The sequence below is a fragment of the Aphidius gifuensis genome, linkage group LG2, assembly GCF_014905175.1.
Source record: "Aphidius gifuensis isolate YNYX2018 linkage group LG2, ASM1490517v1, whole genome shotgun sequence".
Lineage (NCBI taxonomy): Eukaryota > Metazoa > Arthropoda > Insecta > Hymenoptera > Braconidae > Aphidius > Aphidius gifuensis.
The window spans coordinates 14540221-14612309 of record NC_057789.1 but is presented as its reverse complement, the minus strand read 5'-3'; the positions used below and the strand labels follow the sequence as shown (position 1 = coordinate 14612309).

At 27.9% G+C, this 72089-nt stretch overlaps 2 protein-coding genes and 3 long non-coding RNA genes across 5 annotated transcripts; 3 read left to right on the top strand and 2 right to left on the bottom strand.

Moving 5' to 3' along the window:
- Positions 1-15212: 15212 nt before the first annotated feature.
- Positions 15213-21413, top strand: LOC122850413. The gene is made up of 12 exons (XM_044149564.1): positions 15213-15505; positions 15581-15739; positions 15832-16013; positions 16095-16328; positions 16418-16723; positions 16790-16916; positions 17001-17128; positions 17249-17527; positions 18517-18670; positions 18740-18958; positions 20052-20204; positions 21271-21413. The coding sequence occupies exons 1-12, from the start codon at positions 15349-15351 to the stop codon at positions 21411-21413; spliced, it is 2241 nt and encodes a 746-aa protein (XP_044005499.1). The 5' UTR covers positions 15213-15348.
- Positions 21414-30101: 8688 nt separating this feature from the next.
- Positions 30102-31525, top strand: LOC122849113. The gene has a single exon (XM_044147707.1). It carries the CDS (start codon positions 30346-30348, stop codon positions 31312-31314), a length of 969 nt encoding a protein of 322 aa, XP_044003642.1. The 5' UTR covers positions 30102-30345; the 3' UTR covers positions 31315-31525.
- Positions 31526-37846: 6321 nt separating this feature from the next.
- Positions 37847-40854, bottom strand: LOC122849161. The gene is made up of 3 exons (XR_006373512.1): positions 40535-40854; positions 39318-39513; positions 37847-38503 (listed from the first exon to the last, which is right to left on the bottom strand). It is a non-coding gene; the product is annotated as an uncharacterized LOC122849161 (long non-coding RNA).
- Positions 40855-56275: 15421 nt separating this feature from the next.
- On the top strand, positions 56276-59462 carry LOC122849159. The gene is made up of 3 exons (XR_006373510.1): positions 56276-56761; positions 57782-57977; positions 58806-59462. It is a non-coding gene; the product is annotated as an uncharacterized LOC122849159 (long non-coding RNA).
- A 9399-nt stretch (positions 59463-68861) lies between these two features.
- On the bottom strand, positions 68862-70346 carry LOC122849156. Its single transcript, XR_006373507.1, has 3 exons — positions 69825-70346; positions 69393-69584; positions 68862-69042 (listed from the first exon to the last, which is right to left on the bottom strand). It is a non-coding gene; the product is annotated as an uncharacterized LOC122849156 (long non-coding RNA).
- Positions 70347-72089: the final 1743 nt, after the last annotated feature.

Sequence of the window (72089 nt, the reverse complement as noted above, 5' to 3'; positions counted from 1 at the left end):
CTGAAAATTGACAGAGATATTGACGATTAATTACAAAATTTTATTTTTGGAGTCACGGAACCGATTACTATTGGGATTGGTCAAAATTACATTGAGGCAGATTAGTCGCACGAAGTTGCTAGCCCTGCTCAGTACAACTTACTCATACAGATAAACATATGTTTATAATAATATTCCGTAGTGAATGAAAGAACATAACTTATTTAGGCAATATGACTTTTTATTTAAAACAAAAAAATGAACTAATTAATAATTGCACATAACCCACCATAGTATTGAATATCTTAATTTTCGTCACAAGTGATTTTTAACAATCAATTTAATTTGGCCCTACACAAAAGCACGCAATCCACAATTCTCATGGGTCTTCATCTTATTAGCAGAGACAACTCTTCAACAAAAAAATGTAGCGTTTGTCGTCTGCCTTTTCTACAAAAATTCAACGTGGTAGACTGCTCGGAATGTTTGGTCGAATTAATAGTCCATAATAGACACATTTTACGACAGGTGTTCAACCGTGAAAGCCAACCAGTACTTGTGCCTTCACTAGACATGTGAAACCTTCTTGCCCTGATCAAACACAGGCCTATGATGTAGGATGATATGTCCTGTGCCATGGTGCCTCAACTGCGATTATGCAAACCGCGAAGTATTCACATGCCCAAGGGAAATTAGTAATCGATAGAAGACTTCTACGGCCACGTTCGAGGAATATTTTAACTTCTAGACTTAATTATTATAACTTAGATATGGTTAAAAATAGTGTATAAGAAAGCCACGACAAAATAGACAAAACTTAGTTCTAATTTTGAGCCATTCGCCTACGTACACTAAAGTTCCCTGAACGAATGGTTTAACTGTGGGGGTGTTATGTTTCACGGTAACACCCTGAGACATTTCTTCATTTAAATTCACCACGTTAAGTCGGCCATTGCTATGACTTACCGATAGGGATGTGCGATAGTCACCGATATATTTAATGGCCGATATTATATCGATATATATCGATATATTATCGCCGATATTTTTTGACCCCGATATATTGATATCCGATATTTTTTCTAACAAATATCGGGTATATTTTTTTCAGAAAATACTGTTGTTACCGACATAAATTTTTTTTTATTGATTATTAAAAATCGTTTAAAACAAACAAAATAACATTCGTTAAATGAATAAATGTCTAAAAAATTATTAATGTGTATTAATGACGTTATTTCGGGAAAAAATTAATGTTGCTTACCACCTAATTTCTTTGCTCACATAAATTCCTTAGCTGCTGCTTTTCCTTGGTTTTTATTTATTTATTTCACAAATAAAATTATTCCTATAATTTATTTAAATAAATTAGAAAACCAAGGACAAGCAGTAGCTAAGAAAAAGATGAAGCTAAGGAATTAATGTAGCCCAAAAAATTTTGTGGAAATTAATTCATAAAAAATTATTATTTGGCAGAATAATAATTTTTAATAAATTTATTTCTCCAGAGAAATTGACATTTGGTATAACATCCATTCCTTAGCCCTGCAATTGCCATGAGTTAATATTTTTTTTTTAAACAAATAAAAGCTATCAACAAATGGGCTAATGTTGTGAAATGTTAATTTTTTAAGAATATTAATTTCTCCAAAGAAATTAACATTTGACAACATCCATTCCTTGGCCCATTTGTTGATAGCTTTATTTGTTAAAAAAAAAAATATTAACTCATGGCAATTGCAGGGCTAAGGAATAGATGTTACCAAATGTCAATTTCTCTGGAGAAATTAATTTATTAAAAATTATTATTTTGCCAAATAATAATTTTTAATGAATTAATTTCCACATAATTTTTTGGGCTACATTAATTCCTTAGCTTCATCTTTTTCTTAGCTACTGCTTGTCCTTGGTTTTCTAAATTAATAAAAATAAATGACATGTATTTTATTTGTTAAATAAATAAATGACTAAGGACAAGCAGAGCTAAGGAAAAGATAAAAATATTTAAACAGCATCAACTGTGAATTTGTAGTTTTGATATCAAATTTCAATTCTATTAATATAATATAATAAATTAATAATAATAAGATATTAATTTTAAAAAAAAGAAATTGTTATTTTTATTTCAACGATATATTATATGATAAATACCGATAATATTTTTTAGGCGATATTATCGATATATCGATAGTTTTAAAAAATATATATCGGCCGATATATAATATTTTTTTAATATCGCCGATATATTATTATCGGTCTCTTTTCAACTATCGCATATCCCTACTTACCGATGGCAAACTCTTAGACCTACGTTTTGTCTATCTTGGCGCTCTAGTAGTCGCTAGTGACTACTAGGACCTTTGGTACTTAAGAGTTGATCACCTGGCGGCTACTGAGGCTAAGCTGATCCAGAACGTCAAGCGACTTGCTCTCTTTTATCGCTAACGCTCAAGGCAATCAGACCTACCTCAACTTAACTTAGATAGACCTAGCTTTTATCTACACACGTGAGTTTAGAGTTCAATTGTTGCATCTAATTAATCGTGCTCAACTCACATTAAAATATCAAAATATTGATCTTATTTGATTTGTTATTGAACTGGCTTTAATATTTTGCTAATATTTCTTGATTAACTTATTAATTTATAATTTAAATTCATACGTAAACTTTGCCATTGAGAGTCAGCCTGTGAAGTCGTATGTGTAAGTAATCGTTAAACTTGAATAAATAAAAAAAGTGTAGATATCCATTAAGTTCTCAATTAATTGTCTGAATCCATTAAATTATGATATTTGTAAAACGTAATAAAAGTCATTTGAAGTTTCAAATAATTTAAAAAAAAAATTCGGGAAAAAAAAATATTAAATCCAATTCTCTTTTTTAAACTGTAATTTACGTTCATTCGAAAAATGGTGAATTTTGTGTTGAAAATTGATATTTATGTGCGAACTCAAACCTGTGCACAGACGTTGACCCATCATCTGCAGTCCAGCGCAGTATCCCCTGAACCACGTTCAGTTGCACATGTTTGTTAAAAAGAGTAGTTATGAGTGTGATGTCTTTTCTTCGACCAAATTCTTTTTAAATTCTTTAATTCACATTATTTGGGGGTTTTTTGGTCAAGAAGAGAAGCTATTCAGCCTTGATAGAAAGCGGAATTTACTGAATCCAGACAACTGTCAACACATTATCATCATCACATTTTAATTGTTTTTTAAAATAAAAGAGATTCCACTTGTTTGTTCATTGCAGTTACACAGTCATATTTTTCATTCAAACAGGTGGTCAAACAACTGACACGAGACGAGGAGGCATTGAGACATCACCCATTGCTACTGGCAACAGCATTGGTGAACATCCTTGATCGCTGGGGCAGGGTAACACCTGTCAGGGTAAAACCTGCTCCAATAAATGCCATTTTAGGTGCAGATGTATACAGCAGCATCCTAAAAGATGGTGTCATCAGAGGCAACATCAGTCAACCAGTGGCACAAAATACTGAGTTGGGTTGGATATTGTCTGGCAACTTTAGAGAAAAATCATCATCATCTATCATATACAAATAAGAGTTACCATCAAGTAGTAACGTGTAATCAAGACGATGAGCTCTTTAAACTGGTGAAACAATTTTGGTATCAGGAAGAGCACTTTCCATCAGATGAGTCGTCATCACTTGATCAAGATGTATGTATACAACAATTCTTGTCAAGTTATAAACGAGATACAATTGGTCGGTTTATTGTAAGATATCCGTTCAAGAAAGAGGTTACTGATTTTGGCGATTCATTTGAATTGGCCAAGAGAATGTTAATCAATCAAGAGAAAAAGATGGAAAAGAATCCTGAGCTCCAACGAGCTTATCATGAATTCATGAAAAAATGAATTCTTGTACGAGAGCCTAGGTCATATGACCAAAGCATCACTAGTCGAGATACATTCATCTCGTTATTATTTACCTCACCACAGCATCATCAAAGAGTCAAGTTCATCAACAAAATTAAGAGTAGTGTTCAATGGATCACAGGTGACAAATATGGATGAATCATTGAATGATAACCTGTATGAGGGGCCAAAGCTGTTAAATTCATTAATTTCGGTATTAACACAGTGGCAGTCATATCGTTTTTCCTTTTCATGTGACATCAAGCAAATGTATAGGCAAATACAGATACATCAAGAGGATAGAAAATATCAAAGGATATTATGGAGAAGCTCACCTGATTTGTCCATTAAAGAATATGAGTTGACAACTGTCGCGTATGGTACTAAGCCTGCACCATTTTTGGCCTTGGCAACCTTGAGACAGCTGGAACAAGAAGGGGAATATCCGAATTCAGTGCCGTGGCCCCCGCGGTGAGGGACGTGACTTATCCTCCATACTGGCCTCCATGACCGCCTGTTGTCATTTTTATTTTTCGATTAGTTTCGTCTAGTTATGCCAAGTTCAAAGTAATGGACTTAAAAAAAAAATTAAATTTTACAAAAAAAAAAAAAAACTAAATATCTTAAAAAAAAAAAAAACTTAGATATCTAAATTATTTTACTAAGCGAGATTTTTTATTTAGCTGTAATTGTAGTCACACAATCAATATCTGCATTATTTTACTTAGCTAGATTATTTACTTAGTTAGATTTTTTACTTAGCTAGATTTTTCACTTAGCTGTAATTGTAGTCGAAAAATCAATATCTACATTATTTCTCTTAGCTAGATTTTTTACTGCGCTACATTTAAGGTACAACTAGGGAAAATTAAAAATAATGACGATTTCACGAATTTTATAGAGTAGATAATTCAAATAACGATACACCTTTTTCTTTAATCAGTTTTTTTGTTATAAGATGTTTTTTCGATTAATTAACTGTTAAAGATGGTCCTTTTTTTTGAGGTTAAACATAGGCTCCTATGGAAAATTATGTTCGGCTTTTCATAATACCCCATCGAAATACTTGAAAAAGTAATGCCATATTTACCAAAAACTAAAGGATAAAACTAGAAAAAAAGACGAAAAATCATCACCCAAATTGAGTATAGGTTTTAATATTCAATTTTAATTAATAGAGGATAATAAATTTTTGTCTTTGTCTAAATACTTGAGTGCAAGTGAGAAACAGTATTCTCTTTCTAATCGACCCCAATGCGGGTGATAGTTTTTTGAGATTCAAAACGAGAGCCTATTACGAAGTCTTCAATTCCATTCTACGTTGAGTTATTTATTGCCTAATTTCTCAAAATTGTTAAAAAATCGATTAACAATGCTATAACTTTCAGGATACTGAAAATAAAAACATTGTATTAGGCTCAATCAAAAGTTATTACAGCTGGTAAATTGCTAAGGAATCGGTGGGTTTTGCCTGTAATTTTCTGACTAATTAATGTAGCCAAAGGAATTAACAGATAAGTCACATACTTTTTTTGGCAATTGCCGAGTTCGTTCCCGCTTCCCCGAAATGCCCGGAATAATTTTGGAGGGCGGGGCACGTTCATCCGAGTTTGTTTTCAAAAAAAAATCCGAGTTCGTTCCAATCGTTCCCCCTACCGTGTCCCCTCCACTTTGCCAGTTCGCTTTTTTCCGAAGACTGAATTCAACCGAGTCTAGCCGGTGCAGCACGATTCGTAATTTCACCAACCATCGATCAAGCATGCCCGAATCTAACCGAGTCTACTCGGTGTAGCACGACTTTTCACGATTATTAAGATATTATTGATTAATATCAAATATTTATACTTCATTAATTGACTTATTAATTACAATACCAATTTAATAATTAGTTTATTAATTAATTAATTAATTTTAATTGAGATTGCTATTTAATATAAAGTTTGACTTTTATACATTGACATATATATCGAATTTATTTTCTATACGGTTATTTATTTTATAAGCAAAAAGTTACTAATTATGACTTATATTTGAAGAAAATAAATATAAATAATGAATAATTGATAAAAAAAAATATTATATTTATAACATACAATATGCATAGATGTATTTTGTATCAAAATATAGTATTTATTTTATTATATTATTATTTATTTTTGTTATTTCATCATTTATTATTGAATTTCTTAAACTATATTATATATTGACCTTTATATTTACTCTATTTTACTTTACTACATATTTTAAAAAATATAAATGTACATATTAAATAACAAAAAATATTATATTTATGTATATTATATCAAAATATATAATATTTATAATATTAGATTATTATTTTTTATTTTATTTCATCTATTATTATTTATTTTTAAGCACTCAAAATAAATTATTTTATATTGACATTCATATTTTACTTTGACTTATATTTGAAAAAATATATTATATATATATTGTAACCAAATTTATTATTTCGTGGGTTCTCGAAATAAATAATCATCCAAATAGATCTGGATTATTTATTTGTTAACGTTTACGTATTAATAACCAATGGGAGTTGGCTATTAATAAATATAGGATCACTAGTGCAAGGCTCTGTGTAGGGTCAAGACTATTATATATGAAATCAATGGGGCGCCTATTCGATGTTTATAAGATGTCTTGACACATAAACCTTATCGCGGCGATGGCTCCACTCCTCCGTCGAAGAGACGAACTCACCGAAGGCTGCGTACGAAGCCCGATCGTAAACATATCGAACTGCGGGCTAGGAAAGCGTGCTGCGCATGTCCGGGGGCGATAGGTAGGAGAGTGCTACTGAGTGGGGTTAAAGCTCACAGCAGCTAAGAACTGAACGTCGTCGTGAGACGACACAACTTGTCTGGCTCTCGAACTGATCACTTCTCTTCTCTTGACTGGCTCTCTTGGTTCACTACTGGTTCTCTCGACATCGTTTGGATCTCTTGTAAAGGTTCCCTAGGTATCAGACGTTAAGTCCTGGTGAAACTCTGTCCGAATTTCCAATGACGGACTAATACTAATGATCACGCTATATGGTTCTCTTATTATAATAATAATTATTATTATATTCATCGCACATGAATGTGTATGTGTGAGTTCACGAATGGATCGCTGTAAATAATAACAATAATAATAATATTGAGATATATTATTGCAATGGCAACGTATGTGTAAGGCCTGGTCACGGATGGATCGCTGTATGGTTCTCTATACGAAATACATATCTCACATGTAGACTATTTGCTCCCACACTTACGATACTTGTGACGTAGGTATTTTATTATAGTATAGTCGGAATGTAATATAGGCGTATGTAATACACTATGCTTGGTTCACGATAGTTCGTTCAGGTTTGGTTACGTATTTCATAATCCAATCAGGTGGACCGCGCCCCTCTACCATTTCTAAGACTGAGTTAGGCTCCCGAATTAGTTCTCGTGACTCCCACGGTTGTTGGTTTCCGAGATAACCAACATGGCTCCCCCCGGTGATTTTGAGGAGGATGGTGAGAAATCCTCGTTGCTAACCTTGGTCGATAGTTCTCGCCGCGCAGGTCAGAAAATCGGTTACAATATACAATATACATTATATGTATATAAAACACATTTTTAAACATGCCTGCAATTTGCCGCCAATCCTAAGCCTGGAAAAAATGTGAAGGGAAATCATAACGGAGGGGGTATCCAAAACTAAAATAGGGGTAATCGCGATGGGAACGAACTCGGTACCAGCCTTTTTTTTAGCCATTGGTCAATAGTTTTTAATTTCAATCAAGAAATAACTATTCTTAATATTGTCACAAAATAAAATAGAGCGCTATTTTTTTGTTTTTTTCGGACCACCATATTTGAAGTTATGATCATCATACAGACTTCGTATTAGGCTCAAAAGTAGCTTTTTCGAAAGGTCTAGTGCTTTTCAAAAGATTTTTGCTCTATGATGCATACTTTTTAGGGAAAAAAAAAAATGTTTTATTTTAATTTCAAGGTTTTTTTGTTTTGCTTCAAAAATTATTGCTTATGGCGGAAAAAGTCCATGATGCAGGCGATAGAGTTTTTGTAAACGCATTTTTTGAGCCTAAAACGAGGTCTCTATCTTAATTTTTTTTACGAGTTATTGTTGGCACCATTTTTTGTTTTTTTTTCGGACCGCCATATTTGGAGTTATTATTAACATGGAGATTTCATATAAGTCCTTAAAGGAGCTCTTTTAAAAGGTCTAGTGCTTTTAATAAAATTTTTGCTCTATGATGCATACTTTTTGAGGAATTTTTAATTTCAAGGTTTTTTTTTTTGCTTCAAAAACTATTGCTTATGGCGAAAAAAGTCCATGATGCGGGCTCTAGAGTTTTCGTAGAAGCATTTTTTGAGCCTAAAACGAAGTCTCTCTTTTGATTTTCTTTACGAGTTATTGCTGGCACCGTTTTTTGTGCCATTGAAAAATTTTTGTATAAACGTCTGTCATTGTTTCATTTGGGTGCTAATCCATTTTAAAGAAATAGAATATGATAGAGAAATTTCTGAAGGTCATAACAACCCCTGTAACTTATACTCTCAGATACATAGTTTAGATAGTATTAAATGTGGAAACAGAACAAACGTTTTCCAAAAATCGATATTTTATTTATTTTTTTCAAAAACTATTATTCACAGGAGAAAAGTTCATGATGGTTTTTTAGAGGTGCTTCTTTTGAGCTATGAACGAACTCTCTAAGTTCAGTGGTTCAAAAGTTATAGACTTTTTTTTTTTTAGTTGATAAATTCAATACTGCGGCTATGGCTCCTACTCTCCGTAATAGACGTAAAAAAAAAAAATGTCAGTTGTTTATAAATTGATTAATTGTTTAAACTTATCATTTAACAATAAAAAATTGTGATAATAAAGTAACTCAAGCAATATATAATTATATTGTTACTTTTTGACAGAGTAATAATAGAGGGATTACTATATTTTCCAAAGACAGTTTTTGTTCAAGTTTATCGTTCAAACTTCATTAAATAATTAAGAATACATAATTTGAAAATTATCAATGGGTTACATAATCTAAAAAATATTGAAGAGTTAAATAATAAAAAAAACTTTTTTTTTGTTTGTTTTTTTTTTATCCTTTTTTTACATAAAAAAAAAAAAGGTTTGAATTTTTCAAACTTCAATTGAAAGTATACATATTTCCATTTCATAATTTGAAAAAAAAATGAGTTTTGTTTGTTTTTTTTTATTCTTTTTTTTAACATAAAAAAAAAAAAAAAAAATCGTTTAAGTTTATTATTAGTGGATTCTAACTATTTTTAATGATGAGAGCATAATTGTGTATCAATAATGATTGATTATTTTTATTATTATTGTCCGTCACGTCATCATGTTTTACCTGGACATGGAGAATCATGCTCTTGTGAACATCAACAACAGTTATTTTTATGGATCTATTGGCTCGACCATGTGGTGGCATTAAGAAAGAAAGTAATTTTACTTTTGATGCAATTTTTACATTAAGATCATTGTTTCATTTGGGACTATTGAAATATCGTAGCTGGATTACAATCGTATTTTGCCCTATAAAATAATCCTGCCTGATATATAATTGATTAGCCCAATTCACCCTGCTCACTCAAGACGCAATAAGTAGGTTTGGGAAGATAGACGCGTAATTTAGGAAGAATAGATGACACCTGAAATGGACACGGAAAATATAATACGAACACCGATATAATTCAACATCAAAAGAATTAAGTCGACAGAAGAGATTGAATAATCGGACAAAACATTAATTTTATTTATAAAAACGCCATGATTTGAATTGAAAATTACATACAAAACAAACTTAATTTATTGTAAAAATTATGAAATATTGAACGCTCAAAATTTACTTGAAACAAAGGCCCAACGCGTCGATAATACAGAGAGAGAAAAATCAAGTTAAATTACAGAGTCAGTGATTAGAGATATTAAAGAAACGACCCGTCAAATGAATATTGCGTAACCCGGTGAGTAATCAACTAGATTGAGAAGCAATCTAGTTGTTGAAATAAATGAAATACTGACTCTACAATTACGTAATTATAACACTTAATAATCGCCGAAAATTTACTTAAAAATACACTAATAAAACACGAACAAACACTCAATAGTAAGGTAATATTTGTACTTACAATAATTGTTAAATTAATTGAAACAAGCCTTTAATTAATTAATGATGTTACTGGATTAAAATATGTTTGAAACCAATTTAATTAATTTATTGTATAACCGAAGGCTACACGGAAAAAAATTTATAGTTTTTATTACTATACTTATAGTAAATTCGGACAGCGACAAAAGTATGGTTGAATTTACTATACCGTATAGTAATAAAAACTATAAATACAATTTTGGTTACTATACCAGTATAGTAAGTATTACTATACTGGTATAGTATATACATGAAAAAATGTTAAAAAGTACAGTTACTATTACTATACTGTATCGTAAATATTACCATACTGTATGGTAAATATTATTGTACTGTATTGTAATCATTATTATACTGGTACAGTTCTTTATTTATATGAATAAATTTATTTAATAAAAAAGAAAATTTTTACCAAATAAATCATTTGAATAAGTTGCTTAAAGAAAACAAAAAATAAATTTAAGGCAAGACATTCAAAAATATTTAATAAAATTTAAATTTATTTATAATAAAAAATAAAAAAAAACTATAACGAATAATTACTCGAATTTGTAGTTTTTTTTTTTTTTTCTTCAATTTTCTTAGTTTTATTTATAATTTAGCTCAATTTATTATTTGATTACGTAAAAAATTACAAATGAATTTAGAATTCCGTGTCTCAAAAATTCAACAATATTATTTCATATAAAAACACTTCGTAAATAGGAGAAATTGTTCAAGTGGGCTGAATTAAATTGCAATAAAATATATTGGTCACATCGTAGTTTTGAAAGACATCGACTGAGTGATCATGACACTGATCAACATGTTGAAAATATAAATAGCCATATATAAAATCTGTTTCAATAAAAAATTTATCAATATAGATACTGATAAATTAGAAGAGGATAGCTCTGATGAAAGATGTGCTGAATCATTAGAAAATTTTCTATTTAGATTTAGATAAACAAGCAACCTTATTCGTTTCTAAATTATATAATCTTTATGAATTACCACGAGTCAAAATTACTGAAATTATTATTGAAGTGAAAAAATTATTAAAACTGGAAGCTACTAATATTTGAAATCAGTTAACTAATGAAATATCAAAAACTGATTCTCTATGGAAAAAAAAATTTAAAATTTATATATTTTTTGGCGTATATCTGAATTACTCAATTACAAAAAAATAAAATAAATCATTTCCGTGCTGAAGGCAATAACTTCTGAATTTATTAACAATATTCATGACAATTGGTTTATTCACCACTGGACAAATTTGAAACTGAACAACGTGCTTTTGAATTTCGTAAACAAAATAATATATAAGTATTTTCCTCGTAAGGATTTCGTTTAAATTATTCCATCAGAAAAAGGACCATGTTTTTATTTGGTATACATTGTATATCATATTAAAAATTGAAAATAAAATTTGTATTGTAGTAAAAAAAATCAATTGATATTGAATGAGATGAAATTAAATGAGATTTTGTCAGGTAATGCAGTTATTACGTACGTAATAACCTTAAACAATCAGAAAAATTTTATACCTAAGCTGTAGTTATACTTGTATAAAATGTATAGTTTTTTAATGAATATTTTTTATTTTAAAAAGTAAATAAAAAATATATATTTTTTAGATTTGATTTAAAAATTTATCAAATCCCATATATTATTAACATTGTTTTTTCTGAATATTAATATTTATTGAATTTTATCTTCATTATTATTTAACTAATAATATTGAATATAAATTTTTTTTTTTCAATAAACTATAATGTTTTACTTAGTTAAAATATTTTTTTATTTTTTAATTAATTTTTTTTTAAAAAAAGCATAAATTTACTATACTGTATGGTAAAAGATACTATAAGTACAGTTAAATTTACTATACCAGTATAGTAAATCTGTATAAAATTTTCTTTTTGTTTTACTATACCGGTATAGTTTTAATTACCATACCAGTATAGTAACCTTAACTATACTTTCTAGTAAATCTAATTATACTTTTGCCATTGTCCAACTTTACTATAAGTATAGTAAATTTAATCATAAAACATAGTAATAAAAACTATAAATTTTTTTCCGTGTATACAAGTTAATTTGAAGTAATTCAAGAATAATAACTCAAATAAGAAAAATTAAAATATTAAATAATTAAACTTGCAAATGATTCGACAATAAAAATATTCTAAGTTTTAATTCAGAAATAATTTAATTTTCTAAGTCTTTATTAGAAGAATAAAGCTTCGGCGATTAATTAGAACTTAATTAGAGCTGGAAGAGCTAGTTATGGTGCAGAGACTGCGGACCAAGTCATTGAGTAATCGCGATCGATCTAGTTTGGGACTCAACCATCCCTTAAAATAAGTGGGGATCTTTCGGGGACGTTCGGTTTTCTCCTGGTCCATTTACAATTTTCCTTAGTCTACTTATTTTCTATTGGTCAGCCTAAAAGGCGTGATCTTTGTTCATTTATTAAAAATATTTCTAATTAAAATTTTATATTCTGAGTGGTATCGAGAGATTCCTTGTATTTTTAGGATTCTGTCGATATCACTCATTGTACTAATTTATCATATAAATTAATTATTAAAATTGGCGGTATTGCCGCTTGGCATTAGTGCCGGCTCAAGAGAATTATTGGGGGGCAAGGTCTCTGGTTCCCCTCAATATATTACTCTTCTATTGCGTAAGAGGGAGCTCAGGGTATCGAAATATACCCTGAATATATAACAAAGATTAAAAGATTTAAAATAAAAATAAAAACAAAATTAGTAGGCGTACCGCAGGACATTACTCATCTTCGTTTTAAGAATATTAATATTTTCTTTTCATTTATTTTGATAACCAGCTCCTTTTGTTTTTTTCAAAACTTGAAGCTTATTTATCAATTGATCAAGTTTTGCTTCTGTTAGTTCGCCTGCATCAGGATAACGTGCATTAAAATCAAGTTGAACAAGCTTGTATTCTGATGGATGTTTCAAACTTGGCTTCAAAAATATTTCCAGTGGAAGAGCATTATCTGGTCCTTGCTTTGTTTTTTTTTTTTTTTTGTTGAATTTGATAAAGATCTTGTTCACGTATTCTTTGTGTAATTAACCATTTTTTATTTTTTATATAATTCCGTAAAAGTCCAGAGTACCGGCCTGATTCATCTACTCAAAAATATGTTTCTGGTTTTTCATTTACAAAAGTTTCACATAATTTTTGACTCAGTGTTCGAATATCAGTAAATAGATAAAGTCTGGGATAAGCTGTCTGAAAACCAGAAACAAAATCCTTACGTTTCAGGATTGCGCAGATGTAGCAAGCATTCAATTGATTGTGGAGATGGTGATATAACTGGATGTTTTTTTTTATTCACTAATAAAAGACTGTGAGAAATGTGCTGCAGAACAATCTTCTACTAAAATGATCATGTGAAAAAATTAATAAATAAATGAAAATTTAAAACGATGAAAAACATGTGTTGGAATGTATATTTATTTCTTTTTTAATTTTTAAATTATTAAATAAGTTTAGCATTATAATTCCTTAAAACCAAGTTTAAGCATGTTCAAGCAAGTTTAAACATGTTCAGACATGTTTGAAGAGTTGAACAGCTGCAAATAATAAATCAGTTTTATTATTATCATGTATAAATATTAACTTACAATCATCCAAAACTTTTTCAACGAAACACATGACTCACTACAAATAATGAATCAGCCAACTAATAATCTTGAATGATTATTCATCCTCTAACAGCAAAAATTTTTAGAAAAGTGACTCACAAAAAAACTATAAGCCTAACCTAACCTAAGAAACATTTAAAGTGGGGATCGTTGAAAGTGGGGAATCGATTTTCCTTTAAAAGCTGCTGCCTAGAGCTGTAGAGCCACAGATCTCATCGAACCTTCTGAGCTAGCATTTCCAAGACGGTAAAAATAAAATTGGTAAAGGTATATTATATTATTTATACGATTAAACATTTTATTCATGTAACCTCTCATTTATGTATTTATGCATTGTCGTATTAATATTCTTGCAATGATTCTAATTTTGTTTTATTTCCAACAGGCAACATGGACAAAGTATATGCAGAAATGAACACTATTAGAGTAACACCATATCCTGCTACTATCCCAATCAGAAAGATTGAATTTGATTACTTATATTGTGTGACAAATGTAAGACAAGTTCGAACACCATATGAAGATTCAATCATATTGGAATTGGAGCGCAAATATTCAGTATTTCTACCGAAAAGACTCAGCAATTTCATCACACAGAATTTAACAATTTCACCAGAGTTACTTAAAGATGCTCTCTCTGGAGAACTTAGATTCGTCAGACATGGATCAAACCATTTTGGATTCGAGAAACAAAAACGAAAAAACATTGAAATGCTTAATTATGGAGTAAATGTATGAATAATATTAATAAATATATATATAATATATATATATATATATATATCAAATACAACAAATATTGTCTCATTTTCTATTTATTTTTTTATTCAATCATAGTTTTATATTAATTTTTTTGCCAATCATAAATTTCGATATAATTACATCAAAAAGTGGTGCTGGGGGTGAATACTAAAAAACGTCATGGTGATTTATTGCCAAATACAATAAGATCAATTATTTGCGGACCATTAAATACAGGGAAAACTAATTGTCTCCTGAGTTTGTTAATCGATGGAAATGGTTTGCACTTTGAAAACATATATATTTACTCAAAGTCATTAAATCAACCTAAATATCAATATCTCGAAAAACTCTTGGAAACATTGGATGGGATTAATTACTATCCATTTTCTAACAATGAGCAAGCTGTACCAGTTGATGAGGCGAAGCCAAATAAAAAGTTAATTTTACAAATTTTTTTGTGTTAAATTGGCTCGAAGCATATAAATGAAGATTTAATGTAAAAATAAGTAGAATATTTGAAAAAATCTCCCGCTTGTAACTATTGCGTGGAATACGCATGCGCAAAATTATGAACACGAGTGCACACGAATACAGCCATCTTGCATACGGTCGGATTTAGTCGGACGATGTGTTTTTAGAAGCAGCTGATCTTAGACAACACATAATAAATAATTATTAAATGATAATTATAATAAATAAATAATTGGTGTTTTCAATAACTTCATCAAGTTAGTGAATTTAAAGTGATTTATAAATCCCTTCAAGATTATTTATAAATGTTATTTTATATTTTCAATTGATTCTTAATCGATAACTTGATAACAATATATGCTTGTTCACAATATTCTCGAAGATACTTGGTAATTAATTAATTGTTAAATATCAGGTAATATTGTATGAAAATGAATGAATTAGAAAAATTTCCTGATCAATATCAATTCTCGAATGAGCAAGTGTCATCTCCATCTGTTTTTATTATTGTTCAGTATGGAAATGAAAAAAAATGGGTACAGCTATCAGAGCATTTTATATATGCTGATATAATTCACAAAGGTTTATTACTTATTTACTTTGTTTAATTCACTTAAGAATTTGTTTGATTAATATATATTTTTTTAAATTTCAAAGTATATGAAATATATGCATTACCTGACGAGCAAGAAATTGAGATTACTGATCTAAATGATGTTTTAATTGATAAAGATATATTGTGTAATTTTATACGTTCAAGTGGTCATAACTTGACAATTAAACTTAGACAGAAAATAGTCAATTTGTTAGATATATGTAAGATTTTTTTGCTTTTTCATTTTATTGAAATTCTTAACTAAAAAATTGATTATTTGTTGACATTATAATACTATGTGATGTTTTTTCAGCTAAAAATATAGTTGCTAATGTTATACAAACTCATGGACTAAAGCATGCTGATGGTAGCACAAGTGCTGATGTTATACCAGTACCATCAGATGAAGCAATTGATGTCAATGATGACGAAGAGCCTTTACCAAAAAAGCCAAAATTAATAAAAAAAATAACTGGTGACGTAGTTTCATCTGAAGTAAGTTGTTGAGAAATAATTTGAATTGTATTTTTTTTTTTTTTCATTTTACTGAATATCTAATTTTTTTATTTTATCAAGCAACTGAAAGAACTTCTTGTTAATCACTCATATGGAGATGAAATATTTGAATCATACAGTGATTTAGGGTATTTAACAAAAAAATGTAGAAAAGTTGTTGTCAATATTGTGGCAAGTGAACTTTTAAAACATAAAAAAATAACTCAGAGAAATCTTTGGAATGAAAAAAAAGTTCAGTGTGCCAAAGCAATTATTGAAGTATTCCCAAAGCTTGGTTCATTAGATTCTGGTTATGTGAGTTCAATGAAAAAATTTTTTAAACTTATTAATAAATTAATTTTAACCTTTTAATTTTATTAATATTTATTTTACAAATTTAACAGAAACAATTTTATGATCCTGAAACGAGATGTGGTTTTATTTCTGATGCCTTGGGAAATTCAAGTAGACGGTTCCAAAAAAGAAAAACAGCAGTACCTCAACATGAAATAAATAATAATATCGTACAAGAACGAGTAGATGAAAGTGAAGTAGTTAATGATGCAATTGAATTCATGCAAACAGCAACAAAAGATCAAAAAGAATTAATTATTGAAAAAATCAAATTAACATTTAAACTTCGACGATATAAATACTTGGACGAGCGTTTTCTTGAGGTTTTTCCAAGATTCTTAGATATCCCTGACCTGGTAATTATTTTTATTATTTATCATTCATCTGAGATTTTTTTTTATTTTATGAATTTATCCATACAGATCAACGTAGAATTCAACTTATTGTATCCAAGCATTGAGCAAGATATATTTTTAAGCTTGTATCCTGAGTATATAAATGCAATTTTACATGTTTTTGCTAACGAGAAAATTAACTCGATTTTGCTAGGTACGTATTGTAAAGTTTAATATATATTAAATTAAAATAATTTTTTCAGCAGTTGTTATTTAAATGATAAAAATTTTTTTTTAGATTGGGATCGAGTTTCTAATTCTCTCATTGCACTTGTTGCACTTATACCACCAACTGTACATGGTAAAAAATTAGCATCTAGAGATAAGCTGGTAAACATAGTTACAAAGTTGATATTTTTCCAGAAGGTATACAAGATCTATATTAAATATGAAAAATAAGATGAAGAAAAAGATTTTTTTTTCATCAACTCATAGATCAATGTATAGTTTTTTATTTCTTTAATTTTTTTTTTTTTTTGATGATAGTCAGGAACTCCATTGCAATCGCCTTTAAATCAAGGTCGTTCTCAGCCAAAATTAATTGCCATTGGCCCAAGTAAACGAGCTATTCATCAATATTATATTGAAATTGATAACAAATTTATCTTGCTTCAAACAATTAATGTTGTCGAAGCAATCAGCTATCTTTTTAAAGCACATTATGTATTTCATGTAGATTTTCATAGTGACTTGAAAAACTTTTGGACATTTCTTCAAAATTATTTTTTCAAAATAAAAAGTAATTGCACAACCAGTGCCAATGAAGTTTACACAAAAATTAATATTTCAAAAACAAATTTGGAATCAAATAATAATTAATGATAATAATCTTTGAGTAATCAACAGTAATTAGATTTCAGCAATAGCTTTTTGCTTTTCAATTGAACTCTAGAATTATTTTTATGTATTAATAATTTATAAATTAGTAAATAATTTTTATAGTAGATTAAAATTTTATTTTATATCTTTAGAAAGTGATGATACTGTTTGGAACTTTTTAAGAAATTTTAATATAAACTTGATTATCAAAAAAAAGATATTATGATAATATAATATTTCCAAAGACTTGATTTAATATATTCATCATTTCATACACTGATTATAATAAGCCATTGAATAATTGTTAATTTTGAATACTAAAAATAGTATAAAATTAGTTAAACAAAATTATAAAATTATAATCAATTAAATACACTAAATATAAAAAAAAAAAAAAAACAAATAATTGCAAGTTCAAAATTAATCTTTAGAAATTCAATAAGATTATTTTGTAAAATATTACAATGCACAGATTTTAAATCACATGAAAAAAAAAATTATATCTTTCTATTGAACAAATAGAAATGCGTTTTCATTAGAAAAAAATAAAAAATTAGAATATTAAAAAGAAACTGTACTTTTTGGTATAAAAAATAACTTGTAAAATTTAAATGAGTGAGTGAGATACAGTTTGAGTCAATATTATTATAAGATATTAAAAACTTTAATTGTTAAAATTTTATAATTATAATTTGAAAATATTATTTAAGGTTTCTTGTGATAAAAAAATAGCGTATCAGTGCTATAAGTGTACATTTAACACTCATACTATAACTAATTTTTTTTCTCATTTGCGATTTCAACATCATTTACTTGAGGGGCCAAAATTAACATTGAGTTGTTGTTTTGGATGTACAAACATCTATCACACTTATAGTGGATTCAGAAAGCATATTGAAAAATGTAAATTAAAACAAAATAATTCATTGTTAAAGACATTTAATGAAACTAAAAGAATTGATAATATTTTGGAAAATGATTTTGATAGTAATAGTGGTAAAGAATCAAGTAGTAGTAAACACAATAAAAGAGATATCACAGACATTAAAATACAAACTAAAAATGATAAATTTCTTGATTTCGTTCAAAGTATGTATGTATTAGGGTTAGCTGATACTTCTATCAATTTAATTTTATCAAAAATGTCTGAAATTTTAGTACCCTTGTTAGATGATTTAGTATCAGCATCAGATTCTAATGAACGCTCAAAATTATCAAATAAATTTAAATTTGCTTTAGGAAATATAATGACTAGTTACGATCGAAATAAAATATTTCAAAGACATATTGTTGAACCAGTTAAAAAAACTCATGGCATAAGAATAGATAAGAAATTCGATAAAGATACCAATACTTACGTGGAAGTACCGGTTACAAGTACTTTTTCATATGTTCCTTTATTAGATACATTTCAGTTTTTATTTCAAGATGAATTTCATCAACAATGTTTGACTAAAAAATTTGCTGATAATAATTCCCAAATACAAAACGTATACAGAAGTTACAAAGATGGTAGTGTATTTAAAAATAATACATTTTTTCAAATAAATAAAATTTCGATTCATCTACAAATTTATTATGACGAGCTTGAGGGTTGCAACCCTTCGAGTCCAAAAGCAGGAATACACAAAATTGGTGCTTTTTATTTTTCCATTTTAAATTTACCTTCACATATGCTTTCAAAATTAGAAAATATTCATTTACCTCCCTCTGTTATGATTTTGATATTAAAAGTTTTGGTATAAATCCAGTTTTAAAAGTAATAGTTAATGATTTAAAAATTTTAGAAAAAGATGGTATATTTATAAAACGACTTAATTCTTTTGTCAAAGGTAGTTTGATATCTATAAGTTTTGATAATTTAGGAGGAGCGAAAATACTAGGTATGGATGAATCTTTCGTAGCCACGTATTCTTGTAGAATTTGTAAAATAACTATAAAAGAAGCTAGAAAAAGTGTTACATTAAATGAAAATCTGTTGCGAACTAAATCAGAATTTATCTCATTATATAATCAGTTAGAATATTGTAATAATGATACATTTAATTTTTATGGTATAAAAAACAAAAATCTTTGGGTAGAGTTGAAATTTTATGATTTTGTTGATAGTTCAATTGTTGATATATTCCATGACTTTTTAGAGGGTATTTGTCACCGGGATATAAAATATGTACTTAAGTATTTGATCGAGATCGGTATTGTCGATCTGTCAAATTTAAATAATAAAATATCAACTTTCGATTATGGCTTACATAATAGATCTAACCATCCATGTCCAATAGATTTGAATAAAAACGCAAATTTAGTAGGTCAGCGTGGTGCTCAAATGTTTTGTTTGATAACTTATTTACCACTTCTTTTAACTGATGAAATAACGAAATTGAATCATGAGGCTACAAAAAAATGGAGAGTTATTTTATTGTTAATAGAAATTATGAAAATTGTTTTTGCTCCAACTATGATATGTTAGATAGACTAACAGTTTTAATTAAAGATCATCATAGTCTTATTATTAATGAATTTAATTCATCATTGATAATGAAAGATCATTTGATAACACATCTTCCAATGATTATAAATAAAATGGGACCACCAAGAATTCATTGGACCATGAGATACGAAAGTAAAAATGGATTTTTAAAAAGTTTCGTATACAAGTTGAAAAATTTCAAAGACATAGCACATACACTAGCTAATCGTCATCAAAAATGTATGCTACAATCATGGAATGATAGAAAACTATATTCTGAAGACGAACCACAAATTAACAACAGAAAAATAATAAGTTTAAAGTCAAGTGAATTTTGTTATATTATTAACAAAACGTTAAATATAAATTTAAATAATTATATTTCTATAGGTAATAGTGTTGATATTAGAGGTGAACATTTGATAATACAAAAATTTATTTGTACATCAAATACTAATAGTTTTCCAACTTTCGGAAAAATCCTTATGATTTTTTCACATAATTTAAAGTTTTATATCATTTGTCAAAGTTGGAAGACAGAAGGTGTTTCACCATCATGCTTAGGATATATTGTAGAAAACACTTTTGAATTATGTATACATAAAGTTATCAATCTACCTCATACAAAAAGTTGGAATATAAACGAGTCTATAGATAAAAAATTAGTTATCGTAACAGATTACTTTTTGTAAATTTTGTAATTAATAAAATAATAATTGTATAAATATTCATATGTACAGAGTGTTCATTGTTGGGTTATATGAAAAATTATAAAATTTACGTATCAAAAAATATTATATATATGAATAGACATTTATTTTTTTGCTTGTACAAAAAAAAAAAATTTAACAAAAAGTATTTGTAAAATTAACAAACAGCTGTTTGTAAATTTCATTTTACGAACAAAAATTTGTAAAATTAACGAACAGCTGTTTGTAAATTTCATTTTACAAACAAAAATTTGTAAAATTAACAAACAGTTATTTGTAGACCTAATTTAACAAATAAAATGTTTGTTAAATTAACAAACGTTTTGTTGGTGGACCTAAATTAACAAACTGAATTTGTTAATTTTACCAACTATTTTTTACTGTGTATATAAACCAGTCATACGCTCGTATACCAAAACATTTAATTCGTGATAATGTAAATTTCTTCATTTTTTTTAAACAAGATGAGATGAACTTGCGGCATATATATAATGATCATGTAAACACAGACATGACATTCGAAAAATTTAAAACCATGTGCTTGAAATGCTGGAAAGATAATTATGGGTTTATTGTTATTGATAAAGATAGTGAAATAAATGCTGGACGATACAGAAAAAATTTTGATACATTTATTAGCATTGATGCATAAAACAAATAATGTATCATACTCATGAGGGTAAAATAGTGAGCAGAACAGTTCACGACACCAAGAGTGCAAGATGCCTCTGACTAAAGAAAACCTTGTGGAAGATTCTAATATTTGAAGTGAATTGGAAAAAGTTCGAAAAGTAATACAACAAAAACATAAATTATTCAAACATAATCAAGATACTTTAGAGCAGTCATCAATTAATTATTTTAAGCCACTGCTGACACCACTCAAACAGATTAGTGATAAAGTTTCAAATTCAAAAAACATTGAGGCATCAAAAGATTTCAATTTCGAAGAGGAAAATGAAGATAACAAAATTGATGAAAATAGCAAAATTTTCGATGATACTTTAATAAACGTGGAAGAAGAAGAAAATAGTGTAAAAAAAGTCATAGAAACAAATAATATTACAAGTATCAATGATAATGATAGCTTGGTGAATCATTATCTTAACACCATCGATACAATAGCATGGGATAAAGATTTTGGAGTGAGAAAATTCAGGTCCTACTATAAAATTGGTTCTGCTGAAGTTTCTTTTAAAGACAATTGTGTATATATTGATAATAATTTATATGAAATGACACCAGGAATAATGGAATTATTATTCATGAAAAGTCCGAATAAAAATCAAGTGACAGATATTGATAAAAAAAATTATGCTAATATTATCATAAATACAAATGGTCATCTAAAACGCTATAAACCACTTGGATCTATCAGAAATCCAGCTTCATCAAAATTTATGAAATATATTTCACCACATATTACTGAGCATCATGGTGCTGGTCTTTTGCCTACAACTATGAGTCTCCAAAGCACAAGAAATATTCCACAACTAGATTATGTATGGTGGAATGATCCTGAAGAACTTGTCGAACGCCTGTGATTACTGGTTGCTTCACGAGCAGCTGGAAACTTCAGCCACAATAATGAAATCATATCGATTATTGAGGAATTGCGAGAAGCTGGTTTCATATATTAAGAAAATTGTATATTAATAATTAGTTGTTGCATATCATCAGTTGATGCAACATGGCAAAGTATAAATGGGATATTGTTAAAGAGCTTCATGCGCCTGCGCGAAAAAATTTTTCAAGAAGACATGTTGACATTCGTGACATTGATGAGACCTGGCAAGCTGATCTCGTGGAAATGATTCCATATGCTGCTGAAAATAATAGCTATAAATACATATTGACTGTAATTGACAACTTTTCAAAATTTGCATGGGCTGTAGCTGTGAAAAATAAAAGTGCAATCGAAGTTACAAAAGCATTTGAAAGCATCTTAAAACTTGAGTAGTGTATCTATAGGCGTTCTGTGACAAGGGGTGGTCGAAAAAAGGTAGATCAGCGAGAGGACAGAGGAATGAGACAGGTAATGTAGAGATGGTAAAGAAATTTTTCATTCTTACCCTCGGTCGGTAATACAGATTTTGTCATTTTAAATTGCGATGTCCCATGTTCTCATGTAGTATGTATTATGTTCCCATGTAGTATGTTCCCATGTTCCAATGTTCCCGTGTGTTATGTTCCAATGTTCCCATGTATAGTATGTGTTATGTTCCTATGTGTTATGTTCCCATGTTCCAATGTTCCCGTGTGTTATGTTCCAATGTTCCCATGTATAGTATGTGTTATGTTCCTATGTTTTATGTTCCCGTGTGTTATGTTCCCATGTTCCCATGTAGTATGTCCCATGTTCCCATGTTCCCATGTAGTATGTGTTATGTTCCCATGTTCCCATGTAGTATGTGTTGATGTATGTTATGTAAAAAAGTCATAGGGGTAACAAAAAATAAATAATGTTTTAATTTTCATATTAATCAATTTTATTAATTATTATTATTATTATTTACTAGTTAAATACAAAATATAATACTCTCTCAGCATTTAAAAAAAAAAATAGGAATTCGTTATTATATTTTTTCTTTTTTTATATATTAGAATTATTTACAAAATTTCAATTTTTGATGACTTAGGATGAGACGTTAAAGAAATTCAAATACAAAATCTAATTCTCTTAACATTAGAAAAATATGAATCCGTTTCGGAACAGTTATAGATTCAGACTTGGAAAAGATTAAAAAACTCGGTGCAAATAAAATGAAGTCAACCTACGTTTACAAAAAAAATACAGTCTAACTACCACTTATTGTATTCTTTTTTACACCCACTGAATATATTTTCTAAGTCATAATTTTTACTGTATTTTTTTGTAAGCGGAGGTTTACTTCCTTTTATTTGCACAAAGATCTTTAATTTATTCCGAGTCTGAATCTATACCTACCCCACAACAAATTCATATACATCTCATCCTCTTAGCATTAGAAATTTCGAAAACATGGCCCCTCTAGCAGCACATCGTGATTGACAGCTGTAACACAAAAAAAACAAAAAAATACATAAGTTTATTTTTTTTACAAATATAATATTTTAGTTTTTAAAAAAATATGCGTACTTTTAATGAAGAACTGATTAATATTCAAACATATCACTATCACTATCAATATTGATAGGTTGATTGCCATCAGGATCCACATTTGGGATGTCAGCATCATCATTGTGCTCAATATTGACCCGAAGATTAATCCTTTTTACTTGATGATCCTCATCATCATAAAATTGGTAGAAATCAATCGGGTGTCTACATATCGGACATCTGACATTGTCCGATTCTAGAAATCTTTCCAAACAAGTCTGTCTGCAAAGATAATGTTTGCATGACAGTTTCGCTGGAAATTCAATTGACTCCTGTAGACATATCGGGCACTGATGATCTTCCCAATACCACAAGCCACTCTCTTCTGGTTCACACGTTTTAAATTTTTTGCAAAATTTTTTGTATTTCTGTTGTCTCCGATATTTTCGATTTTTCAATTGTAACTGATCGATTTGTTCATCTGAAATTCTCATCTGATACGAATTACATCTTTTACGTTTCTACAACCGCTTCACTTTATCCTCCAATTTTTTAATTGAATCATCGAGTGTCTCATTATCCTTGAATAGAAGGACGCGTAATGCTACAGCACTCGAAATTGATTCATTATTTTTTTTATTGAATGGTTTAGGTCCTCGGTGGCAGATGAACTGGGTTGAGACATGTTTTTATTATTATTGGTCGAGATAGAGAGTGCACACTAATGTAAATTTTTTTCGAAAATGCAATATAAATATACACTCAGTATGTATAAAATTTTTCATTTACACACAATATATAGGGGAAAGCGGGGCAAAATGGAACACTTAAGGAAAATATATAAATCGATGTGTGACAATAGTATTTTCCGATTAGTTTTTCTCACTTATTAATAAAAAAAACATAAATAATTTTTAAAAATTAAAAAAAAAAATTATTATTATAAATTTATTTATCGTTGTTTAATAAAATGTGATATTAATCACAAAAATTAACTTTTTTTTATTTCTCTTCATTTATAATTACGAACAATTGCTTTTAAATTAATTTATCACTATTTTTCTCGACGAACAATAAAAACATATAAAAAATAATTTTCTTTGTTCTCAAAAAAAATGCTCAAAAAATTTTCTAAAAATTTTTTTTTTTATTGCATCTATTTTCTTCCGGCTTTTTTAATCGAAGAGTGACGAAAAAATGAAAAAAAATGTGAGTCAAAATAATTTTTTGGGTGTCCCATTTTGCCCCGCTTTCCCCTATATATTTTTTTCTGATTAATGATCAATGTTTTTGCACAAATTTATCAAAATAATATTTATTTTTTACCCAAATGCAAATAATACTGATTTTACACACAATATATATTTTTTTCTGATTAATGATCAATGTTTTTGCACAAATTTATCAAAATAATATTTATTTTTTACCCAAATGCAATATAATTATACACTCATTATGTATAAGAATCAAGAATTAGAGAAAATCTCACATCTGCCAAACAACTGCATTAACGTATTTTCGATACACAGAATGATCGTAAAATCGACAATAAAAAGTAAATTTATAACTTTTTAAAATAAACTAAATTCATGAAAACGTCTTGGACTTTCCGGTCGTAAAATCTATATTTTTTGTTTACACATGGTATTTTTTATGTCACCCTTTGGACCACACAAGGCCCAATTTTATGTCTAAAAATCCCACCACCTACACCTAGTTTTTTACCCTCTCTTGAACTAATTTTTGACCAATTAAAACTAATTTTTTAACTAAGTACACACCCATTTTTTGGACTTAACAATTTTCAACAAACTGAGAAATCAGTTGCTCTTCAACACTCGTTTACGTAACATCTCTAATTAATATTGATTCGCGTACAACGGGATTTCTTTATACTTACAATATAAAATAGTAGTGTCTGTCCATGACAACACTTGTTAGAGTCAACTCAATATACAATATACAATACAATTAATTATAATTTTAGTGAAATAATAAAGTGAATATATTAATAGAATTTAAGCCACAGTGTTTGGATTTATTTAAAGTGTTATTCCTATTATTTCAATTTACAACCTATCCTCCACATCCTTTGATAGCCCTGTATCAAACTCAAGGCCTTACAACCCTTGTGAAATTATCGTGGTATATTTGGATACGTGGTGCGATACATTTTTTGGTCCTTCGAGCCGGATTCACCAATTGAATTTTTACCTGCGACACAAGTCGAAGTAATTACAATAAAGTGAGAGTCACAGCACTCTATTTACAATGGTTGAAACAAGTGACAAAGAATTACAAGAAATGAGTAAAAACCTCCGCAGACAACGTGGTGGTATAAAAAAGACACCAACTGATTTTACGAAAAAATTAAAAACTTACAAATCAAATCTAGTTTCATGTGATGTTGGTGAGCTAGAAGTAGCACTTGAAACGGTCAGAGATCGTTTTGCTTCCTTTGCATATATTCAAGATCAATTGGAAGAAATTGATCCAACAACTGAAAGCCCAGAAAGGGAACCAATTGAACAAAATTATTTTGCAGCTGTCTCAGAGGCACGTAAAATAATAAACAAAAATAAAACAAATACAAACAATTCGAATGATAACAATGGAAATACAAGTGGTCATTCATTTAACAATATGAATATACCAGTACCAACAATACAAATACCAAAGTTCGACGGTACACCAGAAAAATGGGCATCATTTTACAGTGTATTTAAAACAACAATTGACAACAACAATTCAATGCCAAAGGCTTTGAAACTTTATCATTTATTAAGTGTTGTTACTGACAAAGCCTGGTCACTTATCGGCCATTTAGAAATTGACGATGCTAATTACAATAGTGCATTATCTATATTAATTGATAAATACGAAAATACTCGTCGCTTAGCTCGTCGACATTGGACAATATTACGAGACTATCCTCATTTAAAAAAGGATACACCAGTTGGACTTGGTGAACTAGTTGATACATTTAGACAACATACTAAAGCATTACAAAATCTCAAGGTTCCTGTACATGCATGGGACATTCCTTTGACTGATTTAATTTTATCAAAAATTAATCAAAATACAATTTGGCAATGGGAAGTAACAATTAATTCTCGTGAAATACCAAAATACACAGACTTATTAGATTTTTTAGAACAACGTGCTAATTGTGCAGATTTTAGTGTGCATGAAAAAAAAACATGTGAAGTGAAAAAGAGTGAAAAAACCCAAGTCAAAAAGGGTGGAGTATCATTGGCAACAACTACATCTCGTACTTGTCCAATATGCTCTGAAAATCATATAATTTATAAGTGTGATATTTTTAAATTACAAAATCAAGAAGAGAAATACAACTCTGTTAGAAAGGCCTCATTATGTATAAATTGCCTCATGAAAGGTCACGGGGTCAAAGAATGCAAGTCTACAGGGTGTCATACCTGTCAAAAGAAACATCACACATTTTTGCATCGGCCAACAGCCACTGAGTCTGAGGCCAACACAACATCCGTTCCAGCAGCAGATGTAAACAAACAAATTTGACTACAACATAGCAGCATACCTACAGGACGTTCTGTAGCACTTGTCGTCAACTCAACAACAAGTGTTTTAGTCGTCTCAGCATTGATCAACGTACTCAATATAGACGGAGAAAAAATACTATGTCGATGTCTACTTGATACATGTTCAACTGCTAATTTTATGACAGAAGGTATGGCTAACAAATTAAAATTAGAAAAAAGTAAATGTTTAATATCTATCGGAGCGTTGAACACAGCGTCAACAGTCTCAAAACATGTCGTAAGTACAACAATACAATCATGTAATACAAAGTATGAAAGAACAATTAAATTTCTCACGGTTCCACGGATATCTGAAAATGTTCCTGACCAAGAAATTAACAAAAAGAATATTAATATTCTTACAACAATGAAATTAGCAGATCCTAATTTTCATAAGCCCGCACCAGTCGATATTTTATTAGGGGCAGGTGTTACTATGTCTCTGTTCTCTCAAGGACAGATAGATCTATCCAAGAACGGTGGCCCTGATTTATTTTTACAAAAGACAAAATTAGGATGGGTCATCGGAGGCAGTGCACCTACAAACGAGTCATCACAACAAGTGTCGTGTCACCTGGCATCAGACATACAATTTAATCTAGAAAAATTCTGGGAAATTGAAGAAATACCAGAAACAAGTCATCTCACCGCAGATGAACAAGCATGCGAAGAATACTTTCTACAACATGTTACAAGAAACGAAGAAGGTCGATATGTTGTCGCCTTACCATTCAAACAATCTGTCGATCAACTTGGAGAGACACGAATTACAGCAATTAAAAGGCTTAATTCAATTGAAAGAAAATTACAAAACAATACAGAGTTAAAGATACAATATAACGCTGTACTGCAAGAGTACCTAGACTTAGGTCACATGTCTGAAGTACCAGATAAACAACTACAAGAAAATGGTTTTTATTTACCACATCATGCGGTGATAAAAAAAGAAAGCCAAACAACAAAAGTACGAGTCGTGTTCGACGGCTCAGCCAAAGGTTCCAAGGGTCATTCACTCAATGAATTACTACATGTTGGCCCAACAATACAAACTGATATTTTCTTATTATTACTCAGATTTAGACTACACCAGTACGTACTGACTGGTGACATTGAGAAAATGTACAGACAATTTTTAATACGTCCACAAGATAGAAAATATCAACGTATTTTATGGAGAAATGCGTCTGGTATTATTAAAACATATGAACTAAATACTGTAACATTTGGTCTTGCTCCATCACCATTTCTAGCTATACGATGTCTACATAAATTAGCTGATGATGAGCAAGAAAATTTTCCTGTAGCATCAGAAATACTAAAAAGAGATCTATATGTCGATGATCTTTTATCTGGTACACAAACATTTGAAGAAGCAATTAAATTGAGGGATGAATTAATTCCTTTATTACAACAAGGTATGTTAAATATACGCAAATGGGCTTCCAATGAGCCTAGACTATTAGAAGGCCTTCCAAAGGTTAACAAGAATCTACAATTACAATTGAATGACTCTAGTGCAATAAAAACACTTGGTGTTTACTGGAAATCTACTACAGATAAAATTGTTTACACAGTTAAAACAATTACATTTGACGAAATTACAAAACGCAAAATTTTTTCTGAAATTGGAAAAATCTTTGATCCACTTGGACTTCTTGGTCCAGTTGTTATGACAGCAAAAATAGTTATGCAACAATTATGGAGTATAAACATTGGCTGGGATGAACCTGTCCCATCACCAATTAAAGATGAATGGTTAACATTTTATAACCAATTACAACTTTTAAATTTAAATTTAAACTTTTAAAAGACATACAATATTAAATGATACAACAAGTATACAATTACATGGCTTTTGTGATGCCAGTGAAAAAGCATATGGGGCTTGTATTTATCTCAGGTCCATTGATACAAAAGGTAAAGCTTACACACAACTTTTGTGTGCCAAAGGGCGCATAGCTCCTCTCAAGACACTATCAATCCCTAGATTGGAATTATGTGGAGCATTATTACTTGCTTCGCTTTATACAACAATAATTAAAGCAATACACATAACAATAGATGACACATATTTGTGGTCAGATTCTACAATTGTTTTACACTGGCTAAGAAAAGAGCCAAGTGTTATGAAAACATTTGTGGCAAACAGAATTGCCAAAATACAAGAAAAAACAAAAACAACACAATGGTGCCATGTACGTACACATGACAATCCAGCTGACCTGATTTCAAGAGGTCAACTACCTGAAGAATTCATCAAAACAACAACATGGCAACATAGGCCGTCTTGGCTGTGTGAAGATCCAGATGGCTGGCCGAAATTCGAGATGACCGAGGGTTGCATTCTACCAGAGCTCAAGGTCAACACATGCCTCAACACAATTACAACAAGTGCAGCGCAAACACAAGTAAATATAAACAATAAAAATGATTACAATATTTTAACTCGCTATTCATCTTGGAATAAATTACAAAATGTTATTGCATATTGTTTACGAATGAAAACAAACAACAAGAATACTAATTATTTAAAAATCAATGAGATTGAATATGCTACTAATACAATAATTAAACTAGTACAAAAAGAAATATTTTTTGATGAATTAAAAATTCTAGAAAATCAAAGACAATTAAATTAAAAAAGTAAATTAATTAAACTCACTCCATTTATTGATAAAAATGGATTATTGCGAGTAGGAGGGCGATTACAAAATGCCTCTATTCCATACAATCAAAAGTATCCAATCATTTTACCTAAAAATCATCATGTAACTTCATTAATAATTAAACATGAACATAAAATACACTTGCATACTGGTACTCAAGCCACATTATATGCTGTAAGACAACAATATTGGCCAATTGATGGTCGCAATCAAGTAAGTAAAATAATACGCACTTGTACAACATGTCTACGAGCACAGCCTCGTACAATTCATTACCTGATGGGTAATTTACCAAAAGCAAGAGTTAATGAAGCAATTCCATTTACAATAGTTGGGGTTGACTTTTGTGGACCTTTTTTAGTTAAAGAAAAGAAAGAAAGAAATAGAATTAAAGTTAAAATATACGTAGCAGTCTTTGTATGTCTCGTCATCAAAGCTGTACATCTAGAAATGGTCAGTGATTTAACTACAGATTGTTTTATTGCTGCTTTAAAAAGATTTGTTGCAAGACGTGGTTACCCGACTGATATTTATTCAGACAATGGTTTAAATTTTCAAGGGGCCAACAATGAATTGATTAAACTGCAAGATCAATTAAAATCAAACGATGCACAAAATAAATTACAAGAATTTTTTAACACAAAAAAAATTCAATGGCATTTTACGCCACCACTTTCTCCACATTTTGGCGGACTTTGGGAAGCCGCAGTCAAGTCATTCAAACATCATTTTAAAAGGGTTATTAAACCAGATATTTTATTATCACAAGAAGAATTCAACACCTTGATTATTGAAATCGAGGCAATACTCAATTCACGTCCACTGACACCTATATCAACTGATCCAAATGATTTTATGGTGCTCTCACCTGGACATTTTTTAATTGGACATGTTCTCACAACTATAAGAAATCATGACTACAACAACATACCCATGAACAGGTTGTCTAGATGGCAACTGATTGAACAACTAAAACAAGAATTTTGGCAACGTTGGCACAATGAATATCTCAACGAGATGATCAACCGCAGTAAGTGGAACAAAGACAACAACAACATAGAAATAGGCGATGTGGTCTTATTGAAGGAAGACAACATTCCACCTATGCATTGGGCATTGGGTCGAATCATCGAGACGCATCCTGGGACGGATGGTATTGTCCGTACAGTCACCATCAAAACAGCAAAGTCTACCTACAAACGCAACGTCAAGAAAATAGCACCCCTGGTTCCTTGTGACCCAGAATGACATTAGAATAAATTAAATTTACATTTACTAACACTTTTTTCTGTTCTAGATATTTAAGTTGATCGGCCGACCTCTCAACGGGGGAAGAATGTTCCGGGTCGAACCACATGTCTGTCGGTCCCAGACTGACCAGATTTTTATTCTTTTTATTTTTTAAACAAAATACAATAAGTTGATAAGTTTTAAACATTATTCTGTTTTTTATGGCTAGATCACGAGATCATACAATTTCAAATAACATATGACTAACAATTTTGGTTTATATTTTTTCTAAAATATTTTAAACAATGATTTAATTTATGTACTTTTAATAGCTTTTTACAAACTCGAATATTCCCACACATGGTCAACTCATGCATAGATTTTTGAGTAAAAATCACGTAACAAATAAAACCATAAACTCAAGTTTCTCTTTGGTACCATTATAAAAACAAAACATAAATTTACAATTAATGTCGCCAAAAAGCCTCAATTTTTGAATACCTGTCTATTCATCATACCTTTAATAATCAAAAGACGTAAAATATCCAAAAGAATGTCAAAATTTTGAAGTATAAAGTTGAATAATTTGCTGGATAAAAAAAATTTTTTTAAAAAATTAGGCGCTGCAGTTTTTATTATTCATTATATTATTATTATATCATGTATCGAAATAGCGCCTAATTTTTTAAAAAATTTTTTTTCATCCAGCAAATTATTCAACTTTATACTTCAAAATTTTGACGGATATTTTACGTCTTTTGATTATTAAAGGTATGATGAATAGACAGGTATTTAAAAATTGAGGCTTTTTGGCGACATTAATTGTAAATTTATGTTTTGTTTTTATTTCACTTATTTTGTTTAAATTAATAATAAATTATATTTGTAATTCGTCTACTTTAAATTGACCGTGAATACCATAATAAATAATAAATAATAATCGAATACTAATTTTCTGGAATATAAAAATTTAAACGTGTATATATACTATATATGTACGCTTTGAATAAAAGGAAAAAGAAACAAATTCTGCTATACCATCAATGATAAATAACTAACACATGCGGCTGCATACACACATATATAAAAAAATTCAGGAGTAGGGATAGGCGCGGGGTATGCGCAACGTATCCGAAGAAATTAGACATTTCAGCTTGAAAATTTATTTTTTAGTAAGATTTAATACCTGGCTTTTACAGACTCTTATATCTTTTTTATTATTTGTTGGAAAAAATCGAGAGTATGCTTATTGGAAAGAGAGGCATCGATATACATAGTGAAACCATTTTTATTTTTTTTTTTTAACAAATAATTAGAACGCCATTTGATAAATTAAAAACGACGACGTCACGGACCACTGACTTAAAATACTTATACCCGGTAAAGAGTCTCGCTTTTTAAAAATTGAGGCCAGACTCTACCGAGTCTCTTGATAACATATTTTTTAAAACATTATTTTTGTCAAGAATTAGAGAAAATCTCACATCTGTCAAACAACTGCACTAACGTATTTTCGATACACAGAATGATCGTAAAATCGACAATAAAAAGTAAATTTATAACTTTTTAAAATAAACTAAATTCATGAAAACGTCTTGGACTTTCCGGTCGTAAAATCTATATTTTTTGTTTACACATGGTATTTTTTATGTCACCCTTTGGACCACACAAGGCCCAATTTTATGTCTAAAAATCCCACCACCTACACCTAGTTTTTTACCCTCTCTTGAACTAATTTTTGACCAATTAAAACTAATTTTTTAACTAAGTACACACCCATTTTTTGGACTTAACAATTTTCAACAAACTGAGAAATCAGTTGCTCTTCAACACTCGTTTACGTAACATCTCTAATTAATATTGATTCGCGTACAACGGGATTTCTTTATACTTACAATATAAAATAGTAGTGTCTGTCCATGACAACACTTGTTAGAGTCAACTCAATATACAATATACAATACAATTAATTATAATTTTAGTGAAATAATAAAGTGAATATATTAATAGAATTTAAGCCACAGTGTTTGGATTTATTTAAAGTGTTATTCCTATTATTTCAATTTACAACCTATCCTCCACATCCTTTGATAGCCCTGTATCAAACTCAAGGCCTTACAACCCTTGTGAAATTATCGTGGTATATTTGGATACGTGGTGCGATACACACTATATACATAATTTTTTACAACTGTTGATCGATTTTTTACACACTTTTTGTAAAAATAATTGTTATTTATGCTCAAATTTAACATTAGTAAACACTCAGTATATACAAATTTTTTTTTTTTTTGCACAATATATACGTTGTCTTACAGCTTGTACACAAATATCCTAACGCAGTACTGATCAAAATTATAAAGAGAGTCAAACTGAGATGCGTTTTTAATTGTATATGTATAATTGTATAGTAAAAAAATTACTATTCTCAACACCAAGAATACATAATTTTTGACTATTGATAATAGATTATTTACACACTTATTTGAAATAATTTTTAGTCTCACAAATATATATTTTGCAGAAAGCGAAAAACGAATAGCCGAATTACTTAATTTAAGCAAAAAAGAAAAATGATTTTGACAAAAAGTGTGTAGAAAATCGATCGTCAATTGTCAAAAATTATGTATCTATAGTGTTGAGAATAGTAATTTTTTTACTAGACACTCATACATATACACTGAAAGATACACCTGAGTTTGACTCTCTTTTCAATCTTTTATCAGTACTACATCATCGAATTTATCTATACCAGCTGTAAGACAACATACTCACAAATATATATTGTGCAAAAAGAAAACAATTACGGAGGCTAGGAGCCATAGGCTCAGCCGCAGTATTGGATTTATCAACATAAAAAAAAAAAAGTCTATAACTTTTGAACCACTGAACTTAGAAAGTTCGTTCGTAGCTCATAAGAAGCGCCTCGAAAAACTCTTCGAAAACCATCATAAACTTTTCCCCTGTGACTAAAACTTTTAGAAAAAAAAATGGAAAAATCGATTTTTGGAAAATGTTTGTTATTTGTTCTAAATTTAATGCCATCTAAACTATGAACCTGAGAGCATAAGTTGATATAATCTTTAGATATTTCTCTATCATGTTCTATTTCTTTAAAATGGATAAGCATTCAAATAAAAAAAAGACAGACGTTTATACAAAAATTTTTTCAATGGTGCAAAAAATGGCGCCAGCAATAACTTATAAAAAAAATCAAGATAGAGACTTCGTTTTAGGCTCAAAAAATGCGTCTTCAAAAACTCTATCGCCTGCATAATGGACTTTTTCTGCTACAAGCAATAGTTTTTAAACCAAAAAAAAAGCCGCCAAAATTAAAAAAAAAAAAAAGACATTTTTTTTTTTTTTCTCAAAAAGTATGCATCATGGAGCAAAAATTTTTTTAATAGCACTAGATCTTTTGGAGGAGCTACTTTTGACCCTAATACAAAGTCTCTATGATAATAACTCCAAATATGGTGGTCCGAAAAAAAACGAAAAACGGCGCCAACAATAACTCGTCAAAAAATTAAAATAGAGACTTCCTGTTAGGCTTAAAAAATGCGTTTTCTGAAAACTCTATCGCCCGCATCATGGATTTTTTCTGCTACGAACAATAGTTTTTGAACCCAAAAAAAAAAACCTCGAAATTTAAAAAAAAAAAAGACTTAAGTATCATCATAGAACAAAATTTTATAAAGCACTAGATCTTTCGAAGACGTTCCTCTTAAGCCTAATACAAGAATTCTCATAAACCTCCTTCTAAAATAAGGTCGAAAAATGACAAAATGGCGCCATTAATAACTCGTAAAAAAATCAAGCTAGAGACTTCGTTTTAGGCTTAAAAAATGCGTTTTTGCAAACTCTATCGCCCGCAAGATGGACTTTTTCTACTCTGAACAATAGTTTTTGTAGCAGAAAATAAAAACCTTGAAATTTAAAAAAAAAAAAAAGATATATAAAAGATATATACGACCCGAGACGAAATTTTAGTTCTCAATTTGGCCTTAGAAAACTAAATTTAGTTCTAAGAGGACTTAAATGAGTACTTATTTAAAAAAAAAAAAAAAAGTTTTCTATTCAACTTTAGACCTCAAATAGGCCTGGAAGAGCCGAATAGTGTCGTTTTAGGCGTTGCAGGACTAAATGAGGATTAACTATAATTCAAAATAGCCTGTGAGTTTACAGGAAAATTAAAAAAAAAAAACCTACACTGTGGAAGCAGTTGTGCAAGCACATGTACTATTAAAAACTTCGTAATCGGCTCTTATTTTGCGTCTCAAAAAACTATCGCCCGCATTGTGGGTTCTTTCTGCTATATCTCCAATATTTTTTGAGAAAAAAAAAAATAAACATAAAAATTTATTTTTGAATAATTTTATTATCAATTAACCATAAAATTATTTAAAAACCATAATTTTATTATATCTGAAAAATTAAGATAACCATGGCCCTAGCCGGAGTATTGAAAATTTTTAATTTTCAACGGGTAACGCGGGCAACACGCCCCAACAAACGTTACCAGGTCTTTTTTATATATACTGATGTTGAATTTGAGCAGAGATAACAATTATTTTGACAAAATTGTGTGAACAATCAATCATCAATCGTCTAAAATAACGTATTAAGAGTGTTGAGAACAGTGATTTTTTTATTATACACATATTTATACACTCAAAAAACGCATCTCAGCTTCTCTCTCTTTTTAATTTCTTATCAAAACTGCATCATCAAGTTCGTTTACCGGTTGTAAGACAGCATAGTCTCACAAATATATATTGTACAAAAAAAGAAAAAAACCGAATTGTTTTATCTGAGCATAAATAAAAATAATTTCGATAAAAAGTGTGTAGAAAATCGATTATCAATTGTCAAATCGATGTATTTACAGTGTTGAGAACAGTGATTTTTTCAATATACACACATGTTTATACAATCAAAGATGCATCTCAGTTCGACTTTCTACTTAATTTCTTATCGGTTATACGGCATAATCAAGTTTGTCTATCCGCTGTAAGACAGTATGAACAGACAAATATATATTGTGCAAAAAGTTTATATATTCTGAGTGTTTACTAATGTTGAATTTGAGCATGAATGACAATTATTTTAACAAAAAGTGTGTAAAAAATAGATCATCACAAGAAACTGGTTGGTGAAGAATCGTTTTATATTTTTTCTATATTTGTCATTTTAAAACGAAATCGATATTTAATAAATTATGATCTTTTGAAAACAGGATTACATACTGTTGATAAAAAAAAAATTGATACATTTTAATGATTTGTCTTTGATTGTGTTTACATTATATAGTCAATTTTATAATAAATTTTTTCTAGATTTTGTATTTATAATAATTAAAAAATAACAGTTATACTGCTTCATTATCAACAGGATTATATTGTGAAGAATTCAGTGCAAAGCTGTTTCAAGCTTTGATAACAATGGTATTTTTTGAAAAGTCAGAGAGCTAAAAGTAAATATAAATTAATAAATAATGAGATTGTATATTATACATATTAATAAGTTAAACTATTTTTAGAAAATATTTTATGGTTATCTCAAGAAAACACACAAAATTTTTATTCTATTGTTTTTCATATAAATTTATTTATTCTGTCACATTACTCAGATGTATTATAGCCAAAATATTTTATGTATGTTCGAACAATGACTTTTTTTTATTCTACACGGAAAAAAATTTTCACCAAATTTTACTATGCTGCCACATTACCAAAGAACTATCTTTTGACTATTGAAATATTTAATATCATTTTAACGAAAAAAAACAATAGTAGTCTTGAAAAATTAAAATGTAGCATAGCAATTTCTCATGTTTTTTTTTTTGCTATTTCCCGATGAAAAAATTACAACGCATAAAGAAATTTTTACAGAAACCAAATTTAAAATTTAAAATAATCCAGCCTCAAAATACAATGTAGCATAGCAAAAAATATTTTTTTTTTTTTTGCTTTGTATATTTATAAAACTTACTCTGTTATTGTGGAAAAAATTAAAATGATCCTCTGAAAATTTACAATGTAGCATAGTAATTTTAATAACTTTCTTGGAATTCCTGTAGGTGTCACTAACAAATACAAAGCAACATATTTAAAATTACGATGGGGCATAGCAAAATTGATGACGGACTCAGAAATAATCTGCCCCCACTTTTTAGTCGACTGCGCAGGCGTGACTTTGCTTATTTTCCGATTGTTGATGTAAAACAAATAAATTTTTTTTTTCACGTGCGTTATCGTGGCGCAACGGATGCCGAGTAGGGTTTGTACTCGAAAGGTACAGAGTTCAAATCCTGAGCCTGGCCGATTTTTTAAGTCTACGTATTCCCGGGAAAAAATAAGGTAGATCTAAATAGATGTGTTGCCGTAGATCTGCTGATTGAGCGCATCTATGTAGATCTACTCGACCGACTAAACTATAGTAAAATATGTTTGGACGATGTAGATCAACGTAGATCTACATAGATTGATTCGGATCTACGGTATAGCATTCATAGGCAGCTTCCACATCTAAATAGATCTATTCACATCTAAATAGATCTATTCACATCTATATAAAAAACTTGATAACAATTTATTTACAACTTATTATTAGACATAAAAATATTAATTTTTTTTATTAAAAAGGACAAAAGGTAAGTTGTATATATTTTTATTTTTTTATATTTTCAAGTATAATAGAAATTATTTGCTATAAATACCAATGGTTTACACTTACAATGATTTAAAAAAACAGAGTTACAATAGTTTTACATATTTGCAGCAATAATTCCAAAATTATATATTTCAATTCTAAACTGTTTTTTTTTTATTTAATTAAATTTTTAATTCTCTTTAAAAATTATATTCTTAAACTTTATTAAAATTAAACTTTTTTTTTTTGTTTGAACGCATCCTCCAATTTAGTATGACTGCTTTAGAGGACACCTTGCGGTGGGTTCTTGAATCTGTCGGTAGATTTCTGTTGGTAACAACAACTTGTACTTTTTTTAATACTTTTAATATTTCTTCAAAAAATATTTAATAATGTGTAAAATAAAAAAAAAGAAAGTTTTAACATTTATCTTAATTATGTCGTTCGTTACGGAAGATTCGTTTTATCGCACCAATTTTTTCAGTCATCGATTTCATGTACATTCGTCTTTCTGGTTGTTGCAAACCTGCACGACGAGCAACGGTCATGGCCCATTCTAAAAAAAAAATACATAAATGAAATTAAATTATGTAAAAATACTATACTTTACAAATTTATCTATCAATTCATAAACTTGTACTATAAAAATTTGGCATTGTCTTCATGGAACAAATATGTATACACATATCTTTAAACATTTATTTTTATAGAAATGAGATAAGACTGAATTTATTTTCAAGTGCTTCATAAATATACAAAAATAACAAATTCCGATATTCTTTCCAATGATTACACAAGATTACTTTTTTTGTAATCACAAAGAATCCCAGTAATTTTTTATGATTACACTTAAAATTCAAAGATTTCAAAAAGATTACACGAGATTATTGACGATTATTAAAAATTACACCAGATTACAGATTACCAGTAATCATGCAATATTCCTAATGATTGCACGAGAATACTTTTTCTTGGTAATCACAAAGATTCCCTGTAATCTTTCATTCGAAAAAGAAAAAAAAAAATAATGAAAAACGAATAAAGAAAGAAAAAATTAGTATACTATATATGTGCATGTATTCACACGCATGCGTGATCTGAAAATAGAGAAGAGAGGATTACAAGAAATTTTCGCAGATTACAGATATACGACGTGATTACATAAAATTTTTAAAGATTATTGATGATTATAAAAGATTACAAGAGTACTTTAGATTACATTGATTACACGATTTTTCCGTAATCATTTCTGTAAGATTACAAGAGATTATTAAAGATTCTTCTCCTGATGTACGCCAGATTACACAAGTGACTTCCCCCTCGATTGAAATAGACTTTAAAGTTAATAAAATTTTTTTTTTAAATTATACCTATGATCGTATCTCAAGCCCGTACATGAAGATTCTCGGCAGGCGGTCCTGGGTGTTAGTGTCCTCCAATTCTAGACGGTTGTCCAGTTAATGTACAACTCACGTGAAAAAGTATGATATAGTTTATACATAAAATTTGTATACAATATGTATATATATATAATACATAGTTTTGGTCCAATCTGGTATGTATAATCTATAAATAATTGATAAATAATCTAAATAAAATTTATATACAGAAAAATTTATAAAATTTTTATGATGATGTGAATTTTTAAGATCATGTAAATTAGCAAATTTGTTCATTTTTAATAATAAAAGTATGGATGTAGTTCAATAAAAAAAAAATATTTATTAAATATAGGAATATAGAAAACATAGTTTTTCTTAGATAGAAAATACAAATTTATTTTTCAAAATTACTTTGAGGAAAATATAGGTTTTTGAGACAAAAAAAAAAAAAAACATTAAAAATTAAAAACATTTTTTTTAAACAATATTTAATGTATGTTGATTGACTGTCAATTTTCCAACTTGTTGTTGATCACCCTATAGCAACGTCTCAACATGAATAACTGAGATAAAAAAAAACAAGCCAAAATAAAAAGACAAACAATTATGCGTTGAAAACTTTACGCGTATAATATATATATGAAACTCCTTAATAGTATGTTATCTATGTTCATATTTTTTGTGTCTATATATAATTTATACATAATTTGTATATGATATTTTGGAAAGAAAATTTATTTAAATACTCATAATAGATTGCATAATATAAATATAAATAAATAAATATGAAAAATTAAAAATATCAAAGATTATTATCCAGCTGTCTCTTTCATTTATTTTTTTTTTCTTCAAAAGATATATTTTCCTAAAAATAATTTTAAATATAAATTTTTATTTTCTATCTAAAAAAAAATATATTTTTTATATTTCTATATATACCAAATGTAGACTTTTCATCGGACTGTACTTTTTGTTGATAAAAAATTTTTTAAAAAAGCATTAAATAATTCTGCTTGTATTCAAATACACTTATGTTATATACCCTTATTATTTTCTAAAATTTTTGTATATATTTTATATAGATTATAGATGGGTATTATTTTTAGTTTGAATATTTTGTCGTGAGCTTTTAATTTTTGCATGTGTGTTCAATATAAAACATCAATAAAAAGAAAAAAGAAATTTCAATTTTCGTATTTACTTACTTGTTGACATATTTATAGTAGACAGAAATATATTATTATCACAATATAACACTTAAATTCAATTTTGAAAAAATCACTAACACCATAAAATTTGCTTGTACACGAAAAATATTTAAGTAGTGACTTATTTTTAAGTCAGAAACTGCAGAAAAAAAAGTGCTTGAAAAAATTTCTTGTACGATGACTGGGTATGGCTGTTGACCACGGTCAACAACAGTCGACTGTAATCTGCCCAAGGGTATGGAGCTTGAGCCTGTATTGAGTATTCTGTTGGATCTCGAAGCTAGGTTTCTTTGGTGGGGAGTTCAGTGACGTCGTTTAGTTTACAGTGTAAGGGTTGGCCTTAGAAAACTAAAAAAATAGAAAGAGACATGAATATAACCCTGCCAAATTTTGAATGTCAACAGAATATGTTTTTATGATTGCATATGTGCACGTGCATATAAATATCTCTTATTTTTGAGTTTTTTAATTTTTTTTTTTTTTTTTCATTATTTTCCGTATTATTGTACGTTTGTCTTCAGAAAAAATTTATTTTATTTCAAACTTTATCATGACTTTTTTCATGGAAATACATTTTCGAGCTTAATTGAGATTTGGTACAAGTATTTGCACATCTATATATCTCAAGACGAGCATACGAAATATAGTTTTTTCACATTATCATTTAACGAAAGATAAAATAAAATTATAAATAGTTGATGCAATGAGATATATACATTTATTTATTGCCATATTTACATTTTGTTTCTAATATTTTTCTGTTTTATGTTAAATATACGAGAACAAAAAACTTAATTGTTAAAAAAATTTGTATGAAAAAAAAAATTTTGTCGTTCTTTATTTTATAATTTTTTATTTTTGTTTCTGTTTTCCGCTGATTTGGTATTTGAAACAAAATATCTGTAGTCTTTGAAATTTTCTTTCTCTTTTTTTTTCAAGATTTCTTTTCAGAGAATTTACAGTATTTTTTTCAATAGGTATATAGAAAACAGAAAACCCTGGCCATCAGGAAATAGTTAAATTTTATGGGGGTCTTGTTTCTTAGTGACCTTAGAAGACCACAGTTCGTATCGCGGTATCCAAAGAGGTTACAAAGAAAAACATAAAATTTTTTGTAATACGTATTTTGCACAATTATTATACATTTCATTATAACTTACGAGTAAATGTAAAGTTAATCAAAATATATTGACTATATTATCTTTAGTAAAAAATTAATTAATAAAAAAACACAATATGTCAGAACCTGGAAATCAACCAATAAAAAAAAGATACAAATTATGGAGGTATTACGACAACGAACGGGTAAGATTTTTTTTTTTATTCATTACTTCATACAGGACAAGTTAAAAAAATATAGTTTTATATAGTTTATTATAGTATATAGTTTTTTAGTAGACAGAAAGGGCAAATTCAAGTAAAAGAAAAAAGCATCTTGTTACAGTTTTGGTGCGTTTAATGTCTTTCAATATTTATTTAAGCCAACAAAAGCTGAGCACCAAAATTCCCAAAAAAGTAATAAAATTACAGTATACATATATCACACAGTTGACAGTTTACTCTGTCTTTGAATGCCGTTGAGTTATACGCATATTATTGTATATGTATAACACGTATAAATATTTGTTAATAATATTATATAAAAACAACTTTTTATTCATTTTTTTTTTTTTTTTTTATGATTCCTATATTATGAATTTTTTTGAAATTGTTAATTATTTAAACTATTAGTTCATTGCTTAATATACAATTATAATAATAATAATAATAATAATAATAATTTTGTGACAAGGACATCAAAAATGTTTTCCAATATTATAACCATTACTTAATTTTTTTTTTTTTTTTTGCATACAATTGCTGTAATTCTAAGAAAATACCTTTTCCACTTTTATTTGCTCAAAAAACAACCTGTGTCGGAAGAAAATAATAGAATAACGGAACTGTAGATCCTAAGTTCTTTTACCTTTTTAGTTATCTGTTCGTAGGATGGATTACAAAGTGAAATTTGTGTGCCTGAAGTAAAATTCTCGAATATTTTTAAAATAAAAAAAATCAAGTAAAAGGATTTATTTTTTTTTTCTTCTTTTATAAAAAGGAGAATGAAGCCTCTTTTCGAGACATTTGATTGATTCTCACATTAAACAACGATTAATAATAATGTTGAAAATCTTTGACAATTATCAATGTATCGTTCTCCAAACCTTCGTTTACTACGTGTTTCAAGTTCATAAATATTATTTTCATAAAAATGAAATAATTATAAGTCATTCCATAAAAAAAAAAACATTTATTTAATTGTTATTTGACATGCTTAAAAAAAAATCGAACATAGGCCCAGTTATGTGTGTAATGGTTATTCCTTATAGATAAGTTCTAACAAAAATCTTACGCAAAAAAAAATAATAAAATATTATACCAGATCATCGATGAATAAACTTTTTTTTCTCCGACAAATTATGTTGTAAAAAGTATAATCTAATATGCACCGAGCCAGATGTCTGTACGCATTTATGTTTGGGGTAATAAAAAAAAAAAAAGAAAACACATGCAAAATTTGAGCCATGAAAATATTTTAAAATAATTACTATTTTATTGGGGAACATTTTATTTCTTTGGGAAAAATAGTCTTTAAAAAATCTAAAATAATTGATTATTCTTTCAATACAATGAATTATTTATTGTGTTTTTATTCAGATAATTATTTTGAAAGTTGAGTCATTGATAAAATACAACTTATAATGATTAAGCCGTTCAGTATATATTTACGGTTATGGAACAAAACTGAGGCATTTAGAAGAATCTGATGTGAGGCTAAGGGTAGCATGGATTCGATTCCAGGTAGAGTCACTTTTTTTTTTTTTTTTTTTTTTGGTTCGATAAAAAAACAGTCCTTTAAAAAATCTGAAATGATTAAAGTTGAATGATAGATAAAATACAATTCATAATGCTTAAGCTGTGCAATCATTGATTTCAGTTTTGGAATAAAAAAAATTGTGTATATAAGGTTCTTATGCAAGGCTCGAAGTAGCATAGATTCGATTCCAGGTAGAGTCACTTTTTTTTTTTTTTTTTTTTGGTTCGATAAAAAAACAGTCCTTTAAAAAATCTGAAATGATTAAAGTTGAATCATAGATAAAATACAATTCATAATGCTTAAGCTGTGCAATCATTGATTTCAGTTTTGGAATTAAAAAAATTGTGTATATAAGGTTCTTATGCAAGGCTCGAAGTAGCATAGATTCGATTCTAGTTGGGGTCTTTTTTTTTTTTTTTTTTTTTTTGAGAAAAAACTTCTAAAAAATTAAAAATGATTTTTTATAAAGAAAGTGAGCAGGACCGGAATCGAACGTAGGCTATTGGTATATAGTCAGCATTTTTTAACACTTATTTTTTTTGCGTTGAAAATCTATTTGACAATAAATTATCAATGTATATTCTCCAGACTTTTGGTTACTCCATGTTTTAAGTTTATAAAAATTTTTTAATTAAAATTAAATAATTAAGTCAGTTCATAAAAAACAAAAAAATTTTACAAATTCTAACAGCAGAAAAAGATATAGAGAATGTATAGTATGTTCTAAACATGTATCTAACATGAGCCCAGCAAGATGTATAATGATTTTTTTCTTATATACTTATAATTAAGTTTTAACAAAAATTATAGACAAAAAAAAAATAATAAAATATTCTACCATATGAATAAACTTTTTTTTCTTCAACAAATTATGTTTTGAAAAGTAGAATCTAATACGCACAGAGCCAGATGTGACACTAACACAGCCGTAAGTGTTGTATTGCACACTATTGTATATGGTTAGAAATTGGTAAACGGTGATGGGCTTAGGTCGCTGATGGGGGTCTTACCACTTTACGTACTATATATATATACTATAGATCTATGCAAAATATGCAATGTAAATTTAAGTTACGGAAAATGTTTAAAAAAATGTTATTCTATAAGGGAGAATATTATTTTTTTTGTAAAAATAGTCATATAAAAATTCTGATAAAAAACTCTGAGTCTTATTTCTCAAGACTTTTCCGTACCTAAAATTTTTATCCCGGGATTTTATTAACAAATTATTTTTTGTTTTTTTTTTATTAAGATAATTATTTTAAAAATTGAGTCCTAGACAAAATACAATTTTTGATGATTTAATATATGTTAATAAGTGTTGGAATAAACAAAGTTGTGTATATATACAAATATCTTAGCGGTATGGTGTGACATATAGATTCGATTCCAGTTAGGGTCACTTTTTTTTCTTATGAAAAAAGAGTCCTCCATGATTTTTTTTTTCCCGGGATAAAAATTTTAAGTACGGAAAAAGTCTTGAGGCCTAAAAAAGTATCGAAAAAGTATTGAAAGTATGGAAAAAGGCCTGAAAACGTACGAATTTATTATTTTGATTGAAGCCTTTAATTTCGGTCTGGAAAAAGTCCTGATATTCAGGATAGGTTTTTTTTTCCTCAAGATATTCACCGTTTACCAACGAGTAAATTTTTTTTATCGACTTAAAAAAAACTAAGTTCTTTTTTTTTATGGACTTATAGAAAATTTTAATTTTGGTTAAATAAAACTGAGTCTTATTTTTCAAGACTTTTTTCGTACATGTAATTTTTATCCCGGATTTTAATAATAGATTATTAATTGTGTTTTTATTAAGATAATTATTTTAAAAATTGAGTCCTAGACAAAATACAATTTATGATGATTTAATATATGTTAATAAGTGTTGGAATAAACAAAGTTGTGTATATATACAAATATCTTAGCGGTATGGTGTGACATAGATTCGATTCCAGTTAGGGTCACTTTTTTTTCTTATGAAAAAAGAGTCCTCCATGATTTTTTTTTTCCCGGGATAAAAATTTTAAGTACGGAAAAAGTCTTGAGGCCTAAAAAAGTATCGAAAAAGTATTGAAAGTATGGAAAAAGGCCTGATATTCATGATAGGTTTTTTTTTCCTCAAGATATTCACCGTTTACCAACGCGTAAATTTTTTTTATCGACTTAAAAAAAACTAAGTTCTTTTTTTTTATGGACTTATAGAAAATTTTAATTTTGGTTAAATAAAACTGAGTCTTATTTTTCAAGACTTTTTTCGTACATGTAATTTTTATCCCGGATTTTAATAATAGATTATTAATTGTGTTTTTATTAAGATAATTATTTTAAAAATTGAGTCCTAGACAAAATACAATTTATGATGATTTAATATATGTTAATAAGTGTTGGAATAAACAAAGTTGTGTATATATACAAATATCTTAGCGGTATGGTGTGACATAGATTCGATTCCAGTTAGGGTCACTTTTTTTTTCCTATGAAAAAAGAGTCCTCCAAAAAATTAAAAATAATCGTCTGTTTTCTTACTTGAATAAATTATTTATTGGGTTTTCATTAAGATAATTTTTTAAAAGTTGAAGCATATAGAAAATATGAAACTTACAATGATTTAGCCGTTCCATAATTAATTTTAGCTAAAGGTAACATAAATTTGATTACAGTAAGAGTTAATTTTTTTTTTATATTTCAAATTGAATAAATCATGTATTGACTTTTTTAAAGATCATTTTTCTAAAAAAAATAATTTCATCGTTCTACAGATAATCTCAATTATAGAATAAAAAAAATTGAGTACATACAAGGATCTATGCGAGGCTCATTTTATATATGTTTAATAAATTTCAACAACAATCATAGGCAAAAAAAAAATAATAAAATATTGACATTTTATAACATAAAATATTGATAAAATACTGAAATGATTTAGAAAGTTGAGTCATTGATAAAATACAATTTATAATGATTAAGCTGTTTAGTATATATTTTCCTTAGTGAGGCTAAGGGTAGCATGGATTCGATTCCAGTTAGAGTCACTTTTTTTTTTTTTTTTTTTGGCTCTATGAAAAAAACAGTCTTTCAAAAAATCTTCTCTAAACCTTTGTTTCTTCCATGTAAAAATATTTTAATAAAAAAAAAATAATTAACTTATTTAATAAAAAGAAAAAATATACAAATTCTAACGCAGATAGAGTTGAGGACTTGAATAGCTGCATATTTTTACTGTGTGGAAAAAAAATATTTTATACGATATATCGGAGAATCTTACGATGTATTTGATTTCAAGCTTATTTAGCAATGTTCTCACGTAGGAGAGCCAGGTCTACACTCATTGAAAATTTTTTTATATATGTATATAAAATCAATTGTTTTGTAATATTACATTTTTTTTTTCAATTTTCAGATACCATATTCATCGCTTATGAAATATGTAAGAGCAGCTGAAAAAAATGCTGAAATTGATGGAGTTAATATTCTCAACGTAAATCAGCACAATGAAACACCTGCCCAAGTGAAAAAAATATATTTATTGGAAATATAAAATAAATTTAATTTATATTTAAAATATATGTGAATTAAATTTGATTAATGTTTTAAAAAATATAAATTAAGTTTAATTTACATGTAATTTATATTTAATTCATATGTAATCTATATCTATACAAAAAGTAAATTTATTTCATATTTTTGGAAAATATAAATTAAATTTGAAGTACATCCAAATTTTTTTTTTGCAATGTCGAAAAAAAAAAAATTTTAAGTAAATTTATTTTATGTTTTGAAAAAATATAAAATACATTTACTTTTCGTATAGATATAGATTACATATGAATTAAATGTAAATTACATGTAAATTAAATTTAATTTATATTTTTTAAAACATTAATTAAATTTAATTCACATATATTTTAAATATAAATTAAATTTATTTTATATTTCCAATAAATATATTTTTTTCACTTGGGTGCTCTCATTCCAGATGAAAATGTTTTCGAGATTTTTAGTGATAATGATAATGAATTATCCGATGATGGTTCCGAAAATGCGATCATACCAAATGAAAGGTTAAACAATTTTAGTGAAAATATACAGTTAGACTTCAACTTTGAAAGTTTACAATCAATTACGAATGATGAAAACATATATGATATTGACGATGAGGATGAGGATGAGGATGATGATACTGAAGATTTGCACATTCATTATACCAATAATGATTGGAAGTCGGTAGAGTCTGGATATGTTTATCCAGGTTGTAAAATAACAACTGATAGGGCTGTTCTCGAAATTATGGACATATATCTTAAAAAAAAAATCTCTCAATCAACATTAATCTGCATTATAAAATTAATACAAAAACTTCTTCCCGATTGTAATAACATGCCTAAAACAATTCATAAATTGTTTGAATATATCAAACAAAGAGCTCCCAAAGAAACAGCAATAAAACATTATTATTGTAAAAATTGTAGAGCATATAAAGAAATTGAAAGACGAACATTGCTTTGCAATTCATGTAAAAAAACCGAGACTACACATTTTTTTTATGAATTAAATATTTCAAGTCAAATCAAGTATTTGTTTGAACATCAAAATTTGGCAAACAAGCTTTTGCCATTCAATGAATCTCCGAACGCAAATTTAATCACAGATATCAAAGATGGCTCTGAATATAAAAGAGTAAATTCAAGACCTGACCGGAAACCTCACGACTTAACTTTGATATTAAATACTGATGGTCTCTCTTTGGTTAAGAGCAGCAAAAGTAACTGTTGGCCACTAATGTTTATGATTGCTGGATTACCACCTCATTTGAGAGAAAATCATCTTGTTGTAACTGGTCTCTGGTATGATCCAGATAAAAAACCTTGGATGAATACTTTTCTTCGTCCTTTCTCCTACAAGTTAAAAAAGTGCTACGAGGAAGGAGTAAGTTGGATTGATCCAGAGACAAAGCAAGTCAATGTTTCAAAGATTACGGCTCCTCTTTTTACGGCTGATGCACCAGCTAGAGCAGAACTTCTCAATATGCTAAGCTTCAACGGAAAATTTGGCTGCAATATCTGTGAAATAATGACTTCAAGATGTGAAACAATAATTCCAGGAAAGCGGGCAATTCGTGTATATGCATTCGCAGAAAACCCAAGTAAATTAAGAAATGATACAAATATAAAAGCACAAGCTGCTAAAGCTGAGCAAGTAATTAACGAGTCCCAAAATGCACGAAAAGTTCATGTTATGGGAATAAAGGGTACTTCTATTATATCTACGATACCATCACTTCTATTATCAACCTGTACAACTCCGGAATTCTTGCACTCTGTGCTACTTGGTGTAGGTAAACAATTTGGAAATATTTGGGTCAACAAAAGAGGGCCGTGGAATATTAGTCTTTATCGTGATGATATTGAATCTTTCATAAAAAATATACGACCTCCAGCTTCTTTTCATCGAATGCCACGTAGTATTTTTGAGATTCATTTTTTTAAAGCATGGGAGATATTGATGTGGATTCTTTATTATTCTATTCCGACACTCGCCGGTAAATTGCCTGAACTATATTTTCAACATTGGTTATTGTTTGTTAATGCATTATTTATCTTATTACAAGAAACAATAACACAAGTAGACCTAGTTCAGGCCAATCTTTATTTTAAATTTTTCGTTAGAGATATCGGAAAGCTATATACTGACAGAGAATATACATATAATGTTCATCAGCTACTGCATCTTGCTTTATGTGTAAAACGTTGGGGTCCCTTGCATTTAGTATCAGCTTTTCCATTCGAAAATTACAATGGATTTTTAGCGCACTGTGTTCATGGTTCAAAACATCAGGGCGAAGAAATTGTGAAAAATCTTTTTATTACACAAGGTACTCAATTGTTAAGGAATTCATGTGATGATCAAGTAAGGAAAAATCCTGATAAAGAAAAATTTACATTTCTGGGAATTTCACGACTGGGGCATGATTTTTTTAATCCATATGAGTATACACTACTCGCAACTTATTTCCCAGATTCTAACAATGTAAGAGTTTATAGTCGGGCAAAACTTCATGGTCATTTACTTTCTTCTCAGATTTATAAAAAAACAAAAACAGAAAGTTCTTTTGTAAAAGTGACTATCAGTAATCAAAATTTATACGGGTCAATTCGATTTTTTTTCAAAGATGCAAGTGGTGAATGTTTAATGCTTCAACGTCTTGCTTTTGAAACAAAAAAAATGTTTACCCATACAGAATCTCAAACACAAGTAAAACATATATTACCGTTTCGAATGGAAAACCAGTATTTGGTTTTAAAAGTTACGGACATACAGTTTATACGTGTTTTAATACAAGTAGGCAATTATGTCTGTGAACAGCCTAATAATCATAATGCAGTTTTTTAAATTGAAAAATTTTTTTTATCACTACAAAAACATTGAAACAAATTTTTGTTTTTATATTTATGAAAATAAAAAATATCTATAGCAAATTAATAGATTATTTAAGCCATGGACCCAGTTTCCTATGAGTTCCCGGATCCTGGACACTGGGTTAGTTATTTTATTTTTCAAAGTAAAATTTTGAGTAAAACAAAATTTATAATAATTTTAAAATAAAAATATTCCAAAAAATATTTTTTTTATTTCACGTTATTTCCAAAATATTAAAAATTCTGTATTCAAAATTAACCAAATCGACATCGAAATTTTCTATGACTACGTTTGATTCTCGTGAATACACAATGAATTCACATGAATTCACCAATGAATTCTCCTTCATGTATACGTTCAGCGATGTTCCAGTGGAGACCAGTGGAGACCTACGCCCCACCGCTGCTACGGTAGATCTAAATTGATGATGTCTTGATATTGGTAGTTTGAACATACAATACGTTCTCTATATCTTTTTATGCCGTTGGAATTTGTATAAATTTTTTGCTTTTTATAAACTGACTTAATTATTTATTTTTAATCAAAAAAATTTTTGTAGACTCGATACATTGAGTAACCAAAAGTCTGGAGAACGTACATTGATAATTGTCAAATAGATTTTCAACGCAAAAAAAAAGAAGTGTTGAAAAATGCAGTCTATGTAGCAATAGTGTACGTTCGATTCCGGTCGTGGTCACTTTTTTTTTCTCAAAAAAAAAAAAAAAGGAGATCCCAACTGGAATCGAATCTATGCTACTTCGAGCCTTGCATAAGAACCTTATATACACAATTTTTTTTATTCCAAAACTGAAATCAATGATTACATAGCTAAAACATTATAAATTGTATTTTATCTATGACTCATCTTTAAAAAAATTTATATTAATAAAAACACAATGAAAATTCATTTAATAAAAAAAATTATTTCAGATTTTTATATGAATATTTTTACAAAGATGTTACGAGACAGGTTTATTTTTAATAAAATGAAATAATTGAATTGAACTTTAAGAAACAAAAACAAAAGAATTAAATTATGAATGTAATTTAAAATAAACAAGTCAGTAAACAAATGTTTTATTTTACCTAATTTTGTTATTCCCTACGGGGTAACAGGATTTAGGAGAGGAAAATGTGTTAGAATTTATAAAAATACCTTGATGTTGAATTTGTGTAAGTCCAGTATGTGTGAGGCGTGTCAATGTGGATGATCGACCTGTAGATGTTGTAGTAGTCTGAACTTAACACAACGATATGTCAATAATTCAATGATAATGGAATTTTTGTTTAGTGATTGGTTTTAAAATAATTAACACAATTTTTATTTAATGTTGAATATTTAATTAATGATTAAAAAGTATACGTTGAGATTAAAAACAAGAGTGAGTGTTGTGACATTGTTACAGTTTTTATAATCTTGGTTTTGAAAATAATTTGTGGTAGGAATATTGCTTTGACCAATCCTAAAACATTGTTCCCATGATAGTCAGCAAATTCTTGTATATGAAATCTTACAGAATTATATTTTATTTTATTAATATTTAGAATTAAAAATGAATAAATCGGCGAAAAATTATTCCCGTTGACTGTTGTTGCTATATGATCTTAAATGTTGGTATAAATGATTGTGTTACATCCGGTGAATTTAATTCTAATATTGTAGACTATGCAAATACGTCACAAAGAGAATAAAATTCTGCCTTAATAATTATAAAATAATATTTTTTTAAACATTTTCCGTAACTTAAATTTACATTACATATTTTGCATAGATATATAGTATATATATATATATATATATAGTACGTAAAGTGGTAAGACCCCCATCAGCGACCTAAACCCCATCACCGTTTACTAATTTCTAACCATATACAATAGTGTGCGATACAACACTTACGGTTGTGTTGGTGTCTTCTACACATATATGATCTTTATACCTGAGCTTTCTAAAATAAGGGTACAACTCATCTTGCAAAACATCGTTTAAAATACTATTCAACACCTTGAATTTTCACGGAGAGGAATCTTCTTTTTCTTGAAATGTTTTTTTTTTTTTAAATTTATTTGCTGAAAAGCAAAACATGCGATATCGATGTTTACCTTATCCAATAAGCCTCTCTCTCTCTCTTTCATTTTTCCAGGTACATACAAGATCTTTTTGAAACATAAACTCAAGCCTGAAGGTCCACAATTCGTTTCATCTTTTTTTTCTCATTTACCGTGTTTTCCTTTTTTTTAATTTTATTTTCTAATACCCCAAACTGCCCAAAACATAAATGCGTACATACATACCGATACAAACATCTGGCTCGGTGCATATTAGATTGTACTTTTTAAAACATAATTTGTCGAAAAAAAAAAAGTTTATTCTTATGGTAGAATATTTTATTATTTTTTTTTGCCTATGGTTTTTGTTGAAACTTATATATAAGAAAAAAACCATTATACATCTTGCTGGGCTCATGTGAGATACATGTTTAGAACATACTATACATTCTCTATATCTTTTCTTCTCTTAAAATTTGTATAAATTTTTTGGTTTTTATGGCCTGACTTAATTATTTAATTTTGATTAAAAAAATTTTTAGAAACTTGAAACATGGAGTAACCAAAAGTTTGGCGAATATACATTGATAATTTATTGTCAAATAGATTTTCAACGCAAAAAAAAGAAGTGTTAAAAAATGCTGTCTATATAGCAGTAGCATACGTTCGATTCCGGTCCTGATCACTTTTTTTATAAAAAATCATTTTTAATTTTTTAGAAGTTTTTTTCCTCATGAAAGGAAAACAAAAAAAAGAAGACCCCAACTGGAATCGAATCTATGCTACGTCGAGCCCTGCATAAGAACCTTATATACTTACACAATTTTTTTTATTCCAAAACTGAAATCAATGATTGCACAGCTAAAGCATTATAAATTGTATTTTATCTATGATTCAATATTTTAAAACAATTTATATGAGAAGAAAAAAAAATCATTTCAGATTTTTTAAAGGACTATTTTTTCATAGAGCCAAAAAAAAAAAAAAAAAAAAAAAAAGTGACTCTAACTGGAATCAACTCCATGCTGCTTCAAGCCACGCCTAAGATTCTAAAAAAATTTAATTTCTATGGGTCAACTCAAAAAAATGATTCTTAATAAAAACACAATAAATATTTCATTAAAATTGAAAAAGAAAATTCATATTAGATTTTTATAAAACTATTTTTACAAAGAAAATATAAAATTCTGCCCGATAAAATAGTATTTATTTTAAGCATTTCCCGTAGCTCAGATTGACATTACATAAATCCATCGGGGGCCCATACCTAATCACTGACTACCAATCGTTAATCAAATACATCACTGTGCAACACAACACTGACGATTGTGATAGTGCCGTCTTGTACAATGTTTATACCTGCGTTTCCTAAAATTATTCTGGCCAAAAAGAAGAATCTCTACTATATGTACAAAAGAATTAAAATTTCTTTTTTTTTCCTTTTCTTATTTATTAATAACGGCTTAAGAGTATAGAAGAATTAAAATAAAATTACAGCAATTGTATTCAGAAAAAAAAATGACCAAGAATGGTTACGAAAATTATATAATATTGAAAAATATTTTTATTCTAATAATCGAATATTTATATTTTTTTTTGGTCACAATATTATTATCATTTATTATTTAAATTATAGATTTAACTATAATTTTTTTTTAACTTTGATCTTTTTTTTCCGGAAAATTTTGGAGAATTTTACTTTAGGTACACAACTTTTATCACTTTGTCATCCATCTTACAGACAGATAACTAAAAAGGTAAAAGAACTTAGGATCTACAGTTCCGTTATTCTATTATTTTCTTTCGACACAGGTTGTTTTTTGAGCAAATAAAAGTGGAAAAGGTATTTTCTTAGAATTACAGCAATTGTATGCAAAAAAAAAAGTGACTCTACCTGGAATCGAATCTATGCTACTTCGAGCCTTGCATAAGAACCTTATATACACAATTTTTTTTATTCCAAAACTGAAATCAATGATTGCACAGCTTAAGCATTATGAATTGTATTTTATCTATCATTCAACTTTAATCATTTCAGATTTTTTAAAGGACTGTTTTTTTATCGAACCAAAAAAAAAAAGTGACTCTACCTGGAATCGAATCCATGCTACCCTTAGCCTCACATCAGATTCTTCTAAATGCCTCAGTTTTGTTCCATAACCGTAAATATATACTGAACGGCTTAATCATTATAAGTTGTATTTTATCAATGACTCAACTTTCAAAATAATTATCTGAATAAAAACACAATAAATAATTCATTGTATTGAAAGAATAATCAATTATTTTAGATTTTTTAAAGACTATTTTTCCCAAAGAAATAAAATGTTCCCCAATAAAATAGTAATTATTTTAAAATATTTTCATGGCTCAAATTTTGCATGTGTTTTCTTTTTTTTTTTTTATTTTTTTTTTATTACCCCAAACATAAATGCGTACAGACATCTGGCTCGGTGCATATTAGATTATACTTTTTACAACATAATTTGTCGGAGAAAAAAAAGTTTATTCATCGATGATCTGGTATAATATTTTATTATTTTTTTTTGCGTAAGATTTTTGTTAGAACTTATCTATAAGGAATAACCATTACACACATAACTGGGCCTATGTTCGATTTTTTTTTAAGCATGTCAAATAACAATTAAATAAATGTTTTTTTTTTTATGGAATGACTTATAATTATTTCATTTTTATGAAAATAATATTTATGAACTTGAAACACGTAGTAAACGAAGGTTTGGAGAACGATACATTGATAATTGTCAAAGATTTTCAACATTATTATTAATCGTTGTTTAATGTGAGAATCAATCAAATGTCTCGAAAAGAGGCTTCATTCTCCTTTTTATAAAAAGAAAAAAAATAAATCCTTTTACTTGATTTTTTTATTTTAAAATATTCGAAATTTTACTTCAGGCACACAAATTTCACTTTGTAATCCATCCTACGAACAGATAACTAAAAAGGTAAAAAGAACTTAGGATCTACAGTTCCGTTATTCTATTATTTTCTTCCGACACAGGTTGTTTTTGAGCAAATAAAAGTGGAAAAGGTATTTTCTTAGAATTACAGCAATTGTATGCAAAAAAAAATTAAGTAATGGTTATAATATTGGAAAACATTTTTGATGTCCTTGTCACAAAATTATTATTATTATTATTATTATTATTATAATTGTATATTAAGCAATGAACTAATAGTTTAAATAATTAACAATTTCAAAAAAATTCATAATATAGGAATCATAAAAAAATGAATAAAAAGTTGTTTTATATAATATTATTAACAAATATTTATACGTGTTATACATATACAATAATATGCGTATAACTCAACGGCATTCAAAGACAGAGTAAACTGTCAACTGTGTGATATATGTATACTGTAATTTTATTACTTTTTTGGGAATTTTGGTGCTCAGCTTTTGTTGGCTTAAATAAATATTGAAAGACATTAAACGCACCAAAACTGTAACAAGATGCTTTTTTCTTTTACTTGAATTTGCCCTTTCTGTCTACTAAAAAACTATATACTATAATAAACTATATAAAACTATATTTTTTTAACTTGTCCTGTATGAAGTAATGAATAAAAAAAAAAATCTTACCCGTTCGTTGTCGTAATACCTCCATAATTTGTATCTTTTTTTTATTGGTTGATTTCCAGGTTCTGACATATTGTGTTTTTTTATTAATTAATTTTTTACTAAAGATAATATAGTCAATATATTTTGATTAACTTTACATTTACTCGTAAGTTATAATGAAATGTATAATAATTGTGCAAAATACGTATTACAAAAAATTTTATGTTTTTCTTTGTAACCTCTTTGGATACCGCGATACGAACTGTGGTCTTCTAAGGTCACTAAACAAGACCCCATAAAATTTAACTATTTCCTGATGGCCAGGGTTTTCTGTTTTCTATATACCTATTGAAAAAATACTGTAAATTCTCTGAAAAGAAATCTTGAAAAAAGAAGAAAATTTCAAAAGACTACAGATATTTTGTTTCAAATACCAAATCAGCGGAAAACAGAAACAAAAATAAAAAATTATAAAATAAAGAACGACAAAATTTTTTTTTTCATACAAATTTTTTTAACAATTAAGTTTTTTGTTCTCGTATATTTAACATAAAACAGAAAAATATTAGAAACAAAATGTAAATATGGCAATAAATAAATGTATATATCTCATTGCATCAACTATTTATAATTTTATTTTATCTTTCGTTAAATGATAATGTGAAAAAACTATATTTCGTATGCTCGTCTTGAGATATATAGATGTGCAAATACTTGTACCAAATCTCAATTAAGCTCGAAAATGTATTTCCATGAAAAAAGTCATGATAAAGTTTGAAATAAAATAAATTTTTTCTGAAGACAAACGTACAATAATACGGAAAATAATGAAAAAAAAAAAAAAAATTAAAAAACTCAAAAATAAGAGATATTTATATGCACGTGCACATATGCAATCATAAAAACATATTCTGTTGACATTCAAAATTTGGCAGGGTTATATTCATGTCTCTTTCTATTTTTTTAGTTTTCTAAGGCCAACCCTTACACTGTAAACTAAACGACGTCACTGAACTCCCCACCAAAGAAACCTAGCTTCGAGATCCAACAGAATACTCAATACAGGCTCAAGCTCCATACCCTTGGGCAGATTACAGTCGACTGTTGTTGACCGTGGTCAACAGCCATACCCAGTCATCGTACAAGAAATTTTTTCAAGCACTTTTTTTTCTGCAGTTTCTGACTTAAAAATAAGTCACTACTTAAATATTTTTCGTGTACAAGCAAATTTTATGGTGTTAGTGATTTTTTCAAAATTGAATTTAAGTGTTATATTGTGATAATAATATATTTCTGTCTACTATAAATATGTCAACAAGTAAGTAAATACGAAAATTGAAATTTCTTTTTCTTTTATTGATGTTTTATATTGAACACACATGCAAAATTAAACTCACGACAAAATATTCAAACTAAAAATAATACCCATCTATAATCTATATAAAATATATACAAAAATTTTAGAAAATAATAAGGGTATATAACATAAGTGTATTTGAATACAAGCAGAATTATTTAATGCTTTTTTAAAAAATTTTTTATCAACAAAAAGTACAGTCCGATGAAAAGTCTACATTTGGTATATATAGAAATATAAAAAATATATTTTTTTTTAGATAGAAAATAAAAATTTATATTTAAAATTATTTTTAGGAAAATATATCTTTTGAAGAAAAAAAAAATAAATGAAAGAGACAGCTGGATAATAATCTTTGATATTTTTAATTTTTCATATTTATTTATTTATATTTATATTATGCAATCTATTATGAGTATTTAAATAAATTTTCTTTCCAAAATATCATATACAAATTATGTATAAATTATATATAGACACAAAAAATATGAACATAGATAACATACTATTAAGGAGTTTCATATATATATTATACGCGTAAAGTTTTCAACGCATAATTGTTTGTCTTTTTATTTTGGCTTGTTTTTTTTTATCTCAGTTATTCATGTTGAGACGTTGCTATAGGGTGATCAACAACAAGTTGGAAAAAAATTGATAGTCAATCAACATACATTAAATATTGTTTAAAAAAAATGTTTTTAATTTTTAATGTTTTTTTTTTTTTTTGTCTCAAAAACCTATATTTTCCTCAAAGTAATTTTGAAAAATAAATTTGTATTTTCTATCTAAGAAAAACTATGTTTTCTATATTCCTATATTTAATAAATATTTTTTTTTTATTGAACTACATCCATACTTTTATTATTAAAAATGAACAAATTTGCTAATTTACATGATCTTAAAAATTCACATCATCATAAAAATTTTATAAATTTTTTCTGTATATAAATTTTATTTAGATTATTTATCAATTATTTATAGATTATACATACCAGATTGGACCAAAACTATGTATTATATATATATACATATTGTATACAAATTTTATGTATAAACTATATCATACTTTTTCACGTGAGTTGTACATTAACTGGACAACCGTCTAGAATTGGAGGACACTAACACCCAGGACCGCCTGCCGAGAATCTTCATGTACGGGCTTGAGATACGATCATAGGTATAATTTAAAAAAAAAATTTTATTAACTTTAAAGTCTATTTCAATCGAGGGGGAAGTCACTTGTGTAATCTGGCGTACATCAGGAGAAGAATCTTTAATAATCTCTTGTAATCTTACAGAAATGATTACGGAAAAATCGTGTAATCAATGTAATCTAAAGTACTCTTGTAATCTTTTATAATCATCAATAATCTTTAAAAATTTTATGTAATCACGTCGTATATATGTAATCTGTGAAAATTTCTTGTAATCCTTTCTTCTCTGTTTTCAGATCGCGCATGCGTGTGTATATATGCACATGTACAGTTACTAATTTTTTTTTTTTTTATTCGTATTTCATTATTCTTTTTTTTCTTTTTTGAATGAAAGATTACAGGGAATCTTTGTGATTACCAAAAAAAAAGTAATTTCGTGTAATCATGAGGAATATTGCATGATTACAGGTAATCTGTAATCTGGTTTAATCTTTAATAATCGTCAATAATCTCGTGTAATCTTTTTGAAATCTTTGAATTTTAGGTGTAACATAAAAAATTACTGGGATTCTTTGTGACTACAAAAAAAGTAATCTTGTGTAATCATTGGAAAGAATATAGGAATTTGTTATTTTTGTATATTTATGAAGCACTTGAAAATAATTTCAGTCTTATCTCATTTCTATTAAAATAAATGTTTAAAGATATGTGTATACATATTTGTTCCATGAAGACAATGCCAAATTTTTATAGTACAAGTTTATGAATTAATAGATAAATTTGCTTTATGAATACTTATAAAGTATAGTATTTTTACATAATTTAATTTCATTTATGTACTTTTTTTTTAGAATGGGCCATGACCGTTGGTCGTCGTGCAGGTTTGCAACAACAACCAAGACGAATGTACATGAAATCGATGACTGAAAAAATTGGTGCGATAAAACGTATCTTCTGGAACGAACAACGTAATTAAGATAAATGTTAAAACTTTCTTTTTTTTTATTTTACACATTATTAAATATTTTTTGAAGAAATATTAAGAGTATTAAAAAAAGTACAAGTTGTTGTTACCAACAGAAATCTACCGACAGATTCAAGAACCCACCGCAAGGTGTCCTCTAAAGCAGTCATACTAAATTGGAGGATGCGTTCAAACAAAAAAAAAAAGTTTAATTTTAATAAAGTTTAAGAATATAATTTTTAAAGAGAATTAAAAATTTAATTAAATAAAAAAAAAACAGTTTAGAATTGAAATATATAATTTTGGAATTATTGCTGCAAATATGTAAAACTATTGTAACTCTGTTTTTTTAAATCATTGTAAGTGTAAACCATTGGTATTTATAGCAAATAATTTCTATTATACTTGAAAATATAAAAAAATAAAAATATATACAACTTACCTTTTGTCCTTTTTAATAAAAAAAATTAATATTTTTATGTCTAATAATAAGTTGTAAATAAATTGTTATCAAGTTTTTTATATAGATGTGAATAGATCTATTTAGATGTGAATAGATCTATTTAGATGTGGAAGCTGCCTATGAATGCTATACCGTAGATCCGAATCAATCTATGTAGATCTACGTTGATCTACATCGTCCAAACATATTTTACTATAGTTTAGTCGGTCGAGTAGATCTACATAGATGCGCTCAATCAGCAGATCTACGGCAACACATCTATTTAGATCTACCTTATTTTTTCCCGGGTTTATTGTAAAAAAAAAAAAACAAAGAAAAATATTTATTTATAATATTTTTTTTGAGCGTTTATAAACAAAGCAAATTTTGCGTTTGACCATTTCAAAAATTACTATGTTACACCGTGGAAGGTCGCATGGCCAGTATAGGTGGCGTTCTTCAATGAAAATTACTATGTTCCATCTCGATTTTTAATATGATGCTCTTATGGTACCAGCTTACTGTAACACAACGCAAAAATTGCTATGCTATTCTATTAAAAAAAAATGTAAATTTTTTTCCGTGTAGCATACTAGTATTAATGTTTTCGGGGTCGTTATCATTAACACAAAGGCTAGGTACATGCACAATTTGTGGATACGAAGGCATGTGGTCTACTAATTGTTCTTGTTGTACGAAAATCCGTTCTTTAGTATCATCAACAATATATGCCTGTACATGTTGAAAAATTTTTCGATAAAATCACTTTTTCTCCGGGCCGATTTTACCTGTTTATGGATTTTCCTGAAAAAATATGGCTTTAATTGAAAAATGTTATTCAGAAAAGTTGTAGCGCTCAAAGAGACAATAACGAAAAAAAAAAAAAAAAAAATTAATTTCAAAATGGCGGAGTTTCCAGTATGAACATTTTTTTTTTCGAGGTTAGGTGTAATTTTTTTTTATTAAAAAATTGTTCAAATCAAGGCTATTACTTTTTCTAAATAAAATTTTCCGGAAAAATCGGTTTTTTTTTCAAAACTTTGTTCATGCTTCTAACTCCGCCATTTTGAATTTTTTTCGGAAGTTTTTTTTTTTTTTCGTTTTCGTCTTTTTAGGCGCTACAACTTTTCCGAATATTATTTTTTAATTAAAGCCATATTTTTTCAGGGAAATCCATAAACAGATAAAATCGGCCCGGAAAAAAAGTGATTTTATCGAAAAATTTTTCAAATAAAAAGTGTTAGATTTGTTTACCCCTCCCTCAAAGTCGTGAAAAGGATCAACGGTTATAATATCACACACATGGAATAAAGGATGAAAGACACATTCCTCATTTACACCTCGACTGTGAATAATGGCTGTGACTGAATTTTTCACATCAATTTTGTAGTTTATTCTGTTTCTAATCATTTTTTTGTCTTCAACTACACTTTTTTTACATTCTATACTTGGTAACATACATATACGGCAATAATTGTGAGCAGAAAAACTTGCAAAACCAAGTAGTTCATTGAAACCTAAATTATCTTCTATCAATTTAGCAACTTGAAAAAACACGCGATGAGTGATGCCTTTAACTTCAATATCAATCCCTCTTGTTTTGAAAGTTTTAACTTCAAAGTTCATTTCACAATTTTTCAAAAACTTTTCTACTACCATGTTTTTTAAGATCTTTTTCGCAATGTAATTGTGATAAAAACCAATTTTCTCACTTGCTGGAGAATTGTGAGGGAATACAACTTATAGTATAATAGACACCACCTATTTGTTTTTTGTGTGCGCCGAGAGGATTATTAATTTCGAAATTATCAAAGTAAATTGATAACGGAATCACTAATTTATTGCGGTTCTGTGATTTAAATTTTTTCTATGAAGAACAGATTCAACACGATCAGAATCAGAATAATTTGTAAGTGATTGAATAATTACGTTGAAAACGTTCGGTACCTCTTAATATTTTTTGAGCACCAAATCCATAAGAACAAATTGAATAGTAGTCGAGACTGGTGAATAACTGGATCGACCAGTATTTCTTAAAATAACAGGTATCATACTAATATCAATTATTTTTTAAGTAGGTCTAACTAACGCGTCTTTTTGCATTAGATGTTTGAATGTCTTATGGTCAGTACTTATATCACTAAAAGAAGATTCGAAAAATTTTAAAGCTACGTCTATTTTTTTATTTTTAGAAATTTTCGGATCAACGTCTCGCAGACCTTCAATTGATGCTTTTTGAAAATTATCAAACAGAGATATGATTTTATAAATATCAGCTCGGGGTAACGTGACAGTAGTATTCAATTCTTCGACAACATTAAAGGCTCTATTAATCTGAAATTTTTTGTATTTCGATAATTTGGAATCTATATTAAGGTCATCATTGAAGTCATTGAAATTTTGAATTGTATTTGTGACTTGGTCTTCAGGTAAAATTTGAAATGAAATATTACTATTATTGATTATGGAGACACCATCATTATTTCATTGCAACTCATTATTCGGTGTTAAAGTGCGAGTAATTTTATTTTTCCTATTATCAACGTCTGAAGAATTTTTTCTTTTAATACTATCACAGCCAGGACTCATTCGATCTAACACATGACACTTGTTAACATAGACAATATAATTATGAAGAGATCCAAACGTTTTAGTGCAATTTAGTACTGGACAATGGCCTGATTTACCTTCATGCTTATGATGATTTTTGACGTGCTTTTTTAACTCTTGATCAACAGAGACTGCGAACAATATGGGCAGTAATACATGATGACGAATTAAATAACCGAATAAATCGAAAAAATTTAAAGTTTCAATTTTTTAGTTCGAGAAATTAAAAAGCTAAGTCTAACTTAATGTTTCAAACTCAACCTTTTTTTGCAGTGAACTACAACTTGTAACTACGCAACTGAGAAAAAGAATTGGAGCACATAGTATTCGATGAATTAAAAAAATGTACAATGATGCCTGCCTCAAATTTCTTGCAGTCACGGCCACAAAATTCTAATAAAAAATTTAGGTTGTGTACAAGGAAAAAAATTAAACGGAATTGCTCTACTGGTAATTTCCTGTAGAGCTTTGAAATGTTTGTATGTTGAGTTGTTATCTCACTATCGTTCTTCCTGATTTAGACTTGTGATGAAATTATCTTCAACCATCAAGTTGGATGTTCGATAATCACAAGTTGTAATTTTAGTTTTTGTTATTAATTTATTGACAGCAAGTTCTGAGAAAAAAAAATTAAAAAATAATATGTTTAGCCACTAGTCGAAATAAGATACTATTCTTTGAAATAATCAGTTCATTTTTAAAGATTTAGTGATATTTAAAATATTAATTTCTACAATTTAGTCAAAATATTGAAAATTTAAAAGATATTAAATTTGAATTTTTGGACAACATGTGATCAGTTTTTTTCTAAATTAACACGACATTATTTCATATCAAAATAATTTAGAAAATAAATTTATATGAAATTTTATCAAGTTAATTTCTAGATATGTTAAAAATAATAAATTTCTGAATTTTAGTGAAAATAATTAATGATACTTAATAACGTTCTGTATTTATATAATATTATTTTAATAGTTAGTACTATCTTTTTCAACAATAAATACAATTTTTTACTTACTAGTTAGAAATTATTTGCTGATTTTATAATTATTAATCGTTGATGTCGATAGTGGATAATCAGTATTTTATTTTTCATAATTTATTTATCAGCAGCAAGTTCTGAAAAAAAAAACAATAGACAATTAATATGTTCACTCACAAGTGAAAAGAAAATGATAGTCAGCAGATCAATGAATATTCATTTTAAATCAAATAATAAAAAAAAATATTCAAAATGATCAGTTAGTTTTTGAAGATTTAGTAATATTTAAAATTCCAAATTCTACAATTCAGTCAAAATATTTATTATGTGAAAGATTTTAAATTTAAATTTTTGTAAAACATGTAATAAGTTTGTTTTTAAATTAATACATTATTTAATTTCAAAAATAATTTATAAATGAATTTATATGAAATTTTGTTTAGTTAATTTTTAGATATGTTAGAAATAATGAATTTCTCAATTTTATTGAAAATAATTAATGATACTTAATAACATTCTGTATATATATAATATTATTTGAATAGTGAGTACTATCCTTTTCAACAATAAATACAATTTGTTACTTACTGGTGAGAAATTATTTGCTGACTTTATAATTATTAATCGTTGATGTCGATAGTGGATAATCAGTATTTTATTTTTCATAATTTATTTATCAGCAGCAAGTTCTGGAAAAAAAACAATAGATGTATTTCAGTACATAATTAAAAAAGTTTTTCATAACAATAAGTACACGATTATACTTACGAGAAAAGGATGATTCAATTATTATACTGTCGTCTTCCATCCAACAATAAAAAATTATTTCTATTTATTTATCCACTCAAAATTCATTTAAGCGTTTGTTCTTATTTAACATTACAATTCATGTAAAATGTTATGAGGTCATTTTTTTATTTACATTTGCCTTCTCAAACGATCTAGAAAATATAAAAAAAAATTTGTGTGTGTTAGCAGTACGCGCGAGGGAAGTGAAACTTCTTTCGCAGTTCGTCAAGATATTTGTAATGACTTTAATAATATCGACAATCAATTAATTAATGATGATATTATTGATGATATTAATAATATTAATAATGTTTATAGTATAGAGGTCTTCGATTCTCGGCGTTTTTTTAAGTACTTGAGTACTGGATCGATTCATATCGAGTACAAGTATCCGATTCTTTTCAGAGCCGATTAATCGATTCACGATTCTTTTTCACCGAATATTGCCAAAAGAATCGGTCTTGTTTTTCGCCGTTACAAAGGGCATTGTTCTAGGTTTTATAAACCTAGGCCATCTTTTGTATTTATTTTAAAACTCTTTTTTAATATAAAATAAAAAAAGTAAAAAAATTAGAAAGAAACAACAAAGTTTGTTGACACTTGATGATTGGGGATTGGCTTCTGACACTTCTCATATAAATAATAAATATTAATATAAATATAAATATTAATATCATTTAGTATTTAATATTTATGAATAATAATAATAATATTTAATTATTTATTTTTAATATTCATAATATTCTCTTTTTTAACATCATATTTTTCATTCAACTTCATTCGTTTTTTTTTCTATTAATATTGTGTACACATAAAAAATAATGTATGATTAAAAAAATTAATAAAAAAATAATTATAATAACACGATTTTCTAATCGATTCTTAATGAATCGAGTACTTTTTGTGGCCATATATCGGCTACCCGATTCTTACAAAAAAAGAATTGATTCTTGAAGATTGATTTTTTTTATAAGAATCGAAAAACCCTATTATAGTATAAATGATGATATCAATATGATATTTATAATAATAATATCGATCATATTGCGATAATATCAAAAATATAAATATTGATAATATTATCAATATTATATCGTTATTGATATTTTTATTATTAATACCATTGATATTATAAATTTTTGATATTATTAAAATTATTATCAATATTGTTATTATTCATATAATTATCGTTATTATTATTATTATTCATACTATGAATATATATAAATGATAATAATGACAACAATAATTTCAATAATATTATCAATTATTAACAATATTATTAATATTAATATCAATGATTTTATTATTATCGATGATATATTACTGAAATTATTATTGTTATTATTATGCATACAATGAATTAATATATATTAATAATATTATACAGAATAAAAATGTCAATAATAATTTTGATAACATTATAAATTAGGAATAATATCAATATATATTGGTCATAATATAAATGATATAAATTATATTAATAATAACATTTATAATAATAATATTTGAAATATAAATACTGATAATTATTAATATTTATACTTGAATATTAATGTCAGTATTGATCTTATCATTATCAATATTATATCGATATTATTATTATTATTATTATTATTCATACCATTGATATTATTACTAATATGATATTGATATTATTGAAATTATTGTTGTTATTTTTATTCATACTATCGTTATAGATATCAATAATATTATGAAGAATAATAATATCAATTTAATATTAGTAATAATATAACGTGTTAAAGCATGAAATGTATACAAAAATGTCATAGGGAAACTTGACTGTATACTAAAATTTGTATGTAAAACACACCATAAACTATGTACTAAAATGTATGTAATTATGAATAAATAAATAAATAAATATTTGTAATAATATCATTGGTATTCATTATATTCATAATAATAATGACGATATTAATAATAAAATAATAATTATAATAATAATATCAATAACATAAATATACTAATAATAATTGTCAATTGAGTATATGTATTCATTTATAATTTTTTGATTCATTATTTTCATAAGCGCTGCAAACCGATCAGCTACACTATTGGCAACGCACACACACACACACACACACACACACACACACACACACACACACACACACACACATCCATTCAAAGCATATCTCTTTTCTCGCTCGTAGCCACTCACTCACTCACTCTTATTAGTTATATGGGCAAACGCTTGCTCGGTCCGAGCGTTGCCTTGCGCCAAGCGTTACATGGCCGACACTTCAAAAACGAATCAATTAATCTATTCACCTAATTCTCAACGCGTTCTATGAAAAATTATCATGGACCATACTACAATTTAATTTTATCGTGTTCATGTTATGGTTCTAGAAAGATTTAGGTTAGGTTGAAAGATACAAAAGTAAAATTAATATCTGTTTATTCTATTTAATTTGACATTATTCGTTTACGTACCTTAAAAATTTATCCTTTTTTTTAGGGAACCGAATTAAATTGACCAAGGGTTATTGATTTGTCTATTAATTATTTTTTGTAAATAAATGAACTCAAAGTTTTTTAATGCTGCATGCGCACACACATACGAGTATAATATTTCTACCAATATGCGTAAGTCACAAATTTTTTCGGTTGAAAAAGGCGGGTGTATTTCTCCGTTGTTGATCCAATTAAATCCTCTAGTGTGAGTGACCTGAGTGGAAATCTGTTCAGGCTAGCTTGATTTGGCTCCCAATCTTGATCAATACTTGATCAATGTTGCCTTAACTCAGGAAACCTGATTAAGTTTTGATCAAGATTTGATCAAGATGCTTGATTAAAGACAACCTGCTCAAGATAGGATCAAGAAAACTTCAACTCGTCTGTGATAAGGCCGCCTTGATCCAAACTTGATCAAGAAAACTTGAGCTCTTCTTGACTAAGGCCGTCTTGATCAAGATAGGATCAAGAAAACTTTAACACGTCCGTGATAAGGCCATCTTGATCCAAACTTGATCGAGATTAACTGTGAAATTTTTCTTTTTGTTCGTTAGAAGAACCGAATAACATGGTTAGTACTTTAATTATATAAACTATATATATAAACATAACTTACATAAAAAAGATAAAAATTAATAAAAAATCAATTATATTCAAGTCAACAGTGATTGTCTTCTCGTTGAAGAAGCTACTTAATGAATAGTAATAAAAAAGACTTTTTTAAAAAGTATAAGTATGGTAAAAAAAAGTAAAAATCAATAAAAAAATTAGTCAAGTTCATGTAACCCGTGATTGTCTTGAGTCTTGACGTCGAAAAACTTCACTTAATTAATAAAAAAGATTTTTTAAAAGAATATAAGTATAGTAAAAAAAAATTGTACAATTGTTGACAACAAAAAATAAACGACAAAAAAGAAACACAATTTACATGAAAATATGGGAAAAAAAAATTTTTCTGTATTAACAGTAGTTGATATTCATGAGAGTATGATACTCCACGTAAAGGTCATAATTTGAGTTATACATTAAAATTTGATCGAGACTAAATGGAAATATTCTGATTATTTTATTTTTAGTTTTAGACAGCAGCTGAAATTGATATCAAACTGATTGAAAGATCAGAAAAGTTGAAAAAAATAAAAAAAAATTGCAGCTAATACTCATAGTTATTAGAGACGATTGGATGAATCTTGATGAATTTGTTTGCTGCTTCAACGATATCAGTTGGAAATTGCCAAACATAATCCAAGCATTTGACATTTCATTCGAATGATTCTTTACCATGCAAGTTTTTTATCCTCATAAAGGTGAAACAATATATGAAGTGATACAAAAGTATATATTTACAAAATCGACGGAGTTGTGGGACCACAAGCTGCGGCATGTGTAGCGGACTTGAGAGTTTTGAAAAGCCCAGAGGATCAGCAAGACTGAATGGATAGAATCCATATTAGTTAACTGATTTATAAATAATTATAACTTAATTTTTATTATTATAAAACATCGCTTTTATTCAAATACAAATATAATATTTTGGCGATAATACATCTGAGTAATGTAAAATAATAAATAAATTTATTTAAAAAAGAATAGAATAAAAATTTTGTGTGTTTTCTTGAGATAACCATAAAATATTTTCTAAAAATAGTTTAACTTATTAATATGTATAATATACAATCTCATTATTTATTAATTTATATTTACTTTTAACTCTCTGATCAACTGAATAATCATTTTATAGTGCTGTGTGTTTATTCGCAAATCGATACTTTCAGACTTTTCAAAAAATACCATTGTTATCAAAGCTTGAAACAGCTTTGCACGGAATTCTTCACAATATAATCCTGTTGATAATGAAGCAGTATTACTGTTATTTTTTAATTATTATAAATACAAAATCTAGAAAGAATTTATTATAAAATTGACTATTCAATGTAAACACAATCAAACCCTAACGGTACGACCCAACCCCTTATGAACCGTTATTAAACGGTCGTCTCAAAGTTGGAATGTGCGCAAAAAAAACCGCAAACAAACCATTTTTAAACCTAAATATAAACAAAGTAGAACTAACCGTTAATTGACCGTTGATAAACCTTGTTCAAACCCAAATATTTTAGATTAAAATAACTAACCAAAAACTAACCAGAAACTAACTTTTCGGGTCAGCATTTATCGTTTACTCATAGTTTATTTAGAGTTTGTTAGTGGTTCGTTAGCGGTTAATTCAACTCAGTTTATTTGTGGTTGGTTAGCGGTTTGTTAGCGGTTAATTATCTGATTATATATCACAGTAAAAAAATGACTGTATAAATTCGTTTATATTGAAAATAATCTGAAAATATGCATAAATAACACGGTTTTAATAATAATTTATCATTTCAGTCATATAAATATGGTTACAACATACAATATTGTATATAGACGATACAAATGAAAAATACATAAAAAGAACAGAAAAAAATAGAGCGATAGAAAAATTCTATAATTATGGATGTATATATTTAGAATCTCCAGAATCTATTTCAGAATCTCCCATAGATTGATTTCTCAAAGGACCTTCTTCTTTCCGTCCGCTTCTAACTGGTGATTCCTCATCACTAGAACCACTTACATGTGGATAACATAAACTTATGAAACCACATGCTGATGTTCTTGACGTAAATTAATCACCAGATGCCAAACGTTGTATACCAATGGAACAAAATGATCTTCAAGATATGCTGGACTGTGTTGACTTGCAATATTACGCGACAATTCAACTGCTTTGTCACGTACAACTGTTTCTTCAACAGCTGCCAATGCTTCAAGTGGTGGCTGAAATTCATTATTTTCAATTACAATTAATGTAAATAAATACATCGATAAGTTTATTATTGTCTGACTTATTTACTTGAATGTAATATTTTATTTTATTTTTTTTTCTTTTTTTTTTGACGTCTAAATAATATTTTTTTAAGTAGATGATTGATTTTATGAAAAAAAACAAAAAATCAAATTAACGTTAAAGTGAGTATGTTAGTTTTTTCATTTAAACATGTGAAAAACAAACCTAAAGTTTGCTCGTATTTATTTTTTATTATTTAATCAAGTTATATAGTCTAATCAATAATGTTAAATTGTTGAATGTCAATTCAAATAATTATCGTTTTTTTTCAAACACTTACCAATAAACAATAAACATGATCAAGTCCACCTACGAGTGGTGTGAATGTTACAAGTTGTTCAGCGAGTGCCAATTAAATTTCATCTCCATCATACATTGTCCACGTCAAAAAAGGCATCAACTCACTACGAGTACGTTCAGCACCAAGTGCCAAGGCAATCGTTGAAAGTTTTTCGATCGAATTAAATCGCAGCTATAAAATAAAAGTATATTTATTAATTGAAATAAAATAAATTCTTTATCATATTTACATTTTAAACAATCGTTTCAAACAATTGTCGATCAACTGATATGATGAAATTAATCAAAAAAAAACCGCCGTAGTTGTAACCTCACTGTTACAAATACTTGCTGACTAAGATCAAGCTGTTTTTTTTTTTCAAACATAAAAAACTTTGGTACTATTTTCAAAAATAATAATTATTGTACTTACTAGTAAATTTTCATTTTATGATTCATCTATCAAAACTGCAATTGGATAAAGGCTGTCGTTGGTTGATGAGTCGGCTGCTGCCATTATTTCCTCAACCACAAATTTATCCAAGCGAAATTTATTTATTCTCACTTTTTTAGTATAAGCCTCGGGCACAATATTGCTTTTTTTATTATTTTATTTGTTTATTTATATGATTTTCCATTGCCTTATACACTAGGGCACAACACTCTAACTTTTTTCTTTTTACAAGATAATGTATAAAAACAGTCTACGTTGCTTCCATCGATTGATAGGGGCTTTCTTTGACGGCGGACTACTGCTCACCGTCACTACTCTTATATATATATATGTGTAAGTGTTACAGTGGCGCATTAGGAGTCAATAAGAGTAATGACGGCGAGCAGTGGAGGTGGTATTTCTGGCAGGCATTCGCCGTGGAAAGAAACGCCTAACAATTATGTAACAAGCGGTGATCAAATATGTATTGGATTATAAATGTGTGATGGAAGTATGGAACTTGACAATTTTTTTTTGTAATTAAGTATCTCAACAAAACAAAGTTTTTTATTGAAATTGTGTGTATATTAATTAAGATGTGATACCAGAAAGACAAGAAAGAAATATATTTTTAACGTTGTAATTAAGTCTGAACTATTGAAAAAAAAAAATTTTAAACTTGACCCCACCTGATGTAAAATATATGTCTATTAAATACTGAAATTTTATTTGGGAAAAACCAGGTGGGGTCAAGTTTAAAATTTTTTTTTTTCAATAGTTCAGACTTAATTACAACGTTAAAAATATATTTCTTTCTTGTCTTTCTGGTATCACATCTTAATTAATATACACACAATTCGTGACAATTTCGAATACTTGACACTTTTTTTGTAAAAAAAACTTGTTTTTTTTTTTTTGTTGAGATATCACATCTTTTTGTAGAGTAAACAATTTATTTATGCTGTCAAATTAGTTTAGAGGTTATGTCATGCATACAAACAAATAATAACATACTGCAGTGCAGCCAAAATATAAAAAAAGAGAAGAGAAGTAATTGTAAAGTTTTACCAACTGAACGGAAGAAATCTGGTCGATTTGATAAAAACGCAAAGACCGTAAATATCAATTATGCTTTAAATATATATTACCGCAATGAAAAAATCTGATTTTTTTTTTAAAAAAAAGCTTGACATCGATTTATGGGATCATTACCAAACCTCAACATCCTCATTCAACTCTATCATATTTTAATTAAATTTCTAAAAGATTTGAGACGGAAGGGGACAAAATATTTGATGTATAATAAGGCACGGTAGTAGTAGTTAATCTCATCTCACACATATTCTCATCAACACATATATATTTCTTTCTCATACTTGACTCGAGGCACTACCGTGCCTCTTGATTTGTATGTGCGAGGTTGTATGTGGTTCTCCATGAATCAAAAGAACACAAAAGAATAGATTGTCATATCATGAAAATATTCAACCGATGAAAAAAAGACTTCTAGTTTCAATCTCATGCCAGAAAAATTTCTCCGCCATCAATCTCATGCCGGAGTGATTTCCCCATCATCGATCTCGTGTCGGAGTAATCCCCCCCCCCCATCCATCAATCTCATGCCGGAGTAATTTTTCCGCCAACAACCTTATGCCGGAGTAATTTCTCCGGAAATGGGCTAAAATCGAAGTAATGCCGGAGTCATAGCGGAGAAATATTTCTACCAGGGATATGTCGGATTAGTAGATGTAATCCAACCACAAACAAACCCTATAAAAACTTCAAAACTCAGAATAACCTGATTCCAATCCACGAGACTGATTGGGTCATATCGTTGTGGCAACCTCGAAGTAACCGAAATCCAACCGAAGTTATTGAACGGTTAAATAACGGTTACAGTAAACTGGTCTTCGGTTCATATAACCTTAGAATAACCATTATACAACGCGGTTAGAGACGGTTGTCTTTGCGCACATTACAACCGTCAGGTAACAGTTATCCAACCACGAACAAACCTTAGAAAAACTTAACCCTAAAATAACCCGATTCCAACTGACAAAACGGGTTGGGTCGTACCGTTAGGGAAGACAAATCATTAAATTAATATTTTTTTATCAACAGTATGTAATCCAACTCTTTTCGAAAGATCATAGTTTATTAATTATCGATTTCGTTTTAAAATGACAAATATAGAAAAAATATGAAATGATTCTTCAGTCTTCACCAACCAGTTTCTTGTGATTTTTTAGAAAATTTCCAGAAATA

Bases quoted from the DNA above. Each gene is read 5' to 3' on its own strand.
- LOC122849113 (XM_044147707.1), top strand. From the start codon at position 30,346: ATGGGTAATTTACCAAAAGCAAGAGTTAATGAAGCAATTCCATTTACA.
- LOC122850413 (XM_044149564.1), top strand. From the start codon at position 15,349: ATGAAAATGAATGAATTAGAAAAATTTCCTGATCAATATCAATTCTCG. The intron at 16,014-16,094 runs GTAAGTTGTTGA...TATTTTATCAAG, and splicing joins GTGACGTAGTTTCATCTGAA to CAACTGAAAGAACTTCTTGT. The intron at 16,329-16,417 runs GTGAGTTCAATG...CAAATTTAACAG, and splicing joins GTTCATTAGATTCTGGTTAT to AAACAATTTTATGATCCTGA.